A 72,089-nucleotide genomic window follows, 5' to 3' on the forward strand; every position below is an offset into this window, starting at 1 on the left:
GAAAGACTTAGAGCCTGTTTGGCCAACAAAATTTGATCACTCAATTTCCGTCACTCAATTTCCATCACTCATCACTCATAACTCATCACTTATCACTCAATTTTTCACATCTGTTTGCCTTCATCACTCACTATTTTTCACACTATTTGGGGGGCCCATGCCTGTCACGGTGCAGCTTTTTTTTTTTTTTTTTTGTTACCCAGAACCGACCAGTGAAAAAAAAAAAAAAAAAAAAAAAAAAACAAAAAAACCCAGTGAAGACCGAACCCAGTGAAGAAGAAAGGAAAAAAAAAAAGTCAGTTGGTCAAAAGTTGCTGCTGAGTGGGTCCCTCATGTGTGTTTAATTACAAAAATGTCATTAAGTTATGAGTTATGGAAACTGAAAACAGCCAAAAGGTGTTTTCAGTTTCCATAACTCATAACTCAAAAATCAGAGAATTGAGTGGATAGACAAAAAATTGGAAACTGAGTTATGGCTTGCGAAACAAACTTTTTTTTGAGAATTGAGATGGGTCCCACCATTTTTGAGAATTGAGTTATGGAAACTGAGAATTGAGTGATGAGAATTGCCAATCCAAACAGCCCCTTACCCGTCCCCTTCTTCTTGTTCTCTGCTCTCATTCTGATTGTGTGCTTGTTTTTGTGAACTTTTTAAGTAATATAATAAAAGAAAAAAGAAATTTTATAGTTATTATATATATATATATATATATATAGATGTAACAACGTCCCAAGTTTGTAATATGCTTTTCTTTGCACATTAAAAATAATTATAATTTTTTTTTATATCCTAAATGATAAATGTAAAAATTCATAAATACTACTCACCACCTCAGTAAGTTATGAAAATATTATGAAAAATGTTGTTGTGGGTGCCCGAGAACCGAGGATGAAGTTGAAGAGTTGCAACATTGGTGTGGAAATGCCACGGGCTACGGTCCCGAGGAGGAAGGTCACCCGAGGAGAGAAAGGGATGAGCCAAAGTACTCTAAGGCATTCCCAGTGGGAATGAGGATCTAAAGAAAGAGAGTCAGTGGTCATAGGGGAAATTTCTAGTTTAGAGTAGCTTGTCACCTCCGCATTAAATGGTGGACAACAATTTTATCAGCTACATTGATAAGGAAGTGACCTGAACAGTGTAAGTCATAGTTAAGCAAACTCCTTCCACCACCTTCTTCAGAGGTAGAAAGAGACAAGTGTCATGAGAGAAAGCCAATTAGGTAGGAATGGAGGAGTATATAAGAAATAAGGGGTTTACAAAAAGGAGGGATCGAAACACAAGTAAAAAAGCACAGAGAATCAGAGTGAGAAGAGTGAATAGTAATAATTCTTATGTAATTGAGGTCTCCTCGGGCCAATCAGTATTGACAAAGTGGTTCTTCCCTATAATAAGATTGGCCTTTTTTGTTCCTTATTTTTCTCCTTGGGCGGAGTCACCCTTTGGTTGTTTGTTTCCCTTTCTTATAAATTCATTGTTTAGGGTCACAATTGGAACAAACCCAACCTCAATTCTTAGTGGGCCTAGGCTGTTGGTTCCTTTGGTCCCCTACAGTTGTGTTTATAACAACTCTAAAGCAAACTCGATTTGAATAAATTCAATAATCAGATTAAGTCAAAATTTTTAATTTTTGATGCTAAGTTCTTTTTTGTTGGGAAGATAAAAAACAAAGGATAATTTTAGAAATCTATATTTAAGTTTAACATAATTCATGCATGCCATAATTAATACGTTAATATAATATACCGCTAGGCTCAACTCAAAACACTTGGTGAAATAGTGTCACCCTACATTCAAGTGGAGGATAAAATATACTTGTATTTTCGGTTTTTATCATGCTTTTATTATTAAAAGTAGAAGAATAAAAAAGTGGGGATAGTTTTTTACTTTTCTTCTCATTACCATTTTCTCTCATGTTTTTTCCTCAATTTGGAAAGGAAAGAAAAAATGATAGACCCAAGTAAAAAAGCCCCATCTTTCCGCTTTTCTTTTCTATCCCTTTGTACTCCAACCAAACAATGAAAAATAACATTTTCTTTTCCCATTTCTTTCCCCATTTTCTATCATCTTTCTCTTTAATTCCAGTCCATTGGCTAGGCAACAAGACATGTATAGCCTACAGTTTTAAATCAATGACAAGGTTTTTCAATTCCTTTTTCATTTTTGGTTTAGAAATGGAAGTTAAAGTGATAATAATAAGAAAACTTTGCTAATTTTTCAGCTACATCTCACAAAAGGGGAAACCATGCACCTAGATTTGATTCCAGGAAAATTGAAGGTCCTTTGGGATGTATGGGGTATTGATACCCTAGTCATGGTGAGCATAGCGTTGCAAGTCATTCTCACTCTCCTTGGTAGCCGCAGAAGATACATCCCAGGACTTAAGATAAGATTCACAATTTGGTTTGCCTACTTGTTGTCAGGTTCAGTTGCAAAGGTTATTATAGGTAAGCTCACCACAATAGAAATCAGTGACACTAAGAAACACGATGTCACCTTGGAACTAGAGGCGCTGCTTGCACCCATGCTCTTGGTTCAAATTGGGAATCCGGATACCATTACTGCCTATTCAATAGAAGATAATAAACTTGGATTGAGGCAGTCACTTAACTTACTCTTCCAAGTGGGTGTGGTAGTGTATATCCTTGTTAGGTGTTGGAATAGTTCTTTGCTGTCCATCCTATATTTGCCAACATTTTTGGCCGGAGTAATCAAGTATGGAGAGTTGGCATGGGCTCTTAAGTCAGCATTAAGGAATTATGGTTTAACCATTGAAGAAATAAACCATGAAGAAAATGTTCCTTATTTATTCCGAAGGCTACCTAAGGACATTCCTGGTCTAGAGTTAATCTTAAAGGCTTATTACCGCTTTAATTGCTTGAAGCCTCACCTTGAGAACTGGCTTTATAAGCCCTTATATGAATCTCTTCCATGGATGTCCATTGATGCATATTCAGCTGAGGATGTCTTCAGAATCACAGATTCTGAACTTGGCTTCATGTACGATGTGCTCTATACAAAGGCACCTGTAACATATACGTGGGTAGGTTATATTCTCCGTGTCATCAGTTTTTTCAGTTTAGCATCAACTTTCTGTGCATTCACAATCATGTTCAAGACTGCCATTTTACATCATATGGATGCTGGCTTTACCTTCTTGGTACTAATTGCAGCTATCATTCTAGAGGTTTATCAAATCTTACTATTACCCTTTTCAGATTGGGCAATAATTGAAATAACTAAGCACCATGATATGCCAATTATGATGCCATTCTTGCGATTTATAGTCCCAAGAGCAAATAAATGGAAAAGATGGTCTAATTTATTGGGACAATTCAATTTGTTAAACTTCTGCCTTCATGATAAGCCACTGAAGTTCGATAGAATCCTCAAGTTTCGAGGCTTTGATATGGAGTACAAAAAGAGCAAGAGTAGGACCCGTGTGGAGTTGGCTAAAGGATTGAAAGAACTTATGGTGCAAGAAATGAAAGAGGTGGATGCAATGAGAGATTTAAAGCCCATCACCCAAAGAGGTCAATGGGCACTTGAAAGGTATGGATGCCTCAATCATGAATTCAAATGGAGTGTTAAGAGAGATTTCGATAAAAGCATTAGCATATGGCACATTGCAACAGACATTTGCTACCATTCAGATGTTCAGAATGCCATTGCAAACTCTCAAATTGAAATGGGTAAATTATTGTCAAACTATATGATGTATCTTCTTGCCATGCGTCCTCACATGTTATGCACTACCACATCAGATATAATATTCCAACATACCTACACTACACTCCTGACATTCTTAAGAACAAGACCATCAATAACAAGAGATGAAAGTGAAGCTTGTAGGATTTTGAGGATAGAAGAACTTCCCAAGGAGTTAGACTTTAATAGAAATAAGGAAACTATGGTGACATCTAACTGGCATGTCTTAAATGATGCACAGAGACTTGCTAGGAGTTTGATGAGCAGAGAGAACAGATGGCACATCATTAGCAGCGTGTGGGTGGAGATGTTGTGCTATGCAGCAAGCAATTGCCCAATGGATTTCCATGCTGAACAGCTAAGGCGAGGTGGGGGATTGATCACTCATGTTTGGCTTCTCCTAGCCCACAAGACAGACAAGTTTTATACCAGTGAATAATGCATTTTTTTTTCAATGTATTTGTTTGTTATATATGTTCTGAGGTATTTTAGCTGTAATATCTTGTAAATGTAATCCAATTATTATGTGAAAAGTTTGAAGGGATATATATCATCTCCAACAAATCCTGCTCTCATGTTAGGATGAAACTAGCTTCCTTCAAATGCGGGTTAGAGATACATATATGTTAATTATGATGGTAATACTACGTCCTTGTATTTAAAATTTTCATTGGTTTCTATCCCTTACCGTTTGGTTGGCAACTGGCAAGACATTCCAATTCTTAAAACTGAATATATAGCCACATATATATTGTTATATTGTGGCTATTAAGTAATAAAATATTAAATTTTGACAACATTAAACAAGGGTAAAAAAAAAACATATTTTGGTCCCTGTGTGTTCAAAAAGCTCTAGTACAATCGAAAAATAGGATTTAGATGTCCAACAACTTAAGCAACAGATTAATTGTTAAAGTTATGATTTTATCCAAACAAATAGCTCAAGCAAGTATTTCAACCACTGGAGCAATTGGTCAAGTTAAAATTTAGTCCAAACAAATACTTCAAATCAGTAATTGATCAAAGTTACAATCTAGTGCTTCAACCACAGTTTCCAATCACCTAATCTAAAAGCAATAAAATTAAATCAATGTACAACATACAAATTTGTTAACGAAATGAAAAGGTAATAAAGAACATCTTCAGAGAAAAAAAAAAACACTTTGAAAAATCCATCCCCGTCGAAATTTATAAAAGAAAAGGTTATAATAACATACTTACAAAACTCTTGCTGTTGGACTCTCTATGTAAAGGCAGTGTTTTGATTTATTCAATCCTCCTTTCATTGGGTTTCCACTTTCCATTAGTTGCTTGTATTTTAATATGCATTAAGCTTTCATTTGATTCAATCTCTGGTTCAAGAAACCAGCATACCTTTATTCTTTTTTGCTAAATGCATGCCTTCATTCTCTCGGGCGACAAGACTAATTAAATAGGTTTAAAGCATGTCATGCAAGTTGCTACTTGCTACTTTGGGCAAAAGTAAAGTCCGACCAACCCAAAAATAATCACTTGCATGTGACATGTCACCTTAACTATCTTTTTCTCTTTTGAACGGTTTCTTTTATTTTGTTTTGATTTTGAAACATTAAATCAGGAAGCAATTTTTTTTTTCTTTCTCAAAAAAAAAAAAAAGGAAACAAATTTGTTTTTTTTTTTTTCATAATTAATTGTTGTATTAATTGTTTTGTTTGGTCCATAATAAAAATGGTATCAATGATTGATGTGATAGACTGGAATTAGTTTAGGTGTGTGTAATGCCCTTTCACTAGAACCGCCATTGATATTAATTAAATTTATTGCACACTAATTACAATCAACAATCTTAGTTGTTTATTATATATAAAATAATTTTAAGAAAAGGATCATAGTAATTGTGTAAAATTTTGTAAAATTTATTGTGCCTCTAGACTTATATTGTTAATGCATTATACTCTTGGTGAGAATCATGTGGAATTTTTGGGTACATTAAATGGAAAAATAAAAATAAATAAATAAAAGACAAGAAAGCAGAGTTTTTCATTTTCATGTGGGCTAAACTAAAAAGCTATTGTAGATCTCTTGCATGGTAGATTCACAAAGGACTCCTAAGAAGAAAGCCAAGCTTAAGGCCCTTATAAAGTTTCACGTGAGCGGGGCTCAAGGAGTAGGGAATAAAGCAAAGGGTCCAATACTATGATACCACAGATACAAGCATCCCAAAGCACTATTACAAGGTAAGAATAATTGGTTCCCCAAACTCCATTTTAAAAGTGAATAATTGGTACCATATAAATAAAGGTCATTAATACTTAATAGAGATCACTTAGTAATGAGCAACCCTCATATATAGGCTATCAAAGATAAGAAAATCATCCTCCAACTCGAGCAAAACTTTGTAGAAAAGAAGAAAACAATCTCCTCCCCTTTTGGTTCTTTGATTCACATTTTCTATTAGCACTGCTGGAGGTGAAGGAGACACTTCCTTCACACCAATCCTCATTGGCTATCGATCAAAAACCTCATTTTTTTTTCCATTTCTTTTTTCTGATTGCTGTATGCTTCACTATTACGTTCTATCTTGCTGGAGTTAGGAACTCGGTCGCTCAGGTGCGTTACATGCAATATTTTAACTTCTTTTTCAAGTTTATGTCATTTTTAAAAAAAATAATTCAATAGTTAAATCAATAGAGAAGAAAATATTTGAACCCTAGTTCTCCTTATAAAGAAAACAGACAATAACCACAAGCCCACAATAGTATATGATACGACTTATCAACAACACTCAACTTCTATAATATATTCCATACATTACATAATATGATGGATTTTACATAATTTATTGGATTTCATATTAATAGAATACGGATTTAATAGATGTGCAAGTTCTATTACCTTATGATTTATTTATTCTTTTTTTTTCTATTTAAATTGTTGGTCGGAAGGTTGTCTTGTTAATTAAAGTGCATTTTAGATGTGCCTTGTTAATTACTTATTTTCTAAAAGTATGATAGATAAGATTGGGTTAAAATTAAAAGGAAACAAAAAAATTGGTATGGAAACCTGTCAAAATTAGCTCAAAAACCCAAATAAGTTGATTTTTTTTTTTTTTTTTACTAATAGCAAACTTAATCACTTAATACACATGCATTTGCCAAAGGTTTCTTTTAACTTATTTGCTTATGTCCAATTTTAAAAAAATAAAATAAAAAAAAATATATGTATAATTATACTTTCATCAATTTTCAGTAAATAAGAAAATAAGTTTTTAACCAAAAAAAATTGCATCCACAAATTTTTTTTGTATATAAAATATTGAGGATTGGGATTGTAATAAAATTTTGTAGCACCTATCACATCTTCTATATGCATATTAATTTCGTATCCTTTACCTTATGCATGCATGCATGTTCGTAAATTGATATCTACATACCACAATATATAGCAAGGTAGGCATGCAATGAACGTAGAATTGCTCCAGATGCCTTTGTAGGAAAAAAAAAAAAAAAAAAGTAATTCGTAGATATGCATGTATGTTTACACAAGCTATACATAATCACATATGGAACATAGAACTTCTTTCAATTCATGATATGTCCATGTGTATTATTTAAACAAATCATATAGTTTTTTAAATAAGTTATGTTACAAAAGTATATGTAGATAGTCTTATCAATAGTAGTAAATATTGCATAAAATTTCTCTAAATCACGGTTGGGAGACAAACTTTTTTGAATCTACTGAGATTCCAGATTCACTCATCTAACAAGAGGGATATCAATTACAAATCTGATATGAGAACCATTTTGTTCTTCCTTTTCGGCCTAAGCTAGCTACCATGTGAACTGTAAACTGTTGCATTATATTCCTCATGCTACTTGGTTTCGATTTGTAAGTTCTTTTTGAGCTGTTCTGTTTTGGTGTTTGGACTACTCGTTTTTTTGGTTTTTTTGAAGATTCCCATTTCGTTTTCAAGAGTGACTATTGTCACTGGGCTAAACGAATCACTTTGCCTTTTCATATTGGTAAGGTTTCGAAAAAGAATTGCATGTGTGGAATCATCGGACCTAGAGATGTCTGTCTCTGGCCATACATTCCTTTCCTTCTGTTTTGAGTCATGACCAAATCTTTATTGCCAGCTCTTTTCGTATCCTAGAAACTTGTTTTTCCGTCCATTCAATTCGATTAAGATCTGGATTGATTAAAATACTCGTTACTCCTAAACCATTTTATAAATAATTATTATTTTTAAGATAAAAAGGACATAAGTAAAAGCATGAATTCTATGAAAATCTTTGAGTTGAACCGAATTCAAAGTGAGTTATATATTTTATATGTACTTAGGAATCATATTTGGTCTAAGCTAATTAATACCCATTTTCACCCGTGCATTACCCTATCCAGGTAAATATTGTATATGACTGTTCCACATTGAAATTGATGGATTTACCAAAGTCAAGTACCATAGGGCTAAGTTTATTGCTCAACATAGAGGTTTATATACATTTGTAGAAGATTAATTATTGTTACACACGCTGAGTTATACATTGTTGTATACACTCCAGCTGAATCATGTTTTGACTTGTGAAATGGTGAAATTGTATTTTGAAAATGAAAGGATGAACTTCTAATTAGCGTAGTTTCAAAATATGTTTATGTTGCAGCTGCATTCTAAACTTTGGCAAAAGGAGAAATGTTGATCATCGACTTGCTCCCAGGAGAATTGGAGGAACTATGGAATGCGTGGGGTATGATTACGCTAGCCTTAGTGAGCTTTACTTTGCAAATTGTGCTCACTCTCTTAGGCGGCCGCAGAAGGTACATCCCTGGAATCCAAATAAGATTTATAGTTTGGTTTGCCTACTTGTTGTCTGGTTCTGTAGTGAAAATTATTATGGGTAAGCTCACTACAATTGAGGTCAGAGACATTGAGAAACAAAATATCACTATAGAACTAATGGCACTGTTGGCACCATTGCTCTTAGTCCAAATTGGAAACCCGGATACTATTACTGCCTACTCTATTGAAGATAATAGATTGGGGTTAAGGCAGTTACTTAGCCTCCTTTTCCAAGTGGGTATTGTAGTTTATATACTCATTAGGTGCTGGACTAATTCTCCACTCTCATTTCTATACCTGCCAACGTTTTTGGCTGGAATAATCAAGTATGGAGAGTCAGCTTGGGCTCTCAAGTCAGCACTATGGAACTCTGGTCTAACCACTGCTGATCTTGCCGAAGAAGAGAATGCTCTTTCTTTATTCAAAAAGCTATCAGAGGACATTCCCGATCTAGAATTGATCTCAAAGGCCTATTACCGGTTTAATTGCTTCAAGCCTCACCTTGAGAACTGGCTTTACCAGCCATTTTATGAATCTCTTTCATGGATGTCCATAGATGCATATTCAGCTGAGGATGTCTTCCGAATCACTGATTCTGAACTTGGCTTCATGTATGACGCGCTCTATACAAAGGCTCCTATTATATATACTTGGATAGGTTGCATTCTCCGTATCATAAGTTTATTTAGTTTAGTTTTCACATTATTTGGATTCACAATCTTATTCACAGAGGGCTTCATAAGTCATACAGATGCCGGGTTTACCTATTCAATGCTAATTGGAGCCATCATTCTAGAGGTTTATCAGATCATCCTATTGCCTTTCTCAGATTGGGCGATAATTGAAATGATTAAGCACTATGACATGCCATTTGTGATGCCTTGCTTGCGAGTTCTAGCTCCACGGTCATATAAGTGGAAGAGATGGTCTAATTCACTTGCACAATTCAATTTGGTAGACTTCTGCCTCCGTGATGAGCAATTCAAGTTCGGTGGAATCCTCAAGTTTCATGGAATGGACATGAAGATTAGAAAGTGCAAAAGTAAAACTCGAGTGGACTTCCCCAAAGAATTGAAAGAACTGATGGTCCAAGAGATGAAAGAGATTGATATAGAGAGAGGGTTAAAGCCCATCACTCAAAGAGGTCAATGGGCACTTCAAAGGTATGGATGCCTCAACCATGATTTTAGATGGAGTATTAAGAGAGATTTCGACAAGAGCATTACCATTTGGCACATTGCAACAGATATCTGCTATCGTTCAGATAATGCTCAATATGATACTACAAACACCCAAATTGAAATGTGCAGATTGCTGTCTAACTACATGATGTATCTTCTGGCAATACGCCCTCACATGTTATGCAGCACCACTGCAAAAATCATCTTCAAACATACTTCCACTAAACTCTCGACATTTTTAAGAGCAAGGCCATCAACAATAAAAGATGAATATGAAGCCTGCAGGATTTTGAGGACAGAAGAACTTCACAAGGAGTCAGATGCCGATAGAAAGAACGAAACTATGGTCACGGCAAAATGGCACGTGCTAAGGGATGCACAAAGATTAGCTAGGAATTTGTTGGACAGGGAGAACAGATGGCTGATCATAAGTGGTATTTGGATGGAGATGTTGTGTTATGCAGCGAGTAATTGCCCTGTTGATCACCATTCAGAACAACTTAGGCGAGGTGGGGGATTGATCACCCATGTCTGGCTTCTCTTAGCCCACAAGACAGATAAATTCAGTACAAGTGACTGATATATACCATTGAATTCAGAGTATCAAAAAATTATTTCTTTCAAATAAAATTCAAGATCTGTCAAGGGATATTTCTACAATAAATGCATATCACTTGTTGGCTTCTATAAGAGGTTTCCTTTGATGGTGGTGTGGACTAGAGTCATGTGTAATTTATGGATGGTAATACACTGTTTTTATTTTAAGTGATTCTTCTACTTTTTTTATTTTATTTTAGAGGAGTCTTGAAACAAAGGCTTACGAATAACATTGATGAAGTCATTGCCAACAATATTTACTACAATGGCATTGAGTTATAAGAATTAATTGATCTTTTTTCTTTCGTACAGACTACAGACATCTTTAGGAAACCATCAAAATGCCTAGCACACTTCTACTTTCATTCTGAACTATTTGTTGGAAGTTTTCCATATGATCCGTATATAATTATAATATAAAAGTTAAAATTAAAAAACTATATTGATCCTAGTGAAGCTAAGTAATGGATTATTTGTCACTTATTCCCAAATTAACACCATCACAATAATAATTACCACAATCCAATGCGATAAATAAATAAATATATATATATATATACAGATTTTGTTGAAAGTGGAAAACTTTTGAAGAATTCTTCAAAAGAAAAATCACTTTGAGGGTATCTAACCTTACAAGAAAATTTTCTACTATAGAAGATATAGTTGTTACAAATTTGTTTATACTTATAGAAACAGACTAGACATTAGGGACATTTGGTTTGCTGTGATTACCCTTTATGTTATATACATTACGATAATGTGACATTAATGTTTTTGGTTTATTTTATTTTTTCTAACATTACCATAATATAAAATTACAAAATATATCGCATCATCTTAATCTCATCATCTTCCTAAATAATATAATGTCATATTCTTATATTGAGATTATATTAATGTAAAATTACAATAACACAACGTAACCTAACTTTACGACTAACCAATGTTTTGTAACCCCAGCACATGACTCATTTGTGATAGCCGGTTAGGTCCATAAATGTAGGTTGGAAAATTGTAACAAAAAGTTTGTCTTGTATGTGCTTAAAAGTCTATTTGAAGTCCAAGATTCAAGCCCAAACCAGCTCAAAGCAAAAGGATGTAATTGGAATCTAGACACCTAGGCCCAATAAGCTATCCAAACTCTAAAATTTTGAGCTCTAATTGCTAGAGTATAAAATGATTAATTACAAACGAATCTGTTTAGATATTACTTTTTACTAAAAATTGAAAATTAAAAATATTGTAATAAAATAATTTTTAAATGTGTAAATAGTATCGTGGAACCTAGTTTTAATGAAAATTTTGTTGAATTTCTTACTTATGGATTCCGTGAACAGTACATGGGACTCATTATTTAAAACGCAAACACGTTTTCAACACAATCCAAACTAACAATTAAATAGGTTTAAAAAGTTGCATTTTTCTACACCTAGGGCTTTGTGACCAAATTCTCACTCACCATCAATCAAAGAAGATCAGAAGAACTAGTAATCAAGTTGAAGCTGCTGCAATCAACATAGATGTGCTGCTGTGCAAATCTTGCATAGGGTTCCTGAAGTCACAAATGAATTATGTAGATTAATCCAACAGAGTTGGAGCTGTGAGTGGTCACGGTCACATTAATAAGTATTTATTGGAGGTAGCTTTAGACTTATAAGGTTAATTTTACTGTACAAACTTCAATTTTACTAATGGATTTGTTCCTTAAAAGTTTGGCAATAAACCACCAAAGGATTTTTCCTATTAGAGTTTTCACTTCATAACCATATTAATTGTTTTTTTTACTTTTTGCACTTGTCTATTTAGTATTTAGTAATATTGGTTTGCAACGATATTTAACCAAAACTAAATGTCAATGTCAATATCATAATTAATTAATTTTTTTTTTTTTATACAAGATAGAATTTCTACTCTAATTTAGTCTAAGTGTATATGTGTGTGAAATTCTCTTCTAAAGACTTGAACCCTAGCGCTTGCCCCCCACACCCCATAAGCATTTGTATTTATAAAGTGACCACCGTATCAAGGGTACGCGATGGTAATTAATTAATTAATTACTTGAATTGGCTTAAATTTGCTTAACTGTTGGCAATCAGGGTCTAAATTCCATGCATACATCTGTGGCGAGATTTTCATTAAATATATTGAATAGGGGTCTAGACATTTTTCAAACAGCTAATGTACAAACATACAACTGGGAAAGCCAAAGTGAACACAAGACATGAATCACATAGATACAAATACATAGCCTAATCTCAACCAAATTTGTGGGAAAATGTAAAGAATGTGAAGGGAAATTCATTATTAAAAAAAAAAAAAAAAAAAACCTTCAGAAAAATTGGCATTACCCATCCTAGAGGATGTAAAAGGAAAGCAAAATTGATCGGTTCTGATTGATTCATAATCAAACGGTGGCTGATTGGTTGAAAAAAAATAGTATTAAAATCCCAACGTACAAGAGTGCAGGAGTTGGGAATTGGGACCCATCAACAGGACCACTCTCTCGAATAATTCAGCACCCACCAACACCAACCCATCTGACCTGGCAGGGGGCACTCTCGTAAATAACACCATTACCGTAATTTTCACTTTCCCCTCCTCTCTGCAACTACAAAATTTTCACTTTTCCCGCCCAAACTCCACTCTCTCTCTCTCTCTCACTATACATAGTGAGGGAAAGAGAGAGAGAAAGAGAAATAATGTTCTCTTCACAAAAATGCCAGACCTCGGAAACCTCTCCCTCTCGTCTTCTCTCGCTCTGACTAACCTCAAGCTAGTCCCTGACCCAGACCCACCCAAAACCCTAGACCAAGAAGCCCGCCATTGGGACCAAAGGTTGCGATTCCCGATTCTTCACAAAGGGGATATCAGCGATGTCAATGGCAATGGTAATGGTAATGGAAATGGAATTAGGGTTTTGAAGCGGAGCCGGGGCTCGTTGGACCGGCCTAAGAAGGCCAACAATGGGAAGAGCTTGGAGGACCATGTGAAAGCTTGGGCTCTGAGTAAGATGGAGTTAGGGGTTCCCGAATCGCATTGCTCGCTTCCTTTCCTCGTTGGAGCTCCCAAAATGGTACCTTCATTTTTACTCACTTTTGAGAAATTGAAAAAAATTTGATCTTTTTTGGTACAGTAATTTGGGAATTGTTTTTAGTATAATTTGTATGTGATTTAAAGCATTTTTTATTTTATTTTATGAAATGGGATGTGCATAAATTTCGTAGCGTATTAGGGGAACTGGTTCTTTCAAATGCAGTGAAGAAGAAGCAATTTTATGGAAATGAATCTTAGTTCCTAAGAATGTTTTAGGGACAATTCTGGAGCTTATCCGCTTTAAGCTTTAACTAGTTCATCAATTATAATTTACAACAAGTTTACAAGCATCAAACATAGTCCCCACTTTGTTGAGTGATGATTCATACACTAGGTTTCTTCTAATGTGAGGCGCATGAAGAACAATTTTCGAAGATAGAGATTTGCCAGAAGTTAATTTCAAGAGCATTTTTCGCTTTCCTGCAAGTAGTGTAGTATGAGCGTCTTCTAGATTGGTGCTCGGTCCGTCTATGACTTCCTTATAATTGAGGAATAGCTTTTTGCTAGAACAAATATGTCTGGTGGCCTTTTTGTCCATTTTCTGTTCAATTATGTTCACTGTATTTACTTCAGAGGCAACTACAGCTATCACCTCAGATTCTGTTAGATTAGCTTGACACTTGGGTGATTAAATTTGAAGCTTGTCCAATCTTTCCACCAGTTTTCAAGCGTAGGTGGAGCTGATTTATTTATTTATATTATATTTGTATTAAATTTGAAGCATTTTCAACGTAATGAACTTGTTTGAAAGGTGTATTTTTGTAATCTTTGTTCATGGACTTGTAAATGATTTTTAGTGAGAATTGTGACTCCAACATGATGCTTTGTAATGCATTCTTGTCATTTGATACTTCCCTATTTTGTTCCTCTCTTGTTGGCATCCATTTCAGATTGAATGTCTTGTTTGTCATAATTATATCTACCCTGAGGAGGGGGTGTTATGCTCTGTTCGTGGTTGCCAAGGACTCTACCACATACAGTGTGCAAAGGAAAAGCTTCAGGTCTCAAATCTGAAAAAATTCAAGTGCCCACAACATGTAAGGTCTCATCAAACCCAATGGTAGTTTCTTTTTTCTTGATTTTTAGATGTATAAATCACTGCACTGTGTTAATTCAGTTCAATGTAACAATAATATATACACACGCACACACAACATGTAAGGTCTCATCAAACCCAATAGTAGTTTCTTTTCTCTTGATTTTTGGATGTATAAATCACTGCACTGTGTTAATTAACTTCAATGTAACAATAATACACACACACACACACACACACAAAATGTCATAATTTATGCTTGTATACAGCAAACAAGCTGGCTATTAATTTGTATTTTGAAGCTGCTGTGCGTATTTTTGTGCTTTATTGATTTTGATACACCTTCAGTAGTTGGTCCACTTATTATTGAAATTCTTTCTAGGCTGTCAATACACACTTAATAGCTGGTCTTTTTTAAAATGTGGATCACATCAAATTCTTACTATATTGAAATGGAAAGGCACACCAAGACATCTTTTGGTTCTTACTATTCCTTGCATTTTGTTAATTTGATTAAATGTAACAAGGTTGCATGCACACTTTATCTTATATTATGCCTCTCCATAATAAAAAATCTTGCTTTTATTCTATACGTTGAAGGTGCTTTATATATTTTGGTGCTTTATAGATTTAATACAACCCTTCTTATATTTGCACTACTTATTATTGAATTTTATATAGGCTATTGAAATGTGGGTTTCCTTGGTTCTTTTTTGCTGTTGTAAGAAATCCTTCGTTTAATGTTTCTTTACTTATGAACACCCCCCCCCCCCCAACCCCCCTTTTTTTTAAAAAAAAAAAGAAAAAAAAAAAAAAGAGAAAGAATACCTTCATTTAATGCCATGATGTGCTTCTATTATATTGTTTGGTGTCTTATCTGTCGTCAAATGTCAGCTTTATTATCATTTTATTTTGGAGGTAAGTGTGGTAATTATTTTCAAATCTAATCATCTCTTAAGTCTTAACTTTTAGGAGAGATTAAGAGCCCTCATTTATTACTTCGGAATGTCTCTTTTTTCATATCTGTTTTATAATACTGTTATTTCTGAATTTTTTTGTGTCATTTTCTGAATCACAAGTTTTTTTTTTTTGTTTTTTTATTTTTATTTTTTATTTATTTTATAGATGGTTAAATTGACACTTTTTTGCCCCTGTTGATTGATATATGTTAATTATTTTTTTTCTTTTTTTTTTTTCTGTCAGAATAATGAATATCTAGATATTCTTATTCATTATTATACTTCTACTTGTAAAGGTGCTAATGTATTTTCCATCTTTTGATGAGCAGGCCTGCTTCATTTGCAAACAGAAGTTACATTGGCGGTGTGTGCGGTGTCCAATAGCATCGCATGATAAGTGTGCACCATGGCCAGACCAAGTAAGGCATTTTGAAAGCCAACCAGGGAAAGCTGTTTGCTGGAGGCATCCTAGTGATTGGCGACTAGATAGGAAGGTCAAATTTTCCTTTCCTTTGTCAATTTGGTTTCATTACTATTATTACCTTTTTGAAATATCTATTATAAGGGTATTGTCATTGCCTGTTTAGTAATTTTGATAAATGCTACCCTGGGTCCCCTCATCTTCATAACTTTTTTCAGCAATATTTCTAGTTATATCAATCCAATCCACATGAGGACCATTCTTTTATTATATTGTATTCTATACCATTTGTTTTGACTCATTGTACCATGATTGTGTCTTGGTTAACAAAAATTCATTAGTCAATTTTTATTAGTATAACATGTCTAGTTTTGAGTTTGTATAATTCATGTGCTATGAAGCACTGATGCAGCAAAATGGGTGCCATACCGGTGTCTGACATGGGGTGCGGCAGGTGACGCTGTTGCCCGAGTATCGGTGCCGCGTCGGATTTTCTCTCTTTTTTTTTCATTTTCGGATTTGCGCCGACTCGCACCAATTCGGCTCCGATGCGCGCTGAACCGGGCCGATTCGGATCGTATCGGCCGAATATCGGTGTGTTTCGGCAGGAAAAAGGAAATCGGCCGGTAAAAATAAAAAAACTTAAACCGAAAATACCCATGGATATTGATACAAGATAGCCGTTGTCGCCGTCACAATTTCACCGGCTTTAACCCCTTTCTTTTTCGTCTTTTTCTTCCTTTTTTTTGGCCAAAGCCCCAGCCTTTTGTTCTGTTTCTTTTTTTGATAAGTTTTGTTAAATGCCTTTGTTGACAACTTAAAAGGCTTTATTTTGATTTTTGTGCCTCTCTAACCAAACATGTGAGCCATTGAGCCACATCTTCCATTTTTTTTTAATAAGAAGCTACACCTATTTTAATACCTGCCACATATATCCTTTATTTTGTTTTTGGACTGACCAAATACGTGAGCCACTAAGCCACATCTTTTTTTTATTATTTATTTATTTATTTATGGGAAGCCTCATCTATTTTAATACCTTTGTCAATAATTCAAGTGTCAAAAACTTTTGTGTTCTTATTACTATCTATGTATTATTATTATTATTATTATTATTACATGAGTTTTCTATTATTATTATATAAAAAAGCATGCTTAGCAATATATAAAATATATAAATAAAAATATTTTTAATAATTTTTAATCGTCACACCCGCTGCACCCGCACCCTATATTTTCAAAAATTGTCGAGTCCTGCACCTGTACCCGCACCCGTGCTTCATAGTTCATGTGAGGAAGCAACATTAGACAAGACATAGTTTCTATATATTCTCTTGTGAAGGCCTTTTTGTGTGTTGTGTGGGCAGTGTTGAGTCCATGTCTGGTGTTTAATAGGTAGATCTTAACTATATAACGATTGCGAGAAACAGTAATTGTAACTTGATGTGGCTAGTGCTTTTCTTGAGCTGTGAGAAATGGTATCTAAGGACCTTGATAAGGACATTAGGGATATAGGTGGAAGATATTTTGATACCCAAATTGGATATGAGTGTGAGTTGCGTGGGTGTGAGTCAATTCCCACATCGAGCATGTGCTAGGTCAATCTGGGTTATATAAGCAATTATGAGGAACTCTAATTGTAACTTGACTAGTCCTTTTGGGATATGTAGTAGACGTGGATAGTGTTTCCATCAGGTCATGGCACACATGATTGCCAATCTTGTCATGTATGCATGGACAAAAACACACTGAAGCTTGTTGTCTTTGCAAATGGATCAATGGGTGTTAAATTTGTTATCTTGTGCTCTAATAGCCTTTATTTTCACTAAGGTCCTTCTGTTCACCAATCTTTAAATTGCATCATTCCAATATGCTTATATCACCCACCAACAATTTGAGAGGGGAATGATAAAGAGTCAAATCTTAACCATGATTCATGACCATGATTGATGCCTTCAATGTAATGGAGAAAATCATATCTTAATTATGATTCTTACCCATGACTGATGTGTTCAACTTGCATATTATTGTCAATGAATTTAAATTCACACCCTATATACAATTGTAAGGTCAAAGCCTAAAGGCTCAATCTAATATAAATATAACATTACAGCCCTAACAAGGAAACTCTTCCCAAATTACATTTATTAATTGCTCATGAATCAACACATACATCTTAAGTTCTTTTTTTGGTGGGGGGTTATTTAAATCCCCATTGGACCTGTGGACTACAAATCAGAGTTAGCCCTTGTAGCACCCACCAACAGTTTGTGGGGGCATTAAGAGTCAAATCTCATTTGTAACGCTGTATTCTAGAATAATGGAATAAAAAATAACCTGCCAAAGGGAGTTTAGGAACATAGGGGTTGATAAAAAGAAATTTCTGGGGGAGTTGAAGAGGTTGGATGTGGAGGAGGTGCCGAAGGAATGAAGTGCCATGGTAGTTACAAACTTGTACATTTATGAGAACCCTCTGAATCCCACTCGTAGGTTTCTAGAGGTTGCAACTTTCCCAATATTCTCCATCGCATGACACCCTGACTTTGTGAACATCTATTGATTATGAGGAAGAATTCTAGTGTATATGACCCCACTGGTAGGAATTTGAATGTTGTTGTCGCTTCCCTGATATTTTCCATCTTGTGACAATATTGTTATGTAAGCATGTGGTTGGCATCGGTTTGTTCTATACTTTTTAGGAAAATATAAAATGATGAAGTAAAATCTAGAAAATATATTTTATGAGGAACATTCTAATGTGTCATTTGTTTTTGTTTTGTTAAAATCCATATAAACATTTTGGCAAGTGTGAAAAATTGTTGAAAGTAAGGCATTTTGTGTTACCTCTTCAAGTTTTTGGTTAGTTTGTTGCATTAGTAGAATCACAGTTCAATGTGTGTGTGTGTGTGTGTCTTAGATATCTTTTACCTCATTGTTCAATAGTCTTTCACATACTGTACCCATTTTTCTGTGTCTGTATGTATTTTAGTTGCTTTCAACCTCTAGTTAAGCATTTAGAGTGCTGAACTGTGATCAATGGACTTCTCAATACATTGTCTTGTCATTTCTTGTGGGGCTCTTTGATTTACCATCTAGAGTGCTTTAAATACTTTTGTGGTTTATCAAAGAGAAAAAGATGCTTTTGGGGTTGAGTTATACAGATTGAATTTAATTCAACTATCTCTCTGTATTTTAAATTTTCATTGAAGTTTTATTTCTTCATTCAAATTTTTCATTGATTAGGCTGGCTGACAAGACTGATATATTTGTTGAATGAGCAGCATGCAGCTTGGACAAGTGACATAAAGGTAAAATTCATGAGGAATCTGTTAATATAATTGTTTGAACTTATATAATGTAATCATATGTTACATGAATGCCCTGAAATTAAGTACCCATGTCAGACATGACAATTCTTGGTTAGGGGTATGGACATGGGATATGCTGGTGCTGGGCCTGCCTGCTGTCACACAGTGATGTTATAGATGTGCCAAAGAAATGAAGAGAGTAACATTCAGGATCCTATGAATCTAGAAGATTTTTTTACCCAAAATGTTGCAAGGATGAATATTTTATAATAAGAATAATTTGTTGCACGCAACTTTGTTTGCATGAATAATTTATTCTGTTGTAACATATAGAATGGAAAAAATTGAATTTTTTGGTATTGATTTGTCTCCTTGTGGTTAGAAATTGAAAGTGGAGGCACTCAATATCAGATGCAAGTTAACACCCAACACAATCACCCCATGTAAATGTAATTTTGAGAAATGCTTTAGGAAATTTGCATATTTTCATTTAATATTTTCCTACCTTCAAAGTCTAAACCTAGAAATTACTATGCTTTGTCTGTGAGTTCAGTATAGGAGTTATGTATTTGTACTTTGGGCGTTAGTGTTTGTTGTTTATGATTTACCTTGTCAGGATGGCCTTTAGTCTAGGCCCATACCAAATCAAAGAATGAACAAAATGGAAGTAGAGGGAACATAAATCTTAATCTGACTTATTGAATCAAGAAATTTTTTCAACTTATACCTGTAACTTTTTAGAGAAGCAAAGAAAGTTCTAAATGTTCTATTGCATATAAAGCTGTAGATCTTATATTTGTTTAGTCATCATCATATACCAGTGTCTAATTCTCTTTCTCCCCGAAAAGATAACGAAACTCCTCAAATTTCAGGAAGTTTTTGGTCGCTTGCCTCTGCCTTATATGGAGGAGGAGTTCAATGTTGACTCAATATGTAAAGACATGGAAAATAAAGTGGAGCCACCTCCCTATATGCACATCAGGCGCAGTATCCTATTCTGTTATGTTCTATATTGTATTAGTTATATTTTCTCTGCACTATCATTGTATCAATCATTTAAGCAAATAATTGCATATTTGTTAAAAAATTTATTGAGCAACTTCTTGGTGAAACAGTGAATGTTGCTCCAACTTGGCGGGTTATGTTTTATTCCATTATTCTAGAATTCAGTTTTTATAACTACTATGGCACTGGCCTCAACTGAAAATAGATATCTACCTAGTTAAGAAGAAGCGTGATGATGCTGATGATGATATTGGATGCACAAATTGCAGTTCTATGTGCTCTGAGGATTGTGTCTGCAGGTCATTTATTTCTTCGTTTCTCCTTTTTTTGGGAGGGTGCGCCCCGCCTGCTCCCCCCCCCCCCCCCCCCCTTTTTTCTCTATTAAAGTGGAGGAGAGATATTATCCATGGGCATGTATTAGAGTATGGAAGTTTGATTCTCTTAATTATGGAATTGATTGGATATAAGGTTGGGGTAAACAGAGAAATCATTTCTTCATTTGAAAATTGAAACACTAAAAGAATAGCTCATATTCAGACCAAGCTATCATGTTTCCTCAGTTTGATAATTTTCTCTATGAAATGTAATTGGTTAGTTTTTTGTAGATAAACCACAATTTTTCCTGCACAAATTACCAAGAGCCATGTAGCTCAAGTGGTTGATGCCTCCTAGTGTTTCTAAAGGAGACATCTGGGGTTCAACTTTCCCCTCCCCCAATTATCGAATTATCAAAAAAATATATATAAAAAAAAATCCCTGTGCAGCAGTGGCACTACTTTCTTTCCTACCTCCTTCAATTAAATTCTTTATTAACTACATTGCTGTTCATTTGAGTAGCAATGTTATAGATACTCTAGCTGCTTTAGCATTTTGTTTGTATTGCGTAATAGGGTTCAATGCATAAGCTGTTCTAAGGCATGTCGCTGCTCGGAAAATTGCACAAACCGGCCATTTCGCAATGAGAAAAAGATCAACATTGTCAAGGTGAAAATTTTGAATTCAGGAGTGCATGAAGGTTTTTTTTTTTTTTACCTCAAACTTGTATTGTTTAGGAGAAATTATTTAGGCTTTTTTCTAAGTTGATGTAGTTCTTGGTTTCTAAGTTTACTAACCATTTAATGGTTATCTTCCTCTCAGACAACACTCTGTGGTTGGGGAGTAGAGGCAGCAGAAAAAATTAATAAAGGCGATTTTATTATTGAGTACATTGGAGAAGGTAGTCTGTTTTATTTGAATTTAGCTTATATTGTCACAAGCCTGCAAATTTATAAAAAAAAAAAAAAAAAAAAAAAAATCGACATTTTGTTCTGTTGCTTTGGCTTTATTTTCATGAATAAGAATCCCACATTTCAAGCATTGCCTCTGTTACTCATGCCTTGTGATGCCAATCTTCTTTTTTATTTTTCGCTTTTCTTGGGTGTATATATGATTATTCAGGTCACTATATCCTGCCTACTTGCTTGGAAAGTTTGTCATTTTGTAATCATAATTAGGTAGGAGGATTTGGAAGTTGATTCAAATTGTGTGTATGTGTGTTAAAACATGAGCCTTCAAAGCAATTTCTTGTTGCTGCAGCTGTGTGCTCATATAAATCATAATTGCTTTGCTTCTATAGGAGATTTTCATTTGGCTTTTCTCGGGGTTGCTAGTGAAAATGACAAAATACTTTTCTTTGTAAAATAAAGTGGGGTGTCATTCTTGTGAAATTAAACATATTTTTCAAGCTTTTTGTACTAGTTAAGTTGTTGGTTTTCTGTTTCAGTCATTGATGATGCTCAGTGTGAGAAAAGACTTTGGGACATGAAATACAGAGGTGCACATAATTTTTACATGTGTGAAATTCGAAAAGACTTCACAATTGATGCAACTTTCAAGGGGAATGCTTCTCGCTTTCTAAACCATAGTTGTGATCCCAACTGTGTTCTGGAAAAGTGGTTAGTATGATTAGTTTAGTGACTGTTGTGTCCTTTCTGGTTTCTAATTGATATTTTCCCTTCCAGGCAAGTTGAGGGGGAAGTACGTGTCGGTGTTTTCGCTGCTCGGTCAATCAAGATTGGAGAGGCGTTAACGTATGATTACAGGTATATCTGGTTGTACCTTGTACTTAAGCTTTACTTTGTTTATATAAGCCCATGTTTTATGTTTCTGGTCCTTTATTAGTAGTCCAACAAAATAAACAATCAAAACCTGTCACTTATAAATAAAAAAACAATCAAAACCAGTCATACATATGGATGAAGAGGCAAAGTATCTGATATGTGCATATATTTCGATTACTGTGCACATACATATGTTTTATTTTTTTTCTTTTTTGCTAACGTGAGTGTCTAGATTTCTTCGAGCACCTAACTATTTTCCCTAGTGTGTGTAGTCCCTTTGTTCCACAAACACTAAGTAATTATAGGAAAGAATCCCTTAGAGATGGCCCCAAGATGTTGGTTAGGAGTTTTTAACCTATGACCTTATAGATCTCATAAAATCTTGGGAACCACTAGACCCAACCCCTAGGGGGTAGTTGGGATAGTGGTTACACTTTTGGTATGTGATTAGAGGTGGAGATTGGGAGGTGAGTGACCGTACATTCACAAAACCATGACATCTATGTGAGCGTGGCAGTACCCCTATCAATCCATTCTTGCACATTCTCTAGCCTGGCTTTATTATTACTCCAAGTAAATAATATCCTCTGAAACCCAAATGTACTAGTTGGCACTGTTATAGGATCTCTCTGAACTCCATCATCCTCCCAATTTTTCTATCAATAAATCCCTTCTTCCTTTGTTCAGTAATTTTATTAAAATCACTTGTACACAACCAAGGCTTCTAGTCGATTCTGCTCAGGTACTTGAGGAGGGTTCATGATTCTTTCCGGCAAGAGCTATCTGGGTATCCATAGAAGCCCAACCTCCAGCACTTGTCGGGGCCACTAACCATGTGAGCATCAATATATTGACATAGGCTTTTGACTATCTTTTATGTAGGACTCTCTTGAGTTCTCCTTGTGGCTGTTGCATGAGGCAGATGATGTTGCTGTCTTTGACCTTTGAAGTTGATGTAAATTTTCAACTATTTCTCATTGCAATAATATGATATAATGATGTATGTGTGTGTTTGCCAATTAACAAAAAGCTTTTTGTTTTTGTCTTAGCTTTATTTCAAATAATCTAACTTTAAGCTTTTATCTTGTTTTCACTCTAAAAAAAATCTAATTTTTTGTAAATAAGCTAGGTTTTAGTTTTTTGACTCACATTATGCAAATAAGCTACTGAAAGCAAGGCAATTTCCAAACAGACACATAATCTTTTCTTCACGTCTTCCAATATTTTGGTTTCAGAACATCTAGCTGACATCAATTTTGTTTTTGCCACGCCAAACCAATGCTGTTGGCTGACTCTTCTCAGCGCCCATAAGGCTGTTTGTATGGTTTCTTAGCTTTGATTATTTGTTTATAAATGTATTCAGCATGGTGTCTATCAAACCTACTTATATCTCCTTGTCTTATTATTCCAATATGCGTTCAATTCTGTCATGTCCTCAACAAAAGTCCACCTATTTGTCTTGCATACAACGAATTTAAAAGCATTGCTTTATGATCTCTCTGGTTTTTCCATAGCTGCCTTTCTCTCCAGAATCAGTGCCACTTTATCTGTAGACTAATTGTTCTGAAGTTTTGCATGTAACAATCTCTATATTCTTAACAGGGGTGATTGATTATTAAGAAATTGGGTTCATTATAGTGACTGGCTCCATTAACTAATTATCGGCATGAAATTTGCTTGTGAGCAATCTCTTATTTTGTTTTCTGAGGTTTCTTTCTAAGATAAAAGAATATTATCTATAGCAAAATGAGATAATTTGTTATACCAATTTTTATGAGAATTATATAAAGTAACAGGTCCTTGTTACACCTATTTTTATGGCTACTACAAGTTTCTAGCATATAATTTGTTAAGAGTCAGGACCTGTGAGTTGCAAAAGAGTGAGAAGTTATCTGGTTTTTGGCATTGTAGATTCGTGCAATTTGGACCTGAGGTGAAGTGCCACTGTGGAGCTCCAAGTTGTCAAGGCTATCTTGGGACCAAAAGAAAGATTGGTAAAGTGGATATTTGCTGGGGAACAAAACGGAAGAGAACATCAACTTCTTGCTTAACTATCATAGCAGTATGATTTGTATTGACAAATGTTGTAATAGTCATGTCATATATCACTTCCCATAAAATGTGGTCAAATAAAAAAACTAAAGAAAAAGAAAAGGAAAAAAGAAGGGGAGTAGAAAATACAGTCTCTTGTCATTGTTTTTACACCATTCAAGCTATTACATCCTCTCCAGATTTTTTTATTTTTTTATTTTTTTTGTAACAACTAATTCCCCTATTCCCAGAATTTTTCTTCTGTAGGCTTGTAAGTCAAACATTGTGAGTCAGCCAGTTACAGTCAGGTAAAAAAATTCAGGAAAAAAAAAAAATCTGAAAGAATGTCAGATTGGTTGGAATTATAGTTTTGATGTATATGCGGCACTGAAAGTTGTGTTCACAGCATCCTTTTCATGACTAATTGATTCCAGTGTCTTGAGTATATTGTACCTGACATTATTATCAAAAGAAATATTCTCAAATTCCCGAATGGTGTGCTGTTGGGTTTTTCTCTTTTGGTGGGTGTGATACACAAGGTGCTGTGCTTGTTTTAAGGAGTGAATTCCTCCTCATAGGATTGCAGATGCTTGTTCATGTTCTTATTACCTTGTCCATCTTCACTTGACCAAAGAGAACCTGTGTTCATTGAGGGTTTATTTATTTTATTTATAATCATTCATCCAAGTACACCAATTCTTTTGTACCATACTAGCTAGTCTCGTGCAATAGTTATTGCATGGTATGTGATTCGAACATGTGAGGGAAAAAACATGTACACTCAATTTGACAAATCTCTTGGATAAAGTTATGAGAATTATTCTTTGGTGGCCTTGCCTAATGGGATCCCTAGCCTCCCACTAAAACAATTTCATTTCTAAAAGAATAGCATAGATAGGATCTGTAAAAGGTAAACTAACCACACTTTTGTAATGCTACACTTTCCAGATTCCAAGGTTCCTCGGTTATGTTCGTTCCTATATATATATATATATATATATATATATATATATCTATATCTATAAGAAGAATCGGATACTAAGTGTGTGTTTGTGTAGAGATGTTTCTGCGTTTGCTTTTTTTTTTTTTTTTGGTTGGTCTCATGGCACTGTTTATGAACCAACCAATACCTGAAAAATGTGTGAACAATGTTTTGTATTTTGAAAAATATTTTACTATACAGTGTTTTCAATAATAAGTTTTTAATTTTTAGCAAAATAAGCGATATCTAAATAGACCTTAATATTCTCGCTGCAATATGTATTAAAAGCCTTTCGTCAATGTACAACTAAGCTTATCCATAATTTTAGTGGAACGGACTTTTAAGTTAAGAAGCCTACTATATATGTCGGAAAGGTTATGTTCCAATTCAGATGAATCCGTTTCTTTTGATTCAGAATTTTTAGATTAAAAAAAAAAAAATTTAACGTGTATAAAGTGTTGAGTTAGATTATATATTTTAAAAGATATAACATTCTCTACAATGTTACACCTAAAAATATAATATTCTTTACACTGTTACACCTAAAAATAAAGTATAATCTTTATGAGTTAGAGTTGGCATAATCACCTCTATGTTATACCCCAAAAAGAATTAGTTACAATTAAAACTTCTTATAATCGTGAATATATAAGCTCAAATTAATTTAATACATATTTGATGTAAGACACATGTACACATGTATAATATTTTTAAAGTTCAAATTTACACAATCTAAGTATAATCTAATCTACCGCATTTAAATCCACACCTTCATGATGCATACTTCTTTGCACCTGCCTTCTCGATATCATACTTGCTTTGTAAAGCTTTCCAAATTTTCTTAACAGAATTATAAGTTGTATCATAATAATCATAGAAATGATTGACAAGATAATTCAAAAGATAAGAGTAACAATTATATTCATCTTTTGTATACTTATCTATTTTTTCTTAATGGAGACTATATTCTTCCTCACTTATCTCATTGGTAGGAACTTTTGATGGATTCTTGTCAGTGAGAATGTAGGAAACTTTGAGAAAACTCAAGTAGAAGAGGACCTTTCCTTTCCACCTCTTGAAGTGGGTTCCCTTAAAGGGCTTGTTGAGATTTCCAATAGGCTCATTTGGTTTCTCTTGTGTAGGCTCCATGTGTTAAATCTTCTTAAAATTGTTGGTGTAAACACAATAATAATGGAAATAACAAAATGAGAAACTAAATAAAATAAGATTAATTGTTAGATATTAATCTAATGAGCTGGAGTTACACAATTAATAGTGAGATAAGGAGTTTCTGGAGAATGAAAAGACCCAAACGGATAGTCCATTAAGTGGGTTAATGGCTCTTTGTTTTCCATAATAAAAATGGGCTATCAAATAGGAGGATCCAAGAGGCTGATCCATTTCTAATTTTGATATCTCCACCCTTCACCTCCCCTTTGCATATGTATCTAGTCTAATATCTGAGACAATTCATGTTAGCCCATTAATCACCACAATTAAAAAGAATAAAATAATATCTCTCATTTTCAATGTGGAATTAAACATTTCACTAACTCCTCATCTTCCATATTCACTCTTATATCTTTACACTTATATTGTAACATTTATTCATTTTAATTAATTAATATTAAAATACTCCAACACCGAAAACGTGATGAGAGGAACAAGGGTGTCGATTTCATTATTATTGTAGAGTCCTGTCAATATTTCACCTAACTAATTTGTTAATTGGTTTAAATGCAAAACCTACCTTCTTTCTTCCTATTGAGATGTGAACATCATCAGAAACTAAAACATCACAGCACTTGATGAAGACCCCTTTACCTCCAAACCGGGTTTTAGTGAAATTGGCACACCATTGCACCTCCAAACTAGGTTAGATTAATTTTCTTTAATCCACTACATAACGGTTTAGACTATTCACGTGTATTATCACATGATTTATTAAATCATTTAAATAAATCACATGATTATTAAGTAGGTTATATGATTAAAAGAACACGTAAATAATTTTGTAAGTTACCATGTCGTGAATTGGAGGAGCCTCTGTCCATATACCATAATATAGATCTATGTTAGCATTTGCATCAACTCATGCACATTTTTTTGTTTATTTAAGGTCCATTTGGATACAGCTGAAAACTGAAAACTGAAAAATAATATAGTAAAATAATTTTTAAATGTGTGAATAATACCATGGGACCCATTTTTAATAAAAAAATTGCTAAAAAGTAAAATTTATTGGTCTAGTACACGGTGATAAAAATGAAACTTTGCTGCTACTGAGTTACAGTGACTTGTAAGACGTGGACGTATTTTGGGCCTTATTTTATTTTTGCACATCTGATTTGATGCGAATGCTTTTTGGATCTAGGTAACAAAAGTATCAAAAACAATCCACAAAGCTTTGTGCTACAGAAATTCACTTTATCCCAGCTGCAAAACTGAAAGTCAATTGGCTTAATTTATTTCTCAAATGGATATTATTCAAGACTGCAAAACTGAAAGTCACAGAAATTACTCCCACATGTACTTGAATCTTTGTTGTCTCTAATGCATTACAGTTAATTAATTTTCTTAATGAAAGGATCTTACACAGTATAAGAGTATAAGACCTGCTCATGCTAATCGTGTTGGGCTAGTCTAAGAAAGAAAACAGCACAATTTTTTTTCTTAGGAAAAAGAAAAAAAGAAAGGATTCCAGGGTCAGTAAGAAAGCAAGTGACGTGAGTCTATCATCGCTTAAGAAAGTTCCTGCATATCCTTTCCCAGCACATCCTATCCGGTTCAGCTGTCTGCATTCCCAACCTTACTTCGTCCGCAAAACCTTTCTGTAATTATTCAAATTCATATATTTAAAAACAAGCTAAATATATATAATATAACCAAAATAGAGACTATGAATCAATGGACAAAGTGCTTGTTTGTTTGTTTGTTTTTTTAAACTACCTCCAAAGCATCCATACTGAGAAGGCGATCAACGAGATTAAGAAGAATGTCACTGGTGTACTCGGGATGGCCTTGAATGCCTAAAATATGGTCTCCAATGGCGAACATCTCCACACCTGTTTTGTCTGAGAATCCAATCACTTCAGCACCCAGAGGGACCTCAAAAACCTCATCTTGGTGACACTCAATAATGGAAAGGGATGTTGGGATTTCACCCAAGTCATCAAAGAAGTAATATGGGGCCAAGTCTTTCACTATACTCACCTTCCTTAGCCCCACGTCCCACCCTGTATAGGCTTTACCAACTTTTCCACCCAATGCTCTACATAATACCTGCTTCATAAAGATTGATTATTAATAGTATTATACTTTCATGATAAATCTTGTATTTGAATCAACAATAAATGGAGGCCCCAAAGTTAATAAAGAATGGATGTGACCTTAATTAATTTTTATGGACACTGCATGCAAATCCTGCATGAGATTTATGTGACTTTTTTTCTATATATTATTAATTTGATATATTGAGAGTGGAAGAATTTGAACATAAACGTTTTTGTTTGAAATACCAAATCTGCCAGTTAAGCTGTAAGATTTTTGACAAATTTATGTGACTTCAATTCAGCAAAAGTAGTAGCTAATTATAATTGGTCCTCAAAGGTTAATTAATTACCTGGTGACCAAAGCAAATCCCAAGGATTTTTTTCTCCATGGCATCCAAAGTTTGCAAGAGCAAGCAGAGCTTAAGAATCCAAAAATCATTGCCATAAGCATCACTAGGACTGCCACTAACTACAAAACCATCATAATTTTGGAGCTCATTCACATCAGGGAACTCATCGTCAATAACCCTGAACAAGTCCCAGCTTTCTCCTTCTTCACCAAAAGCTGCAAGGTACACATTGAAGTACCCACCATATACTTTCTTAGCATAGTCAGAATCCTTTGTTGCTAGAAGAACAGCATATCTTTTTCCTCCTTCAACCTTCATCAATTCTTTAGCTAGAGAACAAAAATAGATTGAATAAAATCTTGAAACTGAAGTGGCTACTAAATATAGTAATATGTGTGTGTAAGAGAGTTAAGGAATTTAGAAGAAATTTTTTGGATTTGGATTTGGATTGTGGGTGTTTGTAGAGGCAATGACCCCTTTTATAGATCTCAATAATGGAATTCTTTTGTGTAAGCGATAGAGATAGGTGAGCAAGCAAAAATATATAAGTAATAATAGAGTCAGGTGAAATTTTTCATGTGATGGGAATTTGGGTAAATAAAAAATGATATGCCACTGTAAAAAAAGTTGAGACCTTCGTCGCTTGTGCCAATCAAAAGTGAGAACGTGTTACCATTTGACTTTGACAAACTTTTGTGTAGGAGACACGTTTTGCTAGATTTCCTTTTTGTTTTTTTTGTTTTTTTTTTCCCTTTTTTCTGGCTGCAGGTTAGGTTCCATTGGTTCTTCTTTTTTCTTTTTTCTCCAAAAAAAAAAAATTCTTCTCTTCTTCTTTTTTTTTTCCTTTTTTTCGATAAGCCATTGATTTTTCTTAAAGAGTCACTAGATATGGGATCCAATACTAAGAGCATCCACAACAGTGGAACCAAATTTTTAGCTTTTAAACACCACAAAAAGTTACTTTATTTATTTTACTTTTTCACATCCAACAACAGTAGTTTTATTTTAGCTTTTAATATAATAAAATAATATTTCATTCAACTACCAAAACACACCCACAAACACCATCAAAACCATAGAAATCACTGCATAGAGACACAGAGAAAGGAAAGGTAATGTGAACACAAAATGAAATGCAGAAGAAATAAAAAAAATTAAAAATAAAAGTAGTGTAAACGCTTTTTTTTTTTTTTTTACTTTACCTTTGAACTACTTTTTGGCTGTGCACTATAACTATGGAGTCAAAAAATATTATTTTGGCTCACTATTGCAGGGTACTCAAAATAGCTATTTAGCATCACTATTACTAGTGCTTTAAGAAGGAAAAAAAATTTAACTTTTTTCCTTCTCTATTATCAAATAAATAAAATATACTCTATCTTATTGAGTGGCTGGCTGAGGTCTCGATCATCTTGGTCTGATGGTATTGCATTGCATGCAATATTCTACAAATTCAATCGCAGCTACAAGGGATTTCTTTTCAGGGGATCACTAAAAAATTTAAATTAAACAAAATTTAATAATAATAAAAATAATTTGAATATATTTAGTTATCGATAAAAAAAAATACAAATACATGACATTTTACTATTTTCTTCTACAAGTCATATTTTGATATTATTATGAGTTTTCATTATTTATTGTCAATGTGCATAGGTGTAACTATTTTATTTTGTAAAGTTTGTATAACAATTTCTATTTTTATGCAATTGTCAATATCAATTTGTCAAGGGTGACATTGGAATATGTGGTTGCGACGGTGGCTACGATGGGGGTAACAAAGATGTGAGGGGTGTCAATATGAGGTTTTCGGTGGGGGTTGTTTGTTGGGAAAATTTGTTTTATGCTAAAATAAATCTGAAACACTTGCTGGGTCAAATCTGAAAATTTGGATTAAACAAAACAAACGGGCCTTATATTATAAGTTATACATATTTATCAGTATTCAACTAGTAAAATTATCAAATAACACAATGACATACAAACACTAAATTTTTAGTTACAGAATTTCTGAATTTATAATTTCAGCACTAATAATTCAGCTCTTAATTCTCTGATACCAAATCTTTAATTTTATTGAACAGCATTAAGTTGTTAAATTCATAGTGATGAAGTCAAATGCCATATTTCTTTTACTTCAAGTAGAACACAAATGCAAACACATCTATATGCATGAACCCATATCTTGGTCAAAAATAAAACAGCTAGCTTACCAAACAAGAAATTCTTACCTATGAAGTTCCCTAATTAGAATAAAGAATGGAATTTTCGTCATAGCAATTGCAGTGTAGGAAGAAGATAAACATTTTTACTTGGTCATGCTCATGTACTTCTCACACTTCACACCTTCAACATGGCCATGTTAAAAATCATGACATATATGGCCGCTGCTTCACTATTGAGGGATTTTCAAAACTATTCTCGGTCTAGTGTGAAAGCTTCGTCGCAGCGAGACATCAAATGGAAACCACCAGAAGGAGCGGTGGTGAAGATAAATTTTGATGGGGCTATGTTTGTTGAATCGGATCAAGCAGGGATAGGGGTGGTTGTCCGAAACAATAGGGGGCAGGTCATGGTGGCTTTAGCAGAAAAAATACCCAAACCAACATCCATAGTAATATTGGAGGTTCCGGTAGCACGTAGAGCAGTCTAGTTCATACATGAGCTGGGGTTCGCGCATTCCATTTTTGAAGGAGATGCAGAAACTGTTATTAAAGCACTTGCTGATGGAAATTGTACAATTCCTAGTGTCAGTCACATTGTAAAAGACATTGAGTCTATAAGTGGTTTGTTACGAACCAAATCCTCTCTCATATTAGGAGGCAGGGAAACATCGTGGCCCATGCCTTAGCGCAGAGAGTGAGACTTTCTTTTCCTATTTTAATCTGGATGGAGGATGTTGCCACCAGATATTTATTGTTTTGTATCTGCTGATTTTCCTATATCTTAATAAAATGCTAACGTGTTTGGATTCTCAAAAAAAAAAAAAAAAAAAGGTTATTTATTAAAGGTCTGATAATCTCCAGCAAAATCATCAAATTTTTGTACTGTTTGGAAAATAAACAGTAACTTTTACCTTTATCTACCCATTTTTTCAAATACACTTTCTAACAGACTCTCTATCTCATTTAAATATTATTTCTTTATTTATTATTTATTCTTTTTTTAACAACTACACATCTTCCAACATTTTTTTATTCAACATCTAATTATTATAATAGAAAAAAATGATTTGAAGAATGAACAGTAGTCCATCAGACTTGATGGGCTACTGTTTATTAGCCAAAAAAAATTTCGGATATAGATAGAGATTTGGAGCAAATACTTTCTATATTTTGGCTATACATACTCTATTGGAGATGCTCTAAGAAATGGAAAGTTCATTATAAAAATTAAAGCAAATATTGAACAGTGAACGGTAAATCTAGATAAGCGAGAGAATGTTACAGGGAATCTTTAGGAGTCATTTGAACAAAGACGGTAATACCGAAAGGTGCATGCATGGGAGCTTAAACCATGGGCGTCTCTCTCTCTATATATATTATATATATATATATATATATATATATATAATTTTTTTTGTTAGTTTAATACTATAATTTTTTTCTTAAAAATATATTTTTACACCTTGTCTTAAATTTTACACACTCTTATTACAAGTATTTCCAACTCTAAGAATAAAAAGTAAATGTTTGTGAATTGTAAGTGTCACTATTTTTTATAAATTTATATTCTGTGTGTGAGTGTATCTAATATTGATTATGTGCATTACTTTTTGTTATAATATTATTTGTGTGAATTATGATGTGTGTGGATGTTTGTGTGTACATTATAATATAAATATATATATATAATTTAATAATTAGGAAATAGATATGGTTTGTTGCATATGTGTATATTGTTGTCATGTTATAAAAACTTTTTGTTATAAAGTTAGTAAAATTCAAAAAAAAAAAAAAAAAAAAAAAAACGTAAAGATAGTGATTGTCTAAGTATTTGATTGGTTAAGTAGATACTAGTGTATAATTTTATGTATGAATGAGTGTGATTGTGTGCGTCAATAATTAATACAAAGCCAATGAGTTTAGTTTAGTCATTTAATTTAAAATATTTTTATAAAAACAATAACAAATAGATAATAAAAACTGCATAAAAATAAAAATGTTAAATAAACTTAATAAAATAAAATAATTATAGACTTATAGCTACCCACATTGGTAATAGATACTTATAATTAACTATCATATAACAATTCAAAATTTGAATACTTGTAGAAGGAAATTGTAAAACTGCTTGTATTAATTTTTTTTTTTTTTTTGATCGGGTAACTCAATATATTCAAGTTCTTTTTTTATTAAAATTTTTTAATGACCTCCTAAACAAAATTCTTAGAGCCACCACTGACTTAAACCAAAATTATTCGTAAAATCTATTCCGAATCTTGTATACAATTGTAGACCCAAAAAAATATAAAAAATTTCAAATAATGTCTCATTGTAACAATGAACGGTCATTGAAACATAACCTTTTCTTCTTTTTTTTTATGAGACATTGAAACATAGCCTTTTCAAAAGTCCAAGGGGTCATTCAATTTTGATTTTACCAATGAAATTGAAATCCGAGTAAGTACTAAGTACTAGAGTTAGGCAATGACCCATTGGCCATTATTTGACACAACCCCATGTCGAAAAGACGTAGCATGTGCATTTCTAATTTCTTCATTTGAGAAAAGGAAATCATAATTAACATACATATACATGACAACTGACCACTTGGATATTTTTTATTTAGAAAGTTTTAAAATATAACGTATGTGGTTTCTGATGATTGTTATTTATTATTAAACTAAAATATTAATTAGTACTAATAAAGTTAATTAAAACTCATACTAATCACTTGGTTGTCAAATCTTTTTTTTATACTATTTTCTATTTTTTATACTTATAAAATAGCATTTAAAGTAGACTTGGCTTATATTTTTTAGATGATAAAGTACTCTTCTATTCCCCCACTATTTAACAAAAATTGCACGGGTGCATTTCTGGCAAAAATGAGCTTTTTTCCTGTTCGACCAAAAGATGTAGTAAAATGTCTCTGTTTTGAAACTATCTAGCAAAATACCCATATTTCGAAACTCAATTTTCTAAAAATCGAATTTCAAAATAAGATCATTTTACTAAATAATTTTATAACAGAGTATTTTACTAGATAGTTTTAGACAAAAGGGGCTAATACCTATTTTGAACGTACATCTCTAACTCTTTTCTTTTCTTTTCTTTTCCCGCATGAATCTCTAGCTCCTTTGTCACAATCTAAACCAATTCTTTCACAATGCGAATTAAGACATTATTTTCAGTTAGTACAAAATCGTGTCTTTCAATGGTTTCTTTTCCCCCTAACTTTGCTCATATTGGACAAAACGACTTTTTTTTTTTTTTTTTTTCCATTTGTTTTTATGGATTTCTCGGTTTGTAATTTTATGACCAATAAAATGAAAAGCCAATCGTAGTAAGTAGGAGGTGATCTTTTTCACGTGGGAATTTCAGGTTTCAACCAAATAAAACGTGGAGAACAACCTAGCGAACACGCTGAAGTCAACGCTCTTATTATAAAGACAAAATAGTAAGTAATATTAGTATAATATTTGTGACGGCAATACGTAGCTGTGAACTTTAAAGTTTTAAAAGCGACCGCGTCGGATTCTCTTTACACGCTGCGGGGTCCGCCAAGTGACCACGGTGAATTATGTGCATGTGCGGGCGGTAATGAACTGCCCTCCAACTCCAAATTAAGTACTCAAATACCCTTAGCCGCCAATTACTTTTATGCCATCCTTATCCATAGCAGCCATGGTGGATAGAATATTTTGTTCATAATAATAATAATAAAATAATATTTCATGTTTTAAATTGGTGAGCATTTGCAGCAGTGTAGTTATAATGTTATAATGCTAAAATTTAGTTCCACAAATACAAAAATCTTGCTACAGCAGTGGAGTTAAATCTAAAAAATTTAGCTCTATTGCTACAGTGCACATCTATAAATAGATGTGTACTGTTCATAACATCTAAAAGAAAAAAAAATATTTTATTAAATTTTTCTCTCCTCTTCTATTAAAAAAATATTTTTCCTTTTTCTTTCTTTTCTCTCTCTCTCTCCGGCTTCTCTTCTTTCTTCCTCTTTCCTTCTCATTTTTTTTTTCTCTCCCTTGTCTACTCTCTACTTCGCCATCGCCGATCTTCATCGTCGCCGATCTTCATCATCGATCTTCATCGTCATCGCCCAGTTGCCGTCCCACGCTGCTGACCCATCTCGCCTTCATCGAACTCAAGCGCGCCACGAACCCATCGAAGCTCTATGCTCGGTCAAGGCGGCAGTAAAACCACGCCATGATCGGCGACGGTGGGAATTCTGGGTTCATGGGTTTTGAATTGCTGGGTTTGTGGGTTTTTGGGTGTTTGATTTTTTTTTTTTTTTTTGTTGGGCTTCGTTGTGATTGTGGATTGTGGTTGAAATGGCGGCTTGGTGGCTGTGTTGGTGGTGGTTGCCGTGGGCTGTGTTGGTGGTTGTGGCTATGTAGGTGGTGGTTTGATTTTTTTTTTTTTTTTTTTTTTCTTGCCGTGGTCTATGTTGGGTTATGGTTGTGGCTATGTTGGTGGTGGTCACATGAAGGTTGTTGCCGTGGGCTGTGGTTGTCACATGAAGTTGTTGCTGGTGGAGTGTGTGGCTGTGATAATTGTGTGTAGTGAATATATTATTTTATTGTAGTGAGATGAATTATTTTATTGTAGTAGTTATATTATTTTATTATGATGTTTATATTATTTTATTGTGTTGAAAGCTAAAATAGATCCACTGATGCAGCATATGTGTAGGTAAAATAGATAAAGTAACTTTTGGTGGAACTAAAAAGCTAAATTTTTAGCTTCACTGCTGTGGATGCTCTAAAAGTAAATTTCAGTGTCAAAATATAGTATCAAATTGGGTTGTTTCCAAATAATTTTGTTAGGATTCTAAATGAAACTTTTTTCATTGAGTGAAATATGACTGTTTAAAATTGGTACATTATTCCCCTCAAAAAAAAAAAAAAAAAAAAAATTTGGTACATTATATTGTCGTCGAGATTTCACTATACACTCGCTTGAGAGAAATCACTGCAAAAAACCACCCTTATTTCACAAATCGAGGGAAGGGAGGTTATAATATCAATATTATTACTCTAAGAGTAAACACTCTTTGACTCTTGAACCTAAACAAATCTAAATTCCTTTTCTTAGCATATGCTTCTCCTGTGACATATTTTTAGAGTTTTTCTTTGAATGTTTCTACCCAAACTATTGATTCCTTGAAATAATAGAGTTCTATTCTAGTTAGTTCCCAGTTGCTATGAATTTTTGAGGAGTTCCATGGAATGTTAGAGGTTTTAATTCATACAAGTGAAGTGAAGTTCGCTTATGCGAAAAATCACTATAGAAGGATTCTAAGGGTTTTGGGACTATTGCGGTAGGAAGATAAATGAGGGAGTTACAAGGATTAATAGAGTGTATGATTGTAAAGGTTTTGTGAGTATAGACTATAGACTATTGTAATTGTTCTTTATAGTGAATTTTCTATAAATATTGGATTTTTTGAGGTTTTTCCATTGAAGAGGCCATTCATTAATTAGTTTTCCATTTCGTTATTAAATCTTTGGAAAAAATATAAAACTGACCCTCTAACTTTTAGCTTTTGTCATTTCAATTCTCTAACTTTAAGTTTTGTCATTTCAATCTTTTAAGTTTCAATTTTTGTCAATGTAGTATTTTGTTAGGTCTCAGTTACTACTTCCGTTAAGTTTGGCCCTTTTTTTTTTTTTAAATAATTTTTGTAATTAAAAGAAAAAAAAAAGCTTGGGAAAAAAAAAAAAAAAAAACATGGAACTAGAAGGTCCTCTTCAGTCTTCATCCTCAACCTCCCCATTCTCTGCTCTCTCTCTCAAGATCGGTCTCTCTCTCTCAAATCCACCATCATGTATGCATTATGTTTTAAAGCAGACAACCACCAAACCTCAATATTTCAACAAACCAACCCATAACGCACAAACAAACCCCAAAGCAAACACCACACCAAAGAGAGTCGCAATCCCATTGATGGTCGCGATCTGGCACAGCACCACCAAGCCCATCGACCCATGCTCATAGAAGGTAACCTAATACAGCTCCATTTGAGTTACCCACCTTCTTTAGCTTGTGAAGAAGCCCCTGATCACTTTCCAACACCAAGTCAGCCACTAGGGTTTCGTACAATGGAGCCATATCTACACAGAAACAAAAACAAAAAACCAAAAAAAAGTAATGTGAGGTGGAATTGGAGGAATGACTCAGAGAGAATCGTTGAGGAATCGGCAGTGAGTTACCGTCGGATTTGACGGTGGCGAAGACCTCATCTTTGAGGCGGACCTTCTCGATGTCCTGGACATTCGGGTGCCTCAGGAGGGAGAGCTTGTGAGCGAGCACGAGGTGCGGTTGCTGAGTTCCCTCCTCGCTATCCATGGCAGCTGTCGACTCAGTGGACAAGTGGCTTACTGGCTTCGGAATCTGTTTGGGGCTTTTTGGCTGAGGAGTGAGGATATTATTTTGCCATGGGTTTAATTAGTATTTTTGGTGTGCTACACAGAGAGAGAGAGAGAGAGAGAGAGAGCAAAGAACGGGGAGGCTAAGGATGAAGACTGAAGGGAACCTTCCAGTTCCATGTTTTTTTTTTCCAAAACTTTTTTTTATTTTAGAGAGAGAGAGAGAGAGAGAGCAAAGAACGAGGAGGCTAAGGATGAAGACTGAAGGGAACCTTCTAGTTCCATGTTTTTTTTTTTTTTTCCAAAACTTTTTTTTATTTTCTTTTAATTACAAAAATTATTTTCAAAAAAAAAAGGGCCAAACTTAACGGAAGTAGTAACTGAGACCTAACAGAATACTACATTGACAAAAATTGAAACTTAAAAGACTGAAATGATAAAACTCAAAGTTAGAGGACTGAAATGACAAAAGCTAAAAGTTAGAGGGTCAGTTTTGCATTTTTGCTTAAATCTTTTTATGGCATTTTCCCTACTTTATTATTATTATTTCTTTAGGTTTGGTATTTGATTCTTGTGATTAATATATCCATTAATTTTGTTGTATAAATTACTTGGTCTAAAGTAGATTTTATTAAGTGGTATTAGAGTTTTTAAAACAAGTAAGGGTCAAAATACTATTCTTCGAATCAAAATTAATGAAATAAATTGACATCACAGATTTTTTTATTGTCAAAACATTGTGATCACTGATCACCATATTTATCGATAACCACAAACAAAATAATATCTAGAAATATTGTTTAAAAAAATATGGACCAATGAATACAACATATTAAGAGATATTGGGGAAAAACAAAAATAATGATAAGATATATACAGCCACAAATATATATATATATATATATATATATATATATATATATATATCAAAAATCAAAACAATGTAGGCTCTATAGATTAGGCTATTTTATGAAATTGTCGCCTTTAAGCATATATATTTTGTATAAAAAATTAAAAATTAAAAGTCCCATATAGCTTGATCATAGTACAATACCATACTTTTACAGCAATCCAAATTAAAATATATCTAAAGAGTTATATTTACGGTAAATAAGTTTATATGCTTTATGTAAAATAAATGTGAAAAATTGGATTAAAAAAAAATCAATGTGAAAAATTATAACATTTATTAAATTTTAAATTAATCCATCTTCACCATAAAGGCCTTTTTTTTTTTTTTTTTGAGAGAGAGAGAGAGAGAGAGTACCGTAACGGTTAATTAAGGTTAGTGGGTGATTCTATTGATTAGTATAACTTAGTGTAGGGTTAAGGGCTCAAATCATATATTGGGCCTTGGGCTTTGACCGAGAGCGTGAGTAATCTGAGGACGAACGATTGGTAATGAATGGTTCAAACTCAAGACTTAATGAGTAAGATACAAATGGGAAGGTGGTTTGAGGAGGAATATCTCCTCGGATAAGCTAAATATAGATCAGATGCAAATTCTAATGATTAAAGTGACCTTCCAAGAAGCTCTAATGATAGGGTATGTGCCATAAATGTACAAGAAAGATGGGAATCCAAAAATATCTAAGGGAAAGCTGCTACCACCGCATTGAATTCTTTGTAGCTAACTCACTGACCGCATTAATGAGGAAGTGACCTCTGAACAGTACTTTTTCAGCCTTATAACCATCCCCCGAAGACTTCTAGAGGAGGTTGATGGGACAAGTATCAACATAAATCATCAACTGTCCACGTGTAGGGTAAAGATGAAGGAAGAGATGTAGTATAAATGAGAATAGAGACCCCGGAGGAAGGGGACCGGGGAAAAAGAGAGAAAAGGCACTGTAACAATCTAAATTGCACTTGTAATGTGTCTAATTGATTTATATGCAAACTTACCTCCTTGGAAAGTGAATTCATTCAACTCTACATTCCTTGCATGTTCTTGCTTAATCATCTTCTACATCCATACTAGCCGTTGTCAAATTCATTAAGGCCTAGTTCTTTAACATACTCTCTACAAATTTATTGTACTAGGCTCACTGGGCCAATATCCCACACACTTTGGGCTTGGGCTGCAAAACGTGTCCCTACAATTTGTGCCGTTTGTGGGAAGAACTTGTGTGATAGTGAGTGCAACGGTGAAACATGGTAGGGTCAGATCCTCGCAGATCTGATGGTTGAGTTCACTGAGCCTCCATAAGAGGAAGTGGCAGCGATGCAGAGCATGAATGGAAAATCAATTGACACAATTGGCGCCGTCTGTAGGAAGAACTTGTGTGATAGTAAGTGCAACGGTGAAACATGTAGGGCCAGATCCTCGCAGATCTGATGGCTGAGTTCACTGAACCTCCATAAGAGGAAGTGGCAGCGACGCAGAGTATGGATGGAAAATCAGTTGGCATAGCCTCCCTGCAAGAACCTTTATTCTGGAAGGTGTATGTTGATGGTGCAGCAAATCAAAGGAGCTCCAGAGTGGGGCTAGTTCTGGTTTCTCCTAAACAAATCACCATTGAAAAGTCATTAAGACTGGGCTTCTCAGCTACAAATAATAAGGTTGAATATGAAGTTTTGCTGGAAAGAATGTCCATGGTTCAAAGAATAGGAGAAAAAGCAGTAAACATGTTCTCGGACTCAAGATTGGTTGTTGGCCAAGTGAAGGGCGAGCTAGAAGCAAGAGATGAGAGAACTCAAGGACATCTTTCTAAGTGGTTAAACAGAACTTTAGACATGCCTGACTCCTCGAATCACATGTTTTGGGGAAATTAACACTCCTCAAATCACATGCTTTGGGGAAATTAACACACTGTGACATCTTTCTAAGTGGCTAAACAGAATCTTAGCTATGCCTGGCTTCTTGGACCACATGCTTTGGGAAAATTAACACACTGTGACATCTTTCTAAGTGGTTAAACAAAACCTTAGCTATGCTTGGCTTCTTGGACCATATGCTTTAGGAAAATTAACACAATGTGATATCTTTCTAAGTGGTTAAATAGAACTTTAGACATGCCTAGCTTCTCGGACCACATGCTTTAGGGAAATTAACACACTATGACATCTTTCTAAGTGGTTAAACAGAACCTTAGTTATGCCTGACTCCTCGGACCACATGTTTTGGGGAAATTAACACTCAAATGCATCTTTATAAGTGTTAAACAGAACCTTAGTCATACCTAGTCCCTCAGACCACATACTTTGGTAAAATTAACACTCAATGGCATCTTTATAAATGTTAAACAAAACCTTAGTCATGTCTGGCTTCTCGGACTACATACTTTGGGAAAATTAACACTCAATGACATCTATTCATTTTTTCTAAGTGTTAAACAAAACCTAAGTTATTTTTTACTCTTCGAACCACATACTTTGGGGAAATTAACACTCTGTGACATCTATTTGTTTTTCACTAAGTGTCAAATCTGATCCAGGAGTATGCCCAACTCCTCGGATTGAGGACTTTGAGTAAGTTAAAGTCCTTGGCTATATATCTAAATGATGAGTAGGATGATAGTCGTCTATTCCTTTTATCTTTTACAGGGTAGGTTATGTATCTTCATTATGTTCAACTTTCATCACAAAGGGCTCCATTTTCAATGCAGATATATGGCAAATCTCTTTATTGTTGGTACTTGGTCAAATTATTTAGGCTGATAGCAGGGTATTGTTGTTAGTTTTTATTAAGGATAGAGTGGCAACAGTTCAAATCTATTTGTCATAATAATAAGCTTGAAAGCATATAAAGTAAGGACACAAGAAATAGAAATAAAAGTCTATTCATTAATCAAAGGATCAAGTAGAATTAACTCTTAAAAATTCAAAACCCCAGTTTTCTCCTCGGATGAGAGGAAAAAACCGAAGTTTTGAGGGGCTATTGTAGGGTTAAGGACCCAAATCATATATTGGGCCTTGGACCTTGGACCTTGGCTAAGAGCATGAGTAGTTCAAGGACGAACGAATGGTAATGAATGGTTCAGACTCAGAACTTAATGAGCAAGATACAAATGGGAAGGAGGTCCGAGGAGGAATATCTCCTCGGATAAGCTAAATATAGATCAGATGTAAATCCTAATGATCAAAGTGACCTTCCAGGAAGCTTTAATGATAGGGACGTGCGCCATAAACGTACAAGAAAGATGGGAATCCAAAAATATCTAAGGGAAAACTGCTACCACCGAATTGAATGCTCTGTAGCTAACTCCTTGGCCACATTAATGAGGAAGTGACCTCTGAATAGTACTTTTTCAGCCTTATAACCATCCCCCAAAGACTTCTAGAAGAGGCTGATGTGACAAGTATCAATATAAACCATCAACTGTCCACATGTTGCGTAAAGATGAATGAAGAGATGTAGTATAAATTAGAGTAGAGACCCCAGAGGAAGGGGACTGGGGAAAAAGAGAGAAAAGGCATTGTAGCAATTTAAATTGCACTTGTAACGTGTCTAATTGATTTATATGCAAAATTACCTCCTCGGACAATATATTCATTCAGCTTTACGTTTCTTGTTCTTGCTTAATCATCTTCTACATCCATACTAGCCGTTGTCAAATTCATTAGGGCCTAGTTCTTTAGCCACTCTCTACAAATTTATTGTACTTGGCTCACTGGGCCAATATCCCACACTTTAGGCTTGGGCTGCAAAACGTGTCCCTACAGTTAAGTTCTATCATATTTATGATTTAAATTTTATTCTATTCTAGTCCTATTATAATTTTATATTGTAAATGGAATTTCTTTCATTTGTAAATATTTATAGCTATAAGTTATAACAGTATGCTACAAATTATGATTTTCTTCAAATGAATAATATTTTTCTTCAAAATACAAGAGTACTAGAAATAATTGAATCTGAAAATTGGTGTCTTGAGAAATTTGTTACCAGCGCTAAGCAAAATATAAGAAAAAAAGGGAGGTGAAATTTTGATGATTTAGATTCATTTTCAAAATTACAAATTTTAAAAGATGTTTTACAAATGGAGAAAAATACTTCAATTGACAAACTAATGGAGACATCTAGATTTGAATTGTATATATTAAAGCAATGGAATGAATATTACAACTTAAAAGTATATTTTTTTTTAAAAAAAAATCAATGAAAACCTGGAAAAGAAATTAGGGATTTGGAGGGTAACATCTCATAAAATGAGTGTGCAAATTAAATTAGGGACTATGTGTAGTGCTTATTTGATAATAAACAGAGACATAATTTAAATATTAAAAAAAATAGAGAGAGAGAGAGAGAGAGAGAGAGAGAGAGAGAGGTAAATTTAAAACAAAACAGAGGATACTATGGTACTCTTATATTTGTAATTAAAAATAAATAAAAATCAGCACTACACTGATTACACGTTGGTGTACATCCAATCAAATTTTTTAATTAAACCTGTTTCACGTGAATTGCATTGTCCAGCATTTCTTTTTCAATCATCATCAAAAAGCTTATAATTAATAATGGTCACCTAAGGATTCTTCATGCGTAATAAACATCCGTTTGACATTTTCCTATCTTTTTCGCTTCTTAAGTAATACACAATAATTTGCACCAAAAATAAAATACACAATAATTTATATAAACGGGATAATACGACCAATAAAAAAGCTATTTGAAAAAGATTTGATTTTGAAAATAAATATAAAAAATTTCATTTGCACTTTATTCGTCTTTGTTTTTTATTTTATTTTATTTTTTTATAGCAAGATCTCAAAAGACCCTTGTGATTTTGGTCAATTTAAAAAATACTCCCTGTATTCTTCATTTATTGTTATTGACTTATGAGGTTTAAGAAAAGTAAAATTGATCTTTGTTTTGGAGAAGATCAATTTTACACAGCGTGTGTTTGTGAAATATTGATGTTGCTATCAACAGGGTTTTCATGAAGTAGATGAGTGTCATAGTTGTAGTTAAATAAAAGTTAATTTTTGACGTTTATTGAGTGAGTTTAGTTAAGATTAATCTATGTGTACAAGAAAGATGGAAATGTAAACAACTGAATCTGTTGATAATGAACCTTCATTTAATCACTTGTTGAACTTGTGCGATATTTGATAGTGTGATTAATTTGTTTGTAAATTTTGGAAAAGTCTGTAATGCATGAAATGTCGTCATGTTAAGACAATGCATGCGTGGTGTAAATGTTGAAATAATGCATGAGCTATGTAAAAGTTTAGACAATACATGACTGTGTAAATCTTAATGCAACACGAGAGCATCAACACCAAATTGTATTATTACCAAATTATATAATTTAAATAGATACCAAAATAGTAATAGTCATCAATTTTTTAAGTACTGATGACATGGTAAAATGTAATCTATTAATTTCAAATGAATAAATTTAAATTTAAAAAGTCTTTAGTAAAGTTATCCTAAAATTTTCTAAAATATTGGTAGTAAGAAGAGACGGGAGGTTACAATTCTCTAGAGTTCTTAGCGTAATTCCATCATAAAATTTCTAAAATCCTATTTATCTATTTTTAAATAAATAGATTAAATTAAGCCACATTGTTGATAACTTAATTAAATAATAACCAAAATAATATATTATTAACATTTATTTAAATGTTAATAATGACATATCAAAACCCAAACCACGTGTACAACAAAATAAGAAAACTCCATGCCTACGTGAACATTCAAGTATTGCTTATGGCTTATATACCTCGTTTTCTAAAATTTGATAAACATCAAAATTTTGCTGATGGTACAGAATTTTGACAAACTGAAAGAAGTGCACTAGGCTTTCGTACTTGAAGTTGTATGGGCATGGTGCTCTTAATAATAGAGATTTTTTTTTTTTTTTGAGAATATTAATAATAGGGATTATGATTCTAGAAGTTGGATATATAATGAATGAAATCTTGGCAAATGAGAAATGACGTAACAAATCGAATCTTTCATCCCTATTGGAAACCAATTTCTCGATCCTTACATGCTTTTGTAATTAGGAAGGCAACCAAAATTCCGATCGAAACATTGTATGTGGACGTGAAACCATCATTTATACAATTTTTTTCTGGATACGTCATGTGAGAGGATGCTTCAATTTTAAAGTATTAGGTTCTAGTTCCTTGTTAATTTTGGATTCCAATTCACATGATGGTATAGTATATCTTACGATTACCTTCTAGAATATGCTTGTTCTTTAAGCAATTTGCTCCACTAATTAGCTTCTTGTGCTGAAACTGTAAGGATTTTCTTAGTCATTTTAGTTTCTACTTTATATATACCTGCCTTATGGATTATCTTCACTTCTGATTTTTCATCGAATATGAGCTTTGCCATATATGCCTATCATATGTATCAAGTTAAAGCGCACAGATGAGTATCTAAAATCTTCCAAAATTTGCCTTTTCCACATTCACTCCTTTTCATTTTTCCATATATGTTTCATTAATATTTAATGAGATATGGCTTACGTGGGTTTGAGTGATCAATCAAAGGAAAAGAATTATTGAAATTTTGGCAAAATTCCATACCTCCTTCAGATTAGTTTCATGTGTAGTCACATTCAACAGGGACAGAATCACACTCACATTCCCCCATAAGAATATTGATTCTCCAACAGGCATTACTGATTCTCCAACAGGGGCGGCGTTACTAATAGGGGTTTCAAATGAACCCTCTTGACTTGACATAAAAAAATTATATATATAAAATATTATTTTATTACTTTAATCTCCGTTTGAAAATATTTTTGCATATCCTGACTTTGATCTTATACATTCAGAGTTTAACACAAAATTAAACAACACAAATAAGGCCATTCTAAAACCAACCAATAACATAAATAACAGACCTCTCTCATATGAATCTCTTTTCTTTATCTGACTATTGTTATAAAAAGTGAATATTTGTGAATTGTAAGTGTATCTCTTTTTATTATAAATTTATATATTAATTATTTGCGCGAGTGTGTGTCAATACTGATTGTATGAGTTATTTATTTATTTTTGTTATAATGTTATTTGTGTGAATGTGAGCGCGTATAATATAAATATAATATAACTTTATATAATTTAATAATTAGAAAATATAGAGGGTTTGTTACATATTTGCATGTTATCATGTTATAATAACATTTTGTTATAAATTTAGTAATTAAAAAAATAATAAAGTTAGTGATTTTTCAAACATTTAATTGGTTAGGTAAATACGTAGAGTATTATTTATGTGTATGGATGGGTGTGGCTCTTTGAGTTAATAATTAGTACAATGTATGTGGGTTGAGTTTTGTCATTCAGTTTAAAATATTATAAAAATAATGACAAATTGATAATGAAAATTGCATAAAAATACAACATGTTATACGAACTTTACAAAATAAAATAGTTATACCTACTCACATTGACAATATATAATGAAAATTTATAATGATGTCAAAATATGAAAACTTATAGAAACAAATAGTAAAATTTCAAGTGTTTGTGTTTTTTTTTTTTTTTTTTGGATAACTCAATATATTCAAGTTATTTTTTTTTATTAAATTTTGTTTAATTTAAGTTTCTTAATGACCTCACTTAAAAGAAATCCTAGAGCCACCTTTGTTGTCCAAGCTCTTTTTTTTTAAATTTATTTATTTATTATAATTCTTACTATCAGTAGGGATGGGGATTCAAAATCTGTTTCTCCTAGTAAAGGAAACTAAATAATGTCACTAAACTAAGACTCTTGACTTAATAGTTAAAGGATTTTTTTTTTTTTTGAGAAAAAATAATTGATGCTTTAGAGATTAATCCAATTGCATCTCAAGTGTGTCAAATTGTCAATATTATACTATAATAAAAGTTTGATTCTAGAAATTATATATAGTTCCATCAAGTGTTTATCCTCTTTATGTGGTAATTACCTATCTTGCTATCATTTATAAAAGATTTGAATAGATTACATAATTCCTCAATAATGTAAGATGGCTTTCAATTCAATCATAAATTTTTAAAATTTTCAATTAAAACAATGAATTAAAAAAAAAAAATGAGATTGGAAACTAAAATTGATCAAGTTTATACAAGGTGCATTTGTAATGTAATATAAAATTAATTTTATTCTTACATATTTACAATCAATTTATTATTAAATGTAAATAATATTATTGAAATATATATATATATATATATATATATTAATTTACATATGATTCTTTTGAAGCTAAGCAAATTTTTACTAGATGATACGAACATTAATTATTCTCTTTACTTCAATGGAATCCTTCGTTGGCTTATAAAGTTAGAAAAATTAATTAAAGAAGGAACAAACTTAAGCATCTTAAAATTGGGGCAGGTAAGTGGGTCCAATGCTTCATCAGTGTTGCAAACTTCTTTACGCAAGTGTCAAGTTCATCGTCTATATGAAAAATCATCACATTCACGTTTTGATTCTCTCCAAAACAAATGGTATTTGAATAAGGTTTTTTTTTTTTCTTTTTTTTGATTAAAGATGTTTCCTTGAACAAGCTTTCGTGTTTGATTAAAGGTGTTTTAAGTGGTGGACAATTGCCAAGAAGTCAGACATATAAATTGGAAAGTATTAGTTTATATTAATATATATATTTCTTTTTGAAACGTGCATATTTAAATTTCTTTTTATTAAATAATTATTTGGATTAAACGGGACTAATAGTTGAAAAGAGTAAGAGTTTCAAACTTTCAATGTTAGAAACTTAGTGGAGAAACTCAGTGGCTTGAATTATAACTTTTAATCTTTAATTTCAGAAACTCCTTCCATATTAATGAACAAAATTTTAATTTATGTGAATAAATGAGTCCTAATTCACACGAATCTTGAGAAGTTCTAATCCTATTCCTATAAGCTTATAAATAAACCCATTTGCACAATATTTGAATAGAATAATGTTGCAAAAGCCATATACTTCAATTGACATTTTATAGTACTTCTAACGAAAATTTTTAGAGTTCTATTTATTGTAACTATTGGAGAAAAAAAGAAAGAAAAGAATATCGTATAACATTATATTTATAATGCACCAAATCACAATAATATGGTATTTGAAAATATATGGAGAAAGAAATGTGTTTTTATGGTGAAGTTTTGGGTTAAGTTATGAATACAAAATTAGGTTAATTCATACATGATTTTTTTCCTTAATTTAAATAAAAATATATAGATTTTGTATTTGTTAGTTTTTAGACCCCTTAAAACACAATTGGATTAACCTAGTTAATTAGCCAAGTTATTACTTAGTCCAAATTTCAGATGTAGGTTAACACAATCATATAATCATATTATGCAAAGTAGCAGAAATATAAATAACACAATGATATGATGACTCAGGAAAACCAAACCAATAAAAAACCTGGGGAGGATTTAACCTAGCTATCCTCGAGATAAAAAGCAAATCCACTAGAAAGAATCGAAATTTTACAATAGCGACTTATACCACTAACATCCTATTACTACCCACCAGTAGAAACTTATTGACACGACCACGTGCAAGTTCCGAGACCACAAACTCCTTCTTTCTTTGGCCTTTGCAAAACACAAACACCCACGTTTGTGACTTTGAGATCCCACTCAAAAGTTTAGCAACACAAACTCTCCTGTTTGTGACTCCAAGACCACCCTTGAAGGTTTAGATCATCAGCACCTTTGATGACTAAAGAAGGCAGCAACTTTTACAATACCGGATCTTGAGATTTTTCAAGTAATAACACCAGTAAAAGATATGAGAGAACTTTTTAGGAACAAAACCATAAATACAAAAGAGACACTCTCCTTTCTCTCTAAAAAACCTTATAAAAACGTGCTTAGAGTTTCCTTTATATACTAGGAGAAGTAGATCTGAAACCCTAATCCTTAATAGGCTTGAACTGCTGTTTGGGTTTAATTACAATTTTGCAGATACGACTTTCGATCGATCGAGCCTATCTTTCGATTGATCGAACCAGACAGATTATGAAATTTTCTTCCTGCAGCTTATATGTTCTTGAATCTTGACTTGAATCACCTTGAGCATTGTCTAATAATACCTATAGACTCTATGATCTATATATAGAAAAGTTTGTGTTCATGATTTGCCAATTGTTCTAAAATTTTAGAACCTAACAATCTCCCCCTTTGGCAATATGTGACAAAACTTTCATACAAAATGAATACTCAAATACAAGAACAACCCAATACAATAAAATGCCCAATTTCATTACAAATTTCAATATGAGACTTCCTAACCAAGAAATTGCCAATAAGAGGTAGAAGGTCTTGATCAGAAAGTATCTGTCTTCCTGAAACACTCAACAAACATATCACCACATGTGTGGAAAGAAAGACTTATAAACAATAATATGAAATAGTGACAGTTTTTAGACCCCTTACACAATTGATTAAACCTAGGTAATTAGCCAAGTTGTTACTTAGTCCAATTAAACAAGTCTAGGTTATCACAATAATAAAGATCAAATCATGCAAAGCAGCGGAAAATAAATAATACACGATATAATCACCTAGGAAACCAAACCGGTAAAAACCTGGGGAGGATTTGACCTAACTATCCTCAAGGTAAACTTGAATCCACTATCTTGAAAGAATTGAAGTTCATACAAAATGACTTACAAGCACCCCCGCTCGACTTCCTAATACTACCAACCAGTAAAACTTACTGACACGACCACGTGCAAGCTCCGAATCCACAGACTCCTTCTTTCTTGGATTCCCACCAGCTACAAGCACCCCCGCTTGTGTATTCTTTAAGTTTTAATAGCAGCAACTGAATTGATCATCAAGGTGTAGAAAATATCTCCTCCTTGAAAACCCTAAGTTTGTGTAAAGGAAAGCTCTTCTAGATCTCACAAGAGATTTACACAAGCCGCAATATGAGCAACACTAAAACGTGGCTAGGGTTTGCCTTTTATACTTAGGACAAATAAGAAACCCTAAAAACGTTTTAAAACAACTAGGGCTGAGTTGGAAAATTCTGCAGAAAAGCGATCTGCCCAAGCTTCGATCGGTCAAGCCTAAGCTTCGATCGATCAAGCCAGACCGAAAGCCACAGTGCTTCCTGCTGTACACTCGATTCCAACTTTACATTGACATACAACTTTAAGCTAGCTTTAAACACTTCTAAACACATTGTTTTGATCATGGTTTGCCAACAATACAAATTAGACTTCTAAATACATAAAATCCTAAACTTTAGAACCTAAAAAATAGAATATAAAAAACAAAAGTAAATTCTAACTCTCCCTCTAAGTTAAATACATAAAAAAAAAAAAATTATATTCTCCCCCTTTCAAAAAACAATTTCAACTTCGCCTAAACAAAACAAACAAGATTCCGACAGATTCTCATCTAAATCTCTCATCCCCCTTTTTGTCACGTATTGACAAAAACAACCCAATCAAAAGGTCGACAGAAAACATACGCAATAGAGAATAAGAGAAAATAGAGAAATAATGGAACACAAAACAGTTCAACTCTATAAAAAATAGAGGCAACTCCCCCTATGAACAACAAAGATTAAAGACAAGCTTCTCCCCCTATAAAAATAGGAAAAATAAAACAAGTTTTGGGAAAAACAGTTTAGAGGAAAATTTAGGAGGTGGGAATAAAAAAAAAACACACAAACCAAACTTAAAAACTAAGTTGAGGATACACATGAAGAAAAATATTCTCTCTTTCAATAAATGCAAACATGACACTATATGACCCATAAACAGTTGCATGAGTTGAGAAAATATTTGCACATTGATAATCCATCATATCTCTTAAGAAAAATATTTTCTGCAGTTCATACATAAAAAATAGCATATACTAAAATGTACAAAGGACTCAAAAATTAATTAATCAATTTGGTAAATCATGTTGAGTACCCAAATTAGCAAAGTATACGTATGTTATGTGTGAAAACAATGAGAGAAATGACTGCAAAACTGCAAGATGGATACAAAAAATCAATGCAATGCATGTGAATCCTAAACATAAATGATGCATGAAAAGAGATTTAGTCAAAAACTTAAAAACTGAAAATTTTTCAATTTCGATCGATTGAGCATCGATCGAATGCCAATCGAGTAAGGCAGATTCAAACCAAAATTTTTAATCGCAATTTCGATCAGTCGAGAGACAAATTCGATCGATCGAAAATCTGGAAAAATCAAAATTTTGAAAAACAAATCAATTTAATGCAAAAACTCCTCAAAGCACAATATTTCATGAATGAAATACATGAGTATGAGATTAAACATTTTTGAAAAACACTTGAATTCAACCCAGATCTTCCAAAAACAAGTTTTTCAACCAATTTGTCTCCAAAACTCAAACACTAAATGCATTTTGCATCAAAATACAGGAACATGTAATCTTGGATGGTCACAACAAGATCACACACAATATAATGTACCAAGTTTAGCAAAGAGTAACTTGTGTAGTGTGTGCAACTAGCAAAAACTTGAAAAACATGTGAGGTGATATGTAAATAGAAATCAATCACAATTTCTACAAAATTCATTACATAGAATTTGAAAAAGACTATCACCAAAAGAGTTACATCATATAACTCTCACATCTCCTAGAAAACAAGCTTGCAATCATGTAAGTTTCTTGATTTACCTCATAATATACACACTAATTTTATTTGAGTAGAAACTTATTAAAATAGTGGGGATAATGTACACACCAATTTTATTTGATTGATTTAACATTAAGTCCAATAATGTACACACCAATTTTAACATTTAAACTGAGACCTCGCCTTATGTTCTTTTTTGTGCATATACTACACTTTCTTGAGCATAAAATCTTACAATATGCACTAAGATGTTCATGATTGGCTAGTAAACAGTGGTGAGATGGTTATTTATGCATTTCTCAAAAAGTTCAAGTCCGACAGTCAAAGACATGTGACTTCAAGATCAAGACAAAGTGATCAAAAATTATAAACATCTCCCACACAACATGCATTACAAAGCTTAAACTAGTAAAGTGCAATAAAAGAAGCTCATCCAAGCTAAACGAGGTACATAAACATGTTATGTAAAGATAATATGGTCAATCCTTGATTTTAAATCCAAGATGTGAAATACAAAACACAAAAATCTTTTTGGTTTAAAAAAAATTTATGACAAAAAACAAAAAGCACACATTATGCTAAATGAACAATGTAAATGCAATGCATGACAATGCTTAACTAAGCTATAGAGGGTATACAAACAAGAAATATTAATTTCTTAATTAACCCATGAGTACATGTACAAACTAGTACATACTCATACAAAATCAAAAATAGCTTAGCACATATATAACACATTCTATTCATATTTCTCCACAATGTCAAGCATGTTCTAAATCAAGAGGGAGATATCATAATTCATGTAATCCTCAAAAAAAAAAAAAAACAACCAAAAACAGAAACAAAATTTATTCACAAATAATTGAAAAAATTAAATCAGGGACAAGTTAGCAACACTCACCTTAGAGAATCTTTTCTCACCCATCTAGCACAAGTCTTCGGCTTTGTAGGTGAAAATCCATGTGAAGCAGAGTGTATTTGAGGGATTACACCAATCTTCTAAGAAAGACTGAAATCCTGCAAATTCCTTTCACAAGCCAACAAGCTTAAATTTTTCAAAATAATATGAAATAATTTATATGGACTTATGGCAGGAGAAATATCATCACATATTCTAAATTGAAATACGGAATGCTTAAATTTCAATTTATGACAATTAGGATGAATGTGATCGGAGACACCACAAAAGTGACAAACAAGATCAAATTTAGGAATATTAGTATTCCTAACAACAAATCTAGTCTCAGATTTTGGTTTTTGTCTCAACAAAGAACAATTTGGTCTAATATGACCAATAACACCACAAAGGTGACAGGTAGACACAAAAACAGATTTATTATACTCTCTAACTGTAGATTTAGACTTATATTTAGAAATTTCAGCGTCTACATCAGAACTTTTACCTTTGTCTAACCTAACAAAATAAGTCTTTTCTTTATTATTCCTCTTGAAATGACGGATATAAACTTTCTCAGTTTTAGGTTTAAGAGAAACAGAAACACTTCTGTTATCAACAGCAGGCTTGGTACTAGTTAAATTTTCAATTTTAGCTTTGGATTCAACTAACTCTTGTTCCAAGCTTTTCATCTTCTCATCTTGAGAGGAAATTTGATTTCTCAAAAATTCATTCTTTTTACTATATTCATCTAATCTAACAACCAATTCCTTTTTTTCAAGATTAGCCAATTTTAACTCTTCCTTGAATTTCTTAGCAATTTTCATAGATTTCAATAATTCCTTACGAAGAGTTTCACAGGCATCAATAAAATCAACAGAGGCATAAGTAGAAACATGATCAAAAAGACACTTCAAATTATCCATAACAACAGGGGTCAAGGATCAGCTCTTAGATCAAAAAATCTAAAACAAAAGAGTTATCTGCTCTGATACCACTTGTTAGTTTTTAGACCCCTTAAAACACAATTGGATTAACCTAGTTAATTAGCCAAGTGATTACTTAGTCCAAATTTCAGATCTAGGTTAACACAATTATATAATCATATCATGCAAAGCAGTAGAAATATAAATAACACAATGATATGATAACCCAGGAAAACCAAAACAGTAAAAAACCTAAGGAGGATTTAATCTAGCTATCCTCAAGGTAAAAAGCAAATCCACTAGAAAGAATCGAAATTTTACAATAGCGACTTAGACCACTAACATCCTATTGCTACCCATCAGTAGAAATTTACTAACACGACCACATGCAAGCTCCAAGACTACGAACTCCTTTTTTTGGCCTTTGCAAAACACAGACACCCACATTTGTGACTTTGAGATCCCACTCAAAGGTTTAGCAACACAAACTCTCCTGTTTGTGACTCCAAGACCACCCTTGAAGGTTTAGATCATCAACATTTTTGATAACTAGAGAAGGAAGCAACTTTTACAATATTGGATCTTAAGATTTTTCAGATAATAACACCGGTAGAAGATATGAGAGAGTTTTTTAGGAACAAAACCCTAAATACAAAAGAGGCACTCTCTTTTCTCTCTAAAAAGCCTTATAAAAACGTGTTTAGGGTTTCCTTTATATACTAGTAGAAGTAGATCTGAAACCCTAATCCTTAATAGGCTTGAACTGCTGTTTGGGCTTAATTAAAATTCTGCAGATACGACTTTCGATCGATCAAGCCTGTCTTTCGATTGATCAAACCAGAAAAATTATGAAATCTTCTTCCTGTAATTTATATGTTCTTGAATCTTGACTTGAATCACCTTGAGTATTGTTTAATAATACCTATAGATTCTAAGATCTATATCTAGACAAGTTTGTGTTCACGATTTGCAAATTGTTCTAAACTTTTAGAACCTAACAATATTATTGTTATATTTTTTGTACTTATCTAGCGTCTAATTCATTATTGATTAAAGGTAATTGATTATCAATTAAATGTAGGATAAAAATCAAATCTGTAAGGACCCAATTTGAGGCACCTAAGCCCTAAAGATAGATGGACTCAAGCTCAAAAAGTTCAAAACAATGAATTTGTAAAGAGTGGGTTGGAAAACTGGGTTTTAACGAGTTGGACAACCAGTATAATGGGTTCAGAAGACAAGAAAAGGAAGATAAACTAATCTGAGCTAAAGAAAGTCGTCACTGGCACAATCCGAGGAGATCAATCCTTCAATATATTTCTTTCAAGTGTGATTACAAAGTCAGTTCTAGGTGGCTACAGTGTTTTTCTCTTGATTTCTCTCCCTCTTTCTCCATGGAGGGTCTCTTACATTATATAGTTCTCTTTGAATGATCTTGGCCTTACACTTGTTGATCATCTAAGCCACTACTTGAGTGCTTGTCCCATCAAACACCCCCTCTCAGGCCCTCTGTGAGTTGGGGTAGCCAAGGCAGCATTGTTTAAGGGTCTTCTCCACATTAATGTAGCCAGAAAGTTAGTTGCAAAGTATTTAATGCGGTGACAACAGCCTTTCCTTAGATATTTCTGAGCTTCCATCCCTCCTGTACGTTTATAATGCACGTCCTTATCAGTGGAATTTCCTAAAAGGTCACCTTAAAAGATAGGATATACATTTGATCTGTACTTTGTTTATAGGAGATACTCCTCCTTAGCCCATCTTCTTCGACCTTTCCATTTACAACCTATTCATGGGACTCTAAGCTTAAAACCTTCACCATTATTTACTCGTTCTCGGACCAACCACATCCTCGAACAAGGCCGAAGGACCAATATACAATTTTAGGCTCTTATCCCTACAATAGCCCCTTAAAACTCCAGTTTTTTTCCCTCCTATCCGAGGAGAAAAAATGGGGTTTTGATTTTCAAGAGTTAAGACTATTTATTTATTTGATTGGCACACATGAGAACACCGTTTCGTGTGCCTTATAACTATTCTTGACACTTTAGAACCCGCGATGCGTCATTAATTGCTCCAGGCGACACTTTGTTCCCCGCATCCTATGGTGAGATGTAGATCTAACAGTAGGCATTTTTTCTAGAATTTTGAGTGAGATTACTCTCACTCAATTCCACCCTCTATATAAAGCACCTGGAGGGTTTATTTTCTCCTTATTTTACAAATCTTCGAGCTCTCAAGAAATTCATAACTCCTAAACCTTCAAAGCTTCCCAAATTTCCAAAGTATCTAAGTCTTTTTCTCAGAAAAATTCAAACCCTTAAGAAGTACCAGAAGCAACTAACGTACTCATTCTCGTAAGTTTCCTTTTTTTTAGGTTATTTTCTTCTTGACCGGCCTCCTCGGCCTTCTATTCTTTGTTTCTTTCCTTTGAAAATTTCTTTCACATCCCTTTAGTTCGCCTAGATGGGTAGGTTCAAGCACCTTGTAGATTCTCCAGCCGGTATGGAGGGCTTCAGGGCGAGTACCACATTCTGCAAGGAGTAGCCTTGCAATATTGTCCCTTAGATCGGATAGACTTTGATAGGAGAGAATGAGAGGTTGTCATTCCTATGATCGCTTTAATAGAAGGAGGAATGACACTTCCTATGGGTAAGGTGACCCAAGACTACCTAATTAACCATAGGTTGTGTCCCCACCAGTGCGCTCCCAACCTGTTTAGAATTTTAGGTTGCGTTGATGCTTTTAATGAGCATATGAGTTTAGGACTCACTTGGCATGATGTTGTCCACATGTACGAGTGTCACTCACTTGCTAACTCGGGGTATTACCTTAAATCTAGATCGCTCGTTGTTAGACTCATCTTATGCCTCCCCAAATCCAGATCGCCCGTTGTTAGACTCATCTCGTGCCTTCCCAAATCCAATAAGGGTATGAAGGACAACTTCCTAATAGCCTCAGGGGCATGGTATGATGGTCTTCACTATCCAATCTGAAAGAGAGAGCCAGGTGGGATACCCTAGGATTAGGTCCCTTAGTATGAAATTTAGATCTTTTAGCCTTACTATCCTTTTTTTTATATTCTGTTCTCTTTTGATGATGGGTTTTAGTAGTCTGACCATTATCTGCTCCTCGGCTATTTTTGCAAATAAAGGGCACGTAGCGCCCTGCCTCAGCTTAGTCAACATCAACGACCTCAACAGAGTCCTCAGATCTGAGGTGTTCGTAAGTAAGGATAGGCAGCTGAGGGCAGTGCACTTGATTTTGGACTTCCAGCCCATTTCGGACATTTTCCAGGAAGTGGGTCATGCAATCAGTGTAGGCGACCCTAAACTCCGTAGAATAGACGTCTCCATTCCCGAATTTCTAGCCCGAGAGGACATCATGCCTACTGGGATTCCTCTTGTCCCCACTCTCCCTGAAGTAGCACCTCCAAGGAAAGGAATTGCCTCTTCGCGCCTATCACTTGATAAGGAAATTGACAAGTTTTACCTTGAAGAAGAGAAGGAGGACTAGGGGCCCGAATAATTCCCATATTGAACGCTGAGGACAAAATTGACAAGCTCTTAAGTGTTCACGCCCCAATCCTTGTGGTAGCTTGTCCGGATAGCTCATCCGAGGAAGAGGAGGAAGAAATGGCTTTGAACCAGAGGAAAGGTTTGAGGGACCTTATGGCCGGGAGGAACAAGGGGTCCACATTGAAGGAAGTTCCCAAGTCCCAGATTCCTCCCAATCTCCCCCCTCCTCCTCCTCCCCCTCCTCCCACAACTGACCTCAGCCTGCTCCCTATTCCTAATCTCAAGAAGAAGAGAAAAGATCAAGAGTTAGAAGAAGGGGAGCTGGTCCTTCAGAAGGGGGCTAAACAGCAAAAAACTGCCAAGGGCCCCAGAGACAGAAAGGCCACCTCCGTGGATAGTAAGGAGGAGCCTAGTAGGGCCGAGGTGCGCATTTAGCAATGCACTTGGTCTCCTCGACTAGAGGTGGATGGCGCTGCCATCCCCTGGAACTCCTCCATCAGGGAGTTCTAGAGAAGGCATTCTGCCCACATTGCTGAGGCCTTGAAGCAGCCCCTTCTCTTGCCCAAGGACATGGATGCTTAGAGGCGCGTGAGGCAGTCGGACCTCTTCTTGTCCTTAAAAATAGACCTTGCCATGATAAGTTCATAACCACATCTTTTAATTAAGTATTAATATGCCTTCATTTTTTTTTTTTTTTTTTTTTACATGGGGTTGCTTTATCATCTTTGTGCAAACTACCCAGGAGGTCTTTGTGGCTGAGGAATGGGTCAAGGAGGCCCAAAATGATGCTAAGAACGAGGCCCACCTCCACGTCTAGGCTAAAAAGTCCTTGGGGACCGCGAAGCAAGAGTGCAAGGAGCTGGCCTCTAAATTGACTGTTAAGGAGAGGGAAAGAAGGAGTGCTGAGGCCGGACTAAAGAACGCCCAGGATCAAGCTAAAGACCAATGCAAGTTGCTCTATCAAACTGAGGTAGAGTTGGTAACCTAAAAGCAGCTGGTCCTGGAGCTAAAGGCAGACTTACAAAAGGCCAAGGAAGCAGCTCAGGTAGATAAGGAAGCAGCAGAGCATCAAAGCAAGCGTCCTACCTCCTCGGCATTCAGGAAACTAAGATTAGGCTAGCTAAGGAGCTGGCCAAGGTATGCAGGGATTAATGAAAGGTAACATGGGAGGAGGCCCTCAACCTTGCAGGAGTCCCTGCAAACTTGAAGTGGAGGCACCCAGAGATTCGTGAAGTCCCAGTTGCCATCCCACCTCCATCTGCCCTTACTCCAGAGTCTTCAAGGCAGCCTTTGACTGCTCAGGCTACTCTCCCCCTCCCTAAGGCTTCGAAAGGATTCAGCCAAGCTGGTGATCAAGGCCAAGAGGCTGAGGTGGCCAAAGACAAAGGCAAGGGTAAGGAGACCAAGCCCCCCTCAAAGACCGAGGTTGCTGCCAAGGCCAAGGAAGCTGCAATTAAGGCAAAGGAGACCGACTCCAAGACCAAAGGGATTGATCCTATGGCCAAAGACATTTCTGCCTCCCAGCCAAGCCAGAAAGAAGACCCTCCTCCTCCAAAGGCCAAGACTTAGTAATTAGGATTTTCTTTTGTAGTTTTCTTTGTATATTTTCTTTTTTGTAGTGACATTCTACCGTTGAACATAATGTACTTCCTCTTTTATTCAATGAAAATACTTTTCTTTTTACTCTATGTGCCTTTACTTTATATGTCTTTAACTTTAAGTGCTTTTGATTTTAATAATGTTGCAGACAGCAGTGAACTACTGCTATTCTTTTAATAAAAGCAAATAGTAATACATTATTAATAACTTAAATAAATTGGACAAGTACCAGCAATAAAGAGAATTATCACATACTTGTACTGAAAATTGAACCTTCTACAAGGAAGGCAGAATCTTATAGAGATGAATAATATACCTTGTAAGAAATAAACAAGGGAGGCAACTCTCATTTTGCTCAACACTTAGATAAAAATCCAAGAACCTTAACTTACTTAAAGCCAGTGATCCGAGGAGTTGGGTATAACCTGGGATCTATTTGACACTTAGGAAAATAAGTGGATGTCACTAAGTGTTAATTTACCCAAAGCATGAGGTCCGAGGAACCAAGCATGACTAAGATTCTGTTTAACACTTAGAAAATGTCATAGAATGTTAATTGGTACTAATTTATTGTAACAATTTCTTAATTATAAGTTATTGCAACAATTTTTCCTAAGCAATCGAAATATAAGTTATTGCAACTTATTGTTTTTGATGCAATAATTTAACACTTTTAAGTTACTATTGCAACAATTATAACTTGTAGATGCGATATTTTGTCTAATATTACTACACTTATTTTGTTGTATTAATACTTGAGGTAATAAACTCAATTTTTTGTGCTTTGTTTATGGCTTGATTATTGTGTTTTTCCAAATGTACATATTTGATAATTAGCTATTTCTTGTATGGAATATATTCTCATTTATTGTTTGGACATAATCTAGCTATTGTGTGAGTTTTGTGGGGGTGTCAGTCCAAAATTCAAGAGGATTTGTAAAGAGGGCCCCGTTCAGAATCATGTGCATTTGATTGAAAGGGTATGTTATATAAATTAATTTTAAACAAAATCGAACAATAGATGTGGTTTTAATGTGTGTGTATATATTTGATTCTTATTAATGTGATGTTATTAATTGTTTATAGTGTTCCAACTATGGAAAATGCACTGGTGTGGTTACCATTCTGAGACAGATAGGGGTGTCGTTAAAAAATGGTATTGAGACTGTTGTCATGGTTCTTGAAATCAAGGGGACGGTGCTCGTTGCTAATCAGTTCGATAATGAATTTTCTTGAACATGTAAATCTCTATTGATTCTTCTAGACTAGCAAGCTTAACAAAGTTATTTAGTTTGCTTCATTGTCTGTTTTCAGGTTACTGGCACATCTTCAATTCCTTTCAAGATTGAACCAGGACAACCAAAAGATGTGATGCAGCAGCATGATGGTGAGGAAGGTGATGATGAGAATCTAAGCCAATAGGGGATGCATGGATACCATCTTTCTACATAGATATGAATGGGTAGGATTCACCGCATTTCTTGTAGTTACGAGAATGTGTAATATGTCTACCTTTTCAGTCAATGTCCTTTCAATTGTTGTTCTACCACTTGATTGGTATACTGCACTATTATCTTTCTTTTTATTCAAGTTTGTTTGAGTCTTTTACTATGTAGTGGAATTATTGTTCTACTACTTGATTAGTTTACTAAAATATTATATGTTGAAGTTTATATTAGTCTTTGACTATGAAGTAGTTGGGTTTTGCTAAATGAGTGGGTTTAAATATATCTCTCTCTTATTTATTTTCTTTACATTCTTCTATTTATTAATGTTCTAAAAATGTTTTACAATATGCTTTTATCTTGCAGTCTATTTTCTACATTTTAGAAAGAAAAAAAAAAATGTTGTGAGGGGGTAATATGGTAATTGAAGTTTTTTTAATTTTCCCGGCCAAAAAAAAAAATTGTCCTTTTTAGGTGTACTCAAAAGAGTCTCATGTAAAAAAAAAAAAAAAAAAAAAAATTGTTGTCTTGTGGATTTTCTATATTTTGTTCCACTTTAATTATTATTAAACTTTAAGGTTTTTATTCTCTCACATGTACTAAAAAAAATAACATGGCCTTGAGGATTTTCTATAGAAATATGTTTTTTTCCACTTTTGAGTATTACACTTCAAGGTTTTATTGTCGCACACTATTTCACATTATCTTTTTCACATTTACTTTTATGTATTAAAATGTGACATAACTACATCAATTAAGAATAAATGTGTAAAATAGTGTGAAATAATATCATTTAACCCTTTTTTTTCTTTTTTCTTTTTACGTTAGATTTAGAATTCCCTTACTTTTTTTATTATACTTTATGGCAACAAAAATGTTGGTCGAATGTAATTGTTTCTTTGCCCTTTTTTTAATAGATTTGAATTCAAGAAATTCTTGTTTTATAAAAACACAATCAATGTCTAGCTCATTATTGGTTCTTCCTTCTTAGTCTGAGTTCAAAACCAATTTAATTACCCAAAAAAAAAAGTTTCTCCAAAACTAACACTATTATTTCTGCTGGACATTTCATCAAACATTTGCCAATCCCAACTTGATATGAGGCCAATCTATTAGCAATGAATAATAATATGTCTGCATAAATGATTAATCTAAGGCCTAGATGTAATAGACCAAGGAGATATATCATGGACTTGGCCAAGAAATCCCATTCTTTGTAATAGATTGGGTACTAATGTCGGCTATGCTAATTGGGACATTTTTAATAACCTTGCAACCAAACAACTCAAAGCCCGTGCAAATTACCTTATAAAAACTTTGCTGCCTCTCCAAAAGATTCAAAATCCCTTGCTTCTCTAAATATTCCAAAAGATTCAAATTACCTTAGCTAAAGGGTCCGTTTGGTTAGAGGTAGAATAGGAAGGATAGAGAAAAAAGGAGAGAAAAGTGGAAAGATATGTTTTTAGTGGGTGTTTGGTTGAAAGGAGGAGAGGAAAAAATTTGGTGGGGTCCAAGTGTTTTCTCCCCAGACCCACCAAAATGTTTTCTACCCGCATTGGGGAGAAAACAGGAGAGAAAATGTTTGGACCAAAAACACCCCTCTACGAACGTGCTAGGTTTTCTCTATTGTTCATAGTTTCTGCATTTTTTTTTCTTTCCTTTGCTTTCTTTTCCGCTTTGTCAATTTTTTTATACACATTTTGTCATTCTTTTTTTGTTACATGTCAACTATTTCCTCTTTTTTTTTTTTTTAAATTTCCTTCTTTGGTTTTTTTATCCTTTTCCTTTTCCTTTTTTTTGAATTTCCTTCTTTAGTTTTTTTGTCCTTTTCTACACTTTTCATTCAGTTGCTGTTTTTTTTTTTTGGTTAATCTGTATTTTTTTTTTCTAACTTGTTACTTTTTATTTATTTATTAAGGTCATGAAAGTAAATTTTTACAAACTATATTTTTTATCTCTCCACTTTTCTACTTTCAAACCAAACACCATAAGATAAAACTAAAAACTTTTCTATTATCTTCCCATTTTCTATCCCACTACTTTTCCACCCCACCAGACCCTAAATTCTGCATTGCCAAATTCCCATGGCTGCCATCAAGGGCAGCCACAACAAGCCACTACAAGCCACCATCACAGTTGCTTTTTTAGGTTAGTCACTTCTTGCTCAACTCCAACTCAAGGCCAAAACCCTAAGCTCCATCACCATTAAAAGCAACAAACCACATCGGCAATGCCACCATAGGTGGCTGCCAGTCCTCCTCTTCTCTCTCTCTCTCTCTCTCTCATTTGCTTAGGTTGATATTTGGTTTGATTTGTCCAGTGGGTGTGGTAATTGTTGAGTTTTTGTTGATTTTTGGTTTGATTCGTGTTGTGGGTGTGGTGGTTTCCGTGGGGGGTGAGGCAGTTGCTTTTGTCATGGGTGATTTGGATTTAGATTGGTTTTTGGTTTTTTTTTTTTTTTTTGGATTGAATTTAGTAGTGTTGGAAATTTTGGGTTAAAAGGGTTTTGGTCTTCAAGGGGACACTGTAGACGTTTCCGACGAGGGAGAGAGGATTTCGTTGTTGTGTGGTGGAGATTGGAGAAGTTGTGGGGGAAGGAGAGGAGGAGTGAAGGTTGAAGTGTGAGATTTGACAGTGGTTGGTTTGGGTCTTTTTTCTAATCCAACAAATGATGAAAAATGGACCTAACGCCGTTTGGTGATTGTGTATAAATTGTTCACGTGTTGTTATGTAATTGGGAACCTAATATAAGATACTGTACCTAAATTTTGCCCATACTAAAAAATATTTCTCCATTATATTTTTGTTTGCCCACATGGATAAATTGTTAGTTCTCATTTATCTTGTTCGATGAGAAAAAATTTTACCAATTGAATTAACTAAAAACACCTATTATATCATCACTAACCAAAAGGAATAGTGATTTCTCTCATTTGTCGAAGAATCTTTGGCAATAATGCCAAATTCTGTGTTATACATGAGTTTTTTTTTTTTTTTTATGTTAAGAAATAAAAATTAAAAATTGAGCAAATGACAAATTAAGAAACCAAAACACAAACAAACCAGCAGAACATTTTAACCATATGCAAGGGCTGAGGCTCCAAAAGTGACATTAATAGGCCCAATAAGTAGCCAAGTTACGGGCTGCAGAAGTGAAAATCAAATTGGGCTGATAATTCTTGGACCTCAAGAGTTTAAAAAATATATGTCTTATTACAATTCATAGGCCCAACCTCGCATATTCAACAGAGTACAGATCTGCATGGGCCGTTTACAGCAACATTCTTATTATTATACTCCATCTAATGGATGAGTCAGGGGCTCAAGGGCCAAGGCTGCCGTTTTTTTTTTTTTTTTTTTTTTTTTTTTTTGAGAAGAGTCAAGGCTACCTGAGCTGGCTAATAGCGCTACACACCTTCGTGGTTACCAACTATACATTTGGGAGTTCAGGTAGTATTGGGTATTTTTGTCAAATAAGGGACACATCATTCAGTCTCCCCTAAACTAAAAAAAATATATTATTATCTTGATTAGACAATAAAGAACAATAATAACAAACAAAGGAATGTATGTTCAAACTTCAAATTCTATTGTATAATAATAATTGGACAAAAATTATCTTAAGTTTACCTCTTAAGATTTTGCCAAATGGTTACTTAACTTAAAAAATACACTTCCATCTATGAGAAAAAAGTTACATGGCAGAATTTTAAGAGACAAACCTAAAGAACAGCATCTAAGTACTGTACTTAAGTCTTGCTCATAATAATATATATAATAATAAGGGTAGGGTTCAAATTACACCTGGTATAACTTTAAGTAATATTACATTACACAATAGCTTGTAATAGAATTCATATTTTGAAAATCCCACCGTTGAATTATATGTTCTATATATTCTTAATATTCATGTCAATTGAATATTACTTACCATATAATCTATAAACTTATCTTTTATACATTAATTTTAATGTCAAATAATCAATTCATAATACTCGTAGTAAAATCCAGAATATGAATACCTCAGTAAGATCACAAATCATCGCTACTGTTTAATGTTTCCTTACATAAGCAAGGTTACAACCTAGCAAATACTTTATCGCGGTTGATGTTGGATCCACCCCTTAATCAGCATTTAGTAGTGTTATACCTTTTTATTTAAGCAGATGATATTTCAACAACAAAAAGTATTGTTTTCACACCCCCTTTCACTTGATATGATATTTCTTGGTCTGCTATTTCTTTTTTATTTATTTTTTTTCCTTTTTTTCTGAATAGAAAAATGTTTACTTAACAACAAAACCTAGGCAATACAACGAGTCTCTTCGAAAATTACATCAAGCAGAATAGAAGGCGAAGATGAGGGATGAAATCAGGATTAAGCTTGCTTTAAATTTAATATCCAATACTAAATTAGCCAATCTCCATGTCCATGGAATAGTGACATCTAGGGAGGTGAGATACTGAATAATATAGACTTTACAGTCACTCTCCTTGGAACAGCACGAGAGAAAAGGAGATGTTGAAACAATACTTTTCGCATTTGTAACATTTTTAAATATTTAAGTAAGGTATGTGGTGAATTTGCAAAAACAATTCTACCTTTTAGCATTAAATAATACTTAGGGTTAGAGACAACCTAGAACTGCTGATAAGTTGTTTCTATTCAAATAATTCACTGTAACTATGTTAGAGACTTTTTGTATGATGTTTTTGAGCTACGAAGGAGGATGATGGTCCATCTCCATCTGTTTATATAGCTTCAATTGTTGCCGTTTCTCCATTTTCGTAAACTGATATAAATTTTCTCTGTACTTGCCTTTTCTCTCTCAGTTTTGTTTTATCTGTTTGTTGCTAAAATCATTGGTTATTTTGTTATTTATAGTTTTTATCTGTAAGGATTTGTTTGGAATCCGCTTATTTTGCTGAAACTGAAAAGTGCAATAGAAGTCATCAATAGTAGCAAAAATAATTTAAATAGTAAAATAAGTTTGCAAAATTAATCATGTCAAACGGACACTAAGTCAAAGCATAGTTGGTTTGATCAACCCATCAAGTTCTCACCTAATTTATCATATCCCTTGTATATACTATTTTCATCAATAAAAATCTGAAGTACTCTTCTCTTTTTTAGTTGTTTTTATTGCATAGACGTTTGAATGATTTTTCTTTAGAATTAAAGTCTTCACCAATTTTCAGGTAACAAAGAGATGTCAATTATTCATTGTTCACTTGATCCAAATGGTCAATTAAGTAGAGGTTTTCCAATCGTAATTACGCATTCTTTAAGGATATGTTTGCTTGGAGATATGAAAAAATGGAATGATAGAAAATGGAGAGGGGATGGAAAAATTGAAAGATATAAAATATTTAAATTTCCTTTAATTGTGTTTGGTTGAGAGGATGGAAAAGTGTAGGGATTGAAAACTCTTTTATTTAGTTGAAAAGAAAAATAAAATTATAGAAAATAAAATTTGTAGAAATTTACTATTATGTCCCTATTAGATCAAACAAAAGGTAACATATTATATTTCTATTAAAAATTTGTGAATGAATGAATACTTCATTAAAAAAAAGACACAAGAAGTTCAAGAACCAAAACTATTTTCTTTAAAAAAAGAGGGCAACTTCTTAAACATAGCTAGGTGAATGGCAAAGAAGAAAGGACAAAAATTTGTTCAAAATAAAGGGGCAATTTTATCAAAAATGCCTAGAACTTGTGCTCCTCTTCTCATTTTCTCCACATTTTGGAGAGATGAAGTTTTGGTAGGCTCAAAGAGAAAACAGTCAAGCCCTATTAATTTTCTTTTGTCTCCCTCTTCCAACTAAACACCCTGTTCCATCAAATTTTCCTCTTATTTCTCACTTACATTAATTTATTCCAAAAATCACTCCATCCAAACATAGCATAAACCTCAAATAACAAGTGAAGGCATCGACCCGAATGTGAAGAAACTATTTCTTCCTTTCCAAAGAAGATATGAAAAAAGAGATCACGAGAAAGGTGGAGCCTTATTCAAAAGTTAATATTAGAACCATTTATTCATGTGCCTATCACTCACAAGTAGGATAGGCTCTTAAGGTTTAGGTTTCTGCAAAAGGACGTGGACAAATGTACATGTGACACACAATATGGTATTAAAAGTAAAGTATTGGAAAAGATTTTCCCATACAACGTGGTCCCATCATAACAAAATCATCTCTTTATTCTTTTCTTTTCTTTTTTAACTAATCATCTTTTTCCTTCAACTTTTATTTTCTTTTTTCTTTTTTTCCTTCCATCAGTCAGAAAAAACACATTAAATTTTACATTTTTACTACGAAGGTTGGTGGTCAAAAAGATAAAAGTAGTAGTTGGCATTGGTTATTGGTATAATAGCCTTTTGGTCCCCCTCGCACAACAATTCTTTTATTTGCCCCACCTTCTTGCCTAATAGGTATAAGAGATATATATATATATATATATATATATAATTTTTTTTTTTTTGGCAACAAAGAAGGAAATTTGATTGTAGTATTTTTAGGATGAACGAGAATATGAGATAGCCCATCATGATACTCACACGTCGTATGGTAGCAAAATGTTGATCAAACAGTCCAGATGAACTCTGTGCATGATGGCTCTGATTGATATATGGGTGGGCTGAGGTTTGTGAACTAACTTCTATTTGCTGATCTATTAATTGGGCCCAAATAGGCTAGGCATTATTTGTGTGAAACCCAAACCCAAACCCAGTTTCAAGTTTCAACTAGCCAAAAATTAAGTGTTACACATAATCAAACCATTTATGAAAGGTAATACTTAGCGACAATTTAGATTGAAAAAAGGAATCGTCAATTTTACTGGGAAAAGTCTCCCTCTCTTAAACTGTTGTATTTTTAGTGTAGGCGAGATTCAAATTTAAATTTCAAATCTCTTGCACAACTCTGATTTAATTAGCTAAATCTCCACAACAGCCTTTGTCCTTACAGTAATTTACCCTAAAACCAAAAGAATTATGCAATCCAAAACAGGCTATATAAAAGCGACACACTAGTATAACATAACATGCATTTGAGCTGTCATCAACTTGGCTATTTTTGGACTGGGTCTGGTGCCACTATCAGTCGGCACACTAGTTTTAAAAGTGTTCTTTCTCCATTTTGGTTACTAGCTAGCTAATGTACATGTTTCTTATTTTGGTCATTTTTGTAATGAACATTCAGCATCACAAACCTTATCCTAAGTTCGTAACATATAGTCAGGGCCAGCCCTAGGCCACTTAGGCCACCGCCTAGGCCCTACTAGAGGAAGGCCAAATTTTAGGGGAAAAATTGATATATTTATAAATTTTTTTTAAAAAAATTAGTTTTATATTTTTCCTCTACTTTTAAGAAATCTCATTGAGTAATGTTAGAGATAATACAATTTTAAATACATGGGTCTTACAAATAAAGTAATGTTACAGTTACAAATTATTTTACAACATTTTTACAAATTGTTGTTAATAGCCAACTTCTTACTGATTCTCTTCTAGACCCACTGATAACATCACTTTTTTATTTATCTATAATCATTTACCACATCATCAGTTTGTAAAAGTTTTTGTAAATAAATTTGTATCTCTAGCATTTTCCCCTTACAAATATATGTTTCACTAATCATAAGAAATAATTCGAATAGAAAAATGTTAGAAATATTATTAATTTTACTTGAAAACTTTACAAATTAATGTGATAATTAATATGATATGTGGACATCAATAACCTATTAAATGCATTTTTGAATTATTTTTTTGTGATTAGTGATACATCTTTATAAGCCTCATGTTATAAAATTTATAATATTCCTAACATCATTAATTCAAATGTTTGTTTATTATCTTCTTTGAAGTGTCATTAATCACATTCATTTCTACATGGTTTGAAAGATTTTTTTAATAAAATTTGTTATAATTTTGTTGGGCGTTCCTGCGTATAGTATAGCTTTTGTAGCGCATTGATTCACAGCCAAGCCTTGCCGTAGATGGAGTTTGAGACACTGAATCTAGCCAAGCCTTTTGGGCCCGTCCGTTGAAACTGGGCACAGGTTTATTGGAGACACTTGTTGATATTATGGTGGACTGTCAAATGTATCACTAGCACTGCATGGTGTGTGGCACTCCTTGTAGTTTTGGCAAATATGGGGGTTAATTCATGTTTTATTCAATCAATGTTCTGAGATATACATTTTTTTTTTTTTTTTTTGAAAAGTGAGATATACATAAATGTGGGTGGATAAAGTGACAAATCTAATCCTGACCTGCTTTTCTCACTAAAGGCTATGAATTGAAAACCTCACCTTCTTTGTGATTCTATTATCATGCTTCCCATCATATTCAAAAGCTTTTGATGTGATTTTCTTTAGGAGAAATTCTTTAATTAACACAACCCTCCACCCAAAAAAAAAAGAGTGAAATTTGATTTTTCATGTGAAAATATTAAATATGACATTTTAACTAACAATTTAAGGCATGGATTTGTTTTAGTTATAAGACTCTCTCTCTCGCTAGCTAGCACTTCATGCTCAGTTAGTCACCAATGAAACTTCTAAACATCAATCTGCAAAGCTTAATGCACAAGCTTCAGTTTTCATCTAGCTAGGTAACACAACAGTAAGTTACGGGTTGATTAAGTAGCTAACTTAGTACTCTCTCTCTCTCTCTCTCTGCGCTCAGCATAAGAGAAAAAAAGTATCTCTCTCTTCCTCTAACAAGAGCACGAGTTTGTTCATACACAGTACTATCTTGTAGATGAGTATTGTACACATTTATCTTCGAAAACTGCCAATGTTTCAGTCACACCAACAAAAGCAGAACTTTCATATTCTGAAGATCTGGGTCGAAAACGATTTGATATCTTTGCACCCTTTTTTCTTCTCTATAAACTGAGACATTTCTAAATTCGTCTTCTTAGCCTTTCCCTCTCCAGTGCTTCTTTTTGTTTAAATTTGGAACACAACAAAAGCTCCTTTGCTAGAGACACCATGACACCCATCATTCTTGCGTGAGATATCTCGGACTTTCACATCCCTTTACATTCTTTATTATTCTCTCTCTCTCTCTCTCTCTCTCTCTTCTTCTTAAGTTTGTGATATGGTAGTAAAATTCTTTTGGTGTGTGTTTTATTTTACAGAAAAAAAGAGCTTTAATCAGGACCCTTGGCTTGATTCGATCTTTGTCTTGGGTGAGCTGCCCAACTTTCTCTTCAGGTTCTCAAACTTTACTCCTTTTTTTTTCTTTTTCTTTTTACTGTAAAAATTCATTGCTCTTTCTTTGACTTTTCATCCGACATTCTGTTTTCTGTTGGTTTTTTTTTTTTTTTCTATGATAAAATCATTCTCTGTTGTGTTTAGTCTCTATAGCCTGTATTTTGAGCTCAAAAAATCATGTTACATAGCATATAATATTCACCTTACTCCCTCAGCCGTACACGTGGCAAACAATCTTGATTAGTTATATGGTGCGGTGTAGCTGGCATCTGTAATCACACGTGTAAGATGAGTTCCGCACTTGTGGAGTCCACCATTTTCCTTTAGACCTTTTTTTTTTGAGAGGATTTTCCTTTAGACCTTTATATATATATATATATATATATATATATTAGTTTTTTAATCAAATTATTATACCTTTATATGTTTAGAGTGAGATACACAATCTTTTTAAGGAAAGTATAGCAATCATGTGCAGTGTCATTGTGCAAGTTTGCACATCACTTATTAGATTGACCACAATGCCCCTCCCTTATATTCAATCAGCATAACATCTTTAAAGGACATTGTTGTGAACTTTCTTTTATTATTTATTATTCGTTAGCTTCACGTTTTCTTTTTTATAAATACAACAATATTTCAAATCGTTTTGGTTGGATTCAATTATTCTTTTTCATCAAATCAAAACAACAATTATTTTTTTATTGCGGAATTGTATTGAAAATCTTTTTAAAAACTTTACCAACTCAATTATTCTTTAAAGTACATTGTTGTCAACTTTCTTTTATTATTTATTATTTGTTAGCTTCACGTTTTTTTTTTATATAAATACAACAATATTTCAAATTTTTAAAGTTGGATTCAATTATTCTTTGCCATCAAATCAAAACAACAATTATTTTTTATTGCGGCCAAGGATTGTGCCTGGGACCTTTTTAAAAACTTTACCGACTCACTTTTGTTGGCAACTTTTTTTTTTTTTAACTTCTCTTGGACGAGGCACACTTGTTCATCCATGCAAGTGAAAATGAAGAGACCCATAAAGGGAAATTCACGTCACTTGTTCTAGGCTGAAGCCACTTTTCTGTTAAATTGGATACGTGAAATCCGGGGTACTTTTACCATTGATTACCAAATGACCTAAATACCCCCATTTGTTTCCAAAGTCCTTGTATGGGACCCACAATATTATAGTGCTTGCTAGTTATTATATTTGACTATAGTGTCGAACACATTTCTTGAACAAAGGGGCTTTTTTTTTTTTTTTAATTTTAATTTTTGTATGGTTTTAATATTTATACTGCTTTGCTTGGTCCTCACCACCCCCCCCCCTAGAATCCACAAACGAATGTTAGGCCAAGAACCATTGTTAATGTAGGGTTTGGTGGCGGTCTCGATGAATTTAACCTCGGCTACTGTGCCTGTTTGGTCAGGTAGAGTCAGGCCTCAGTATTTTAAACTGCTATTAAAATAATGACTTTTTTTTGTTTTTTATATAAAATACTAGGTTTTTTTTTTTTTCATTTTTAAAGTAAAGAATTTGAAAATTTTGAACATAGAAAAAGTTTGTCACAGTCACAGTATCACACTAGTAGGACCCCAAATTGGAGAGAGAGGGTGTAAGTGGGAATTTAAAAAATTGATAAAGGGTAGGCAAGGAAACAAGAATTGGACAGTGATTGCTTGCGCAAATCTAGCTAAAGCTAATCTGGGCTTCTTGGTCAAGCAAAGTGAAAGTGGGTTCGAGATATGAGGGGTTAAGTGAAACCAAGCAAAGCCATTTCCAAACCGTACATACACATTTACTTGGCCTCATTATGTTTAGACAGACAGTCCCAGCGTGGGTCAGAAGACACTCCCACAAGGCAATCCTTCATGGCCTCAGCTTCTTACAACACACAACTATTTCTTCTACAAATTTTGCTTTCTTATGATAGGACAATAGAACCCATCACTCAAAGGGGGGGGGGGGGGGGGTGGTCTGTTTCACAAAGGAAAGCAGAAACCAGAAGAAAAAAACGTACAACTCTATTCCCACCAATATCTTATATCCCATGTTTCACTAGTCCTTTACGCTTTACAATTCATGTTCATTTTGAGTTTTTTGACCAAAATATGTGGCTACTCTCACTCACAATGTTCTATTTCAAGCTTCTTTTGAAAGATTTTGAAAAAAAAAACCAAACTTTTTTATTTATCTCATTTTGTATGTGTGTGTGCATTTGTATCGCTAGGCTTTGTGGTGAAGATCAGTGGCAACTGGAGCTGTGAAGAATGGAGAAGGCTGTGGTTGTCACAACTTGGAGAATGCTTGTGAAGCAAATGGGTTTCTTTGGCTTATGTGAAGGTTGGGCTGATTATGGAATAAACCCCATTTTCAAAGTCCAATCTTTGCAACTCGCTCTGCTCTTTCTCTTCTGCTTTGCCTTTTGATGATGGTGTTGGTGGTGGTGATATTGGCGGGACGGCTCAATCTCTTAATTTTATGATATAATTTTTATTTCTTTTTCTTTTTATCATGATGTTGTCCATATTGAAAGTTTATGCAAATGTTCTTTCTAATGACACTAACTTGCCCCTTTGGTTTTGCATTTGTGCCTTACTGCTTCTTGAAGAAAACCCCAATATTCCTTCATAAAGCAAAGAAAGAAAAAGCAGCAGATGATAGATTTTATGCAGTAAATATGGGGCAGACAACTCTGTTTAGGAGTTGGTGAGTACTGAGTAAAGCTTTTAATTTTTTGGGGTCCATTAATCTGCAGAGCATTCAATGTTACAGCACTGTTTCATTATCAATTACAAAATTTTCTGTCAGTCTTTTGCTTCTGTCTCTTTACAATGTATTTTTTTGTTGTCCCTTGGAATTGATAGCTAGCATTAAATTCTACTAGGTACTTTCATTTTCATTATGTATCATACTTGTGAAGCAAAAAAGTTATCATTGAGGATTTCCTTTTCAACGATAAGAATAAGATGTTGAATTCTATTCTTAATTTTGGTTTCAATTTGAACTGGTTTGTAATGTTCTTTTAGATCTATGATTTTGGGGTATTGACTAGTGGGTGTATTTGAGGTGACAATGCAAGAACCATAGGGTCCAGTTATTAACACTGAAACTGCCGGTCTAGGTGTCCTAGAGTTTGCGCACTAACATAGAGAGAGGCATTTTGGATAGAATAGCAAAAAAGACCGAGTAAGAAAACAGAAGCAAAGACAAAGAAAGTTGAGGGTTTGAGTGATGGAAGGCTCTCATAGTCCATGGAAGTGTCCTATCAATTGTGTGCACTGCAATCTGGCTTCTCTCCTTCTGCTTTTGGTTTTTGTATGCATGTGAAAACCTGGCTTTTTGTTTATTTTAGCAGCTTATATACAGACTATTATTTTCAAAAGTTCTGATATATATCTTTTGTGGGTCCTGGAAATGATACTAATTTCGAGGAAAGTGGAGTTTGGGTGAATACAAGGATAATCCTTAGATTTGGCATTTATGATTTGTGATGGAAATTCAATTACCATTTGGTGAAATTTCATTTCCACCCTTTTT

The 72,089-nt window shown here is 33.7% G+C and overlaps 4 protein-coding genes and 1 long non-coding RNA gene across 9 annotated transcripts; 4 read left to right on the forward strand and 1 right to left on the reverse strand.

Annotated features, from left to right (window-relative positions):
• Nucleotides 1-2,243: 2,243 nt before the first annotated feature.
• On the forward strand, nt 2,244-4,145 carry LOC115973877. Its single transcript, XM_031094117.1, has one exon. It carries the CDS (start codon nt 2,244-2,246, stop codon nt 4,143-4,145), a length of 1,902 nt encoding a protein of 633 aa, XP_030949977.1.
• Nucleotides 4,146-8,378: 4,233 nt separating this feature from the next.
• LOC115973878 lies at nt 8,379-10,286 on the forward strand. The gene has a single exon (XM_031094118.1). It carries the CDS (start codon nt 8,379-8,381, stop codon nt 10,284-10,286), a length of 1,908 nt encoding a protein of 635 aa, XP_030949978.1.
• A 2,671-nt stretch (nt 10,287-12,957) lies between these two features.
• On the forward strand, nt 12,958-24,748 carry LOC115977303 (histone-lysine N-methyltransferase ASHR3). Of its 5 annotated transcripts, none has more exons than XR_004088511.1 (12): nt 12,958-13,376; nt 14,287-14,433; nt 15,721-15,885; nt 19,094-19,120; nt 19,993-20,107; nt 20,331-20,424; nt 21,016-21,109; nt 21,263-21,341; nt 21,888-22,059; nt 22,126-22,206; nt 23,460-23,543; nt 24,136-24,224. XR_004088511.1 is itself a non-coding variant. In XM_031099083.1 (12 exons), exons 1-12 carry the CDS (start codon nt 13,020-13,022, stop codon nt 24,154-24,156), a joined length of 1,425 nt encoding a protein of 474 aa, XP_030954943.1. In that variant the 5' UTR covers nt 12,958-13,019; the 3' UTR covers nt 24,157-24,241. The 5 variants fall into 5 exon arrangements, 4 of the variants coding, with proteins under 4 accessions (XP_030954943.1, XP_030954946.1, XP_030954944.1 ...); XM_031099083.1 differs by lacking the exon at nt 23,460-23,543 and adding an exon at nt 23,107-23,179 and having other exon boundaries at nt 24,136-24,241; XM_031099086.1 differs by lacking the exon at nt 23,460-23,543 and adding an exon at nt 22,967-23,059.
• Nucleotides 24,749-27,663: 2,915 nt separating this feature from the next.
• Nucleotides 27,664-29,352, reverse strand: LOC115958950 (gamma-glutamyl peptidase 3-like). Its single transcript, XM_031077235.1, has 3 exons — nt 28,860-29,352; nt 28,187-28,519; nt 27,664-28,068 (listed from the first exon to the last, which is right to left on the reverse strand). The coding sequence occupies exons 1-3, from the start codon at nt 29,175-29,177 to the stop codon at nt 27,973-27,975; spliced, it is 747 nt and encodes a 248-aa protein (XP_030933095.1). The 5' UTR covers nt 29,178-29,352; the 3' UTR covers nt 27,664-27,972.
• A 40,853-nt stretch (nt 29,353-70,205) lies between these two features.
• Nucleotides 70,206-71,511, forward strand: LOC115977305. The gene is made up of 2 exons (XR_004088512.1): nt 70,206-70,565; nt 70,780-71,511. It is a non-coding gene; the product is annotated as an uncharacterized LOC115977305 (long non-coding RNA).
• Nucleotides 71,512-72,089: the final 578 nt, after the last annotated feature.

Source organism: Quercus lobata, chromosome 2 (genome assembly GCF_001633185.2).
Source record: "Quercus lobata isolate SW786 chromosome 2, ValleyOak3.0 Primary Assembly, whole genome shotgun sequence".
Classification (NCBI taxonomy): domain Eukaryota; kingdom Viridiplantae; phylum Streptophyta; class Magnoliopsida; order Fagales; family Fagaceae; genus Quercus; species Quercus lobata.

Coding starts and splice junctions, on each gene's coding strand:
- LOC115958950 (XM_031077235.1), bottom strand. CDS start 29,177: ATGAAGGTTGAAGGAGGAAAAAGATATGCTGTTCTTCTAGCAACAAAG. Junction 28,520..28,859: donor GGATTTGCTTTGGTCACCAG/GTAATTAATTAA, acceptor TTTATGAAGCAG/GTATTATGTAGAGCATTGGG. Junction 28,069..28,186: donor TCAGTATGGATGCTTTGGAG/GTAGTTTAAAAA, acceptor GAATAATTACAG/AAAGGTTTTGCGGACGAAGT.
- LOC115973877 (XM_031094117.1), top strand. CDS start 2,244: ATGCACCTAGATTTGATTCCAGGAAAATTGAAGGTCCTTTGGGATGTA.
- LOC115973878 (XM_031094118.1), top strand. CDS start 8,379: ATGTTGATCATCGACTTGCTCCCAGGAGAATTGGAGGAACTATGGAAT.
- LOC115977303 (XM_031099082.1), top strand. CDS start 13,020: ATGCCAGACCTCGGAAACCTCTCCCTCTCGTCTTCTCTCGCTCTGACT. Junction 15,886..19,093: donor ATTGGCGACTAGATAGGAAG/GTCAAATTTTCC, acceptor TTGAATGAGCAG/CATGCAGCTTGGACAAGTGA. Junction 20,425..21,015: donor TCTGAGGATTGTGTCTGCAG/GTCATTTATTTC, acceptor ATTGCGTAATAG/GGTTCAATGCATAAGCTGTT.